Source organism: Eucalyptus grandis, chromosome 8 (genome assembly GCF_016545825.1).
Source record: "Eucalyptus grandis isolate ANBG69807.140 chromosome 8, ASM1654582v1, whole genome shotgun sequence".
In the NCBI taxonomy this organism is placed as follows: domain Eukaryota; kingdom Viridiplantae; phylum Streptophyta; class Magnoliopsida; order Myrtales; family Myrtaceae; genus Eucalyptus; species Eucalyptus grandis.
Genome location: NC_052619.1, coordinates 26,206,211 through 26,278,299, shown reverse-complemented (window position 1 = coordinate 26,278,299; position 72,089 = coordinate 26,206,211). Strand labels below are relative to the sequence as shown.

The window sequence follows — 72,089 nt, the reverse complement described above, 5'->3', positions numbered from 1 at the left end:
ACCGTATCTCGCGCATGAGATCGGGTAGACCAATTTTAATTTTAAATCGCGAATCAAATCTCGGGCTTGAGATTGGATTGTCGATTTTTATAAGGGATTGCGAGTCGATTTCGGGCGCGAAAATCGGACTGTCAATCCCTAGCTTGAGGGACTATTTCATATTGGATCTCAATCACATATTTAGGAACAATTCTACTAAAACAGCATATTAAAGAAATAATAATAAAAATAATAAAAGAAAAACTACCTAATCTGATTTTTTTCCTCTTTTTCTGTTTTCTTTTTCGCCTTCTTGAGCACAAACTTGCTCGTAGGTCTCCAAGGACAGGTGGTCACCGATCGGAGGCGGAGCAGGCTGCTGGGCAATCACGGGCGAGTGACAGAGCGGGCGGGAGCGGCGTCGGCGGGGAAGCGTCGAGCCGGGTTCGGGCCTTCTCGTCGTCGGGGACCTCGGAGCAAAGCACAAAGAATGGCTTCGTCGGACGGAACAGGCGTCACGGGTGGAGGCGCCGCAGGGCATCGGACGGACGGGCTGGAGCGGATCACCGCTGAAGGCGGGCAGCGTTGCTGCGTCCGGGGCGGAAGGTTCGGGTCGTCGCGAGGAGGCGATCGGCGATTGCTGGTGTCGCGTCGCCGCGGGTGGAGCGACGGGCGGTGATGGGCAGATTTGGCTCGAGCCCGGTCTGCGCAGAGCTTTGGTGGACCGGAGCGGCAGATCGGGTTCCGAGCAAGTGCGGGGACGGAGGCCGAGGGGGTCCGGCGGTGATTAATGCGGCTGAGCGATGCGTGCACGGCCGGTGGAGGCGCCGCGGGCGTCGGGCGGCTCGAGCTTCAGCACCGGGCTCGCGGTGAAGGTCGGCGAGAGGTTGCGGAGACGGAGCGGCGTGCGGCGACGGACGTCGGGGCTCGGATGCCGGCACGGGCGAAGCGGGGACGGCGCAGCGGCGTGGCGTCGGCGAGGCGAGCGAACCGGTGGCGGTGCGGACGCACGGGCCGTGAAGCCCCGCGGATGGAAGTTGCGGAGGAGGGGCAGCGGACTTGAGGAAGATGATGAATAGTAGGGGTCAAATCACCTTTTTGCCCTTTTCACCTTTCTCCCCTCTCTTTCTCTCTCTCTCACGTTCTGACTTTTCCTTTTTCTTTTCTTTTTCTCGCAGAAGCCAAAACCTCTCTTGACCTTTCTCTTCACTTATTTCTGAATTTTTTCCAAAGAAGCTCCCCCTCATGTCCTCGTACACGGTTGCTTTTATAGGGGGTAAGAGATAAGCCTTTGATTTCCCTTCAAATCTACATCCGCGATATATTTTCACCAACCGATCACTATTGATAAAAATTTAAGATTATGATAAATATTTTCTCGAAATCCAAATCTCGCAAAGATAAATTACAATATCGCAATATTTTTCATAAAATTCATCCCATACCGATAAGGATTCAAGATTAAGATGAGATTTTTTTCTAAATCCAAATCTTTCAAGGCCAAATCGCAATATTTTTTAACCATCTGCCCTATCTAAAAAAAGATTCATATCTCGGAAAATTTTTAAAATATTATATTCCCACGAGATAATTTTTAATTATTTAAAAACGCGGGCTTGGGCCAACCTGCTCGCTTCGTGGGCCTGATCCATCTAATTCGAACTCATCCGCCACCGGTCCATTAAAATGCAAAAACTCAAATAACAAAATAAATACAACCTAAATCTATATGTTATGCAATTAATAAAATTAACCCTTAATTTCCTATGCAATAAATAAATAAACTAAATTGCCAAAATTTAGGTGTCAACAGATACTATCTCAAAGCTTCCTAGGTCTCGTGGCTTACCTAATTCAAAGATCAAGTTTGTGAATGCTTGTGTTAAAGGAAAATAAACAAAAGTACCATTTGAATTTAAGAAGCGTGTTAGCACCTCTAGACTTTTGGAATTGCTTCATATGGATAGGTTTGGTCCTTCAAAATGTTCGAGACTTGGTGGTAAAAAGTATGGGATGGCCTTAACTCATAATTTTTATGACTTTTGATGTTGGGATTCCTAGAGTTCTAACTGATCGCCAATTTGGTGGAGAATCTACACTAGAAAGTTTGGACATCAAGAAGAGATTAGAAGTTTGGATAAAGAAGAATAGGGTTTCCTAGAATTCTAACCGATCGCCAACCGGAACCCAAGAGGTATCACCACCATTGTTGTATTAGGCTAGCTGGCATGTTGAGAAAACATTTCCTCAGAGATTTCAATAATTGACAAAACTTAGAGATTTCGTTTTCTGATAAAAAGTATTTTTCAGGTGAAAAGTCTGATGGGATATAATCAGACGATTTCAATCAGAATAGGGTTATGGATTATTTTTTTTCCTTCCTTGCATATTTTATCAAAAGGCTAGGAAGGAGTAAATCACCCGTGCAACAGTTAGTGGCAAATTGGTTTGATTCCTTGTTATATTTATAAGGAGTTTCGAAAGGAAAGTCTTTCCAATATCTACCAGACACTCAACTTTCCTAAAACTACTTACTAGAGGCGAAACGTTCCTTCCAAATATGGACACTCCACTTTTGGAAACCTGATTTGTTGTATGGAGGGCAAAACATATGGGAAGCTCCACCCTCGATGATCTTGACGCAACCAGATCTTCTCAATTAGATCCATGGCCAAGGGGTAGATTGGCTAAATTATTCTTTTGAAGATATGTCCAACGGTCAGCTTGGACTTGAGGAAATATAAGAGGATGTCTCAAGCAAAAGGAATTCAATTTCCATTCATAAGTATTGAAGCTTTTGATTCCAAAGTCTGAAGAGTATTCTTAATCTTTTACATTCGTCTCTGTGAGAGTGTGTGTGGAGTGACTCACACAAACTTGAGTGTTCTTAGTTCAGTATTTGTAACCTCTGATCGGTTCTTATTAGTGGATTCAAGCTAATAAGCTATCGCGCGGGAGAATAGACGACTTATTGGGAAAAAGGAGGAAAATCACTTTGATCTCGTCTTTGGGAGAAATAAGTGACTCACGAGGAATGGAAAAAAACATATTATATTTGATCTCAAAGTCCTCATATAGCACTTCTTCTAATCCTAGATGGGGGATCACTTGTAGGAATGACATAATGCTAATCCATGTTCCACACGGACAAGGAAGCATTGTTTTTTAATTTCATTCTAACTTGGTTCGTCGGTGGCCTCATAGAATCAAGTATGCACTTGATCCTATGAAGAAGTTCTTCACAGGGGTGGATTTGGACGAAAGATAGGAAAGCTATTCTTGAGTTTTGAGTGCCCATGAAAGAAGGGCAAAGGGAAAAAGCCATGATGATCAGGAAAAGGTAGTCTTGGTCACTACTATGGCCCCAACATTTCAAATAATTGGTGGATCAGGTCCTTGCATCATATTTTCTTCCGAAAGGAAGAATTATGTGCAAATATGATTGAAGAACTAGGTTCTTCATATATGGGCAATGGCACTTCAACTAGTTTTAGAGGCCGAGGGAATGTGTAATTGCTGTTTGAAAACAGAAAGTCAGAAAGAAGGGATATCCAGCTTGCAAAAACTAAACCACTATAAACTTTTGTGTGCAATTCTCTATTCCTCACTCTTTTTGTTTATTAGAATTATACACTAGTAAGATCTTACCACTTCATTAGAAGCTATCTTGCTGTAATATTTGTTTAATTTCTTTCTTTTCAGCACAATCACCTATTCACCCCCTCTAAATGACAATTATAGCCATAACAATAAGTTGATATGAGGACGAAAAATGAAGATGAGGTAACCACTACTAAGCTTACTTTGCTATAAGGATTTGTAGGAAATACAAGAGCAACTTCAATTGTTCAACTAGTTCGCTGAAATTTTCCTCCAAAATTCATCTCTTTTCCCAATATCCTCCCTCTCCTCCACCACCTCATTAAATATGTGTCATTGTATTATTTTCAAGATCATCTGGGCTTGTTTCCTGTTTGAACATGTGCTCAAAATTCTTTTCCGCGTGAGCATATTTTAACACTTGACCTTGAGTACATTGGATTGCTGAAATCATTTGATCTACTTTTTTGCCTCTTAAGCCTATTTTGATGTTATGACAAAAAGGGGATATTCAATTTTGATTAATGAGCACGCTCGGAGGGGGAGCTTATGATTTAAATTGTATCAAGGACTTTGATTTCTCAAGAAAGTTTTTTTACTTTCATTTTCCTCGTTTAAATGTTTAAAGGGACTTTCTTCATTGGGAGATTCTGTTTGATTTATGGTATAGACTTCATAAAAAAAGGGAATTTTTTACCCTAATATAGTTTTGATGATTATAACACTCACTCAAATACGTTATGATTATTTGAAATTATATCCGTTGTATTTGAGTATTTTTTGAATAATTTTAAAGGGCTAAAAGAGACCGTCTCTGCCCTTGAAAAATGGGGCTGAGTACCCAATCGGCCGGATGCGTAGCTAGGTTACTCCGCATTCCACACTCCCATAGTTTTGAATCTGGATTTGTCTACCCAATCCAACAAGCGTCTAGGCCATTTTTAGCCCGACAGTTGGACTCCCAGAAGTCTCGATGGAAGAATTTCAAGCCATTTGATGTGTTGGTAATGCCTAGTTTGGTTCCTTTTTTATTCCCCTATAAATAGGGTAGCTCATTGTCTTGGGTAATTGTGTACGGTACCAATTCTTGCAATATCCCTCTAGTATACACTTTGCAGTCAGATTCATAAGAGATGAATGTTGTGTTTCTTTAGGAAAGAGTGCACCCTATATATAAAGGAGTACTGGCTCAATCGTTAATCAACTTTTGTATAAAGCTTCAGATGTAGTAGATTGGGCCTTACTTTCAAATGGTCTATGAGAGTGGGGTACGCATCGGTTTGGGCCAAATCACAATATATCTTGCCAAAGTTATATTTTTGTGTAAAATATTTTATATTGTGTTGCATATGCTACGCATTTGGGCCAAGAGTTTATACATCCCATCAAGGATATTCTCATTTTCAATAACTTTTTTGTTTTTCTAAATCATTAGCCTCATCAATAAAAATCATCAAATGAATCATGCGACTTACCTATTCAGACATTTTTAAGGCATTAAGCATACATCTGCATTAGATCTTTTACTCAATTATGACATTTTTCATCGCTGGGATAGGGTTAAAAAATTAGTATTGGAGAAATATGATATGGGGACATATTAGAAAGACATTGACCCAAATTGAAGTGCGCCAAGATGGTCGAAATTCAAATATTTGGAGAACAATCAAGAGCTCTAGCCTCTTTAACATTCGTCAAAAGAAGATACATCATGTCTGTCCACTTTGCTTGAAGTTCTAATCTGTGGGCAACCAGTCGATCCATGATGTTTTGCCTCGATGCCCTCCGAATTACTTCAACCGCGCACCAACTCACTTGCAAATAACTTCTTGTGTTGCATGTTTTCCATTAGTCATCATTTGAAACCATCTTGATTTTAATATTTTGTTTCTCGACTCCATTTATTTCGCAAAAAATGAATGATTTAAATAATATTTTCTTGAAAATAATTACTTATATTGTTTATAAAAATAAATGAGCAAAAAAATATTTTTTTATCATCCATTAAAATATCTAGACATAAATTATTATCAATGATAACATCTTTTAAGCGACACAACTAATCCTTTAGAAAAAAATTTTCCAAATCAGTCATTTTTCATAAAACAAATAGAGCTTTTATGCATGTTGCTTCTCTACTAGGTCGAGCTCTTCAAGCTATAACTCAGTTCATTATTCCACATTGTTTTTTTTTTTTTTTTTGTCAGACATTGTTCCACATTACAAGGTCATAACATGTAAGTTGGGTACTAGCAAAATCATATTCGATCTTTCTTTCAAAATGGTATACTTGGTATAGAAAATGTAAGAAATATAAAAGCAATAATTCAAAGGTTATAAGTCCATTATTAGCAATCTCTCAAAGAATTTTATTTATCTTTCCTAATAATTATAGATGTCCTTAGAGTTTGCGCTAAATCGTCACGCATATTCAATTGATATAAATTGTCAATTCCCACTTCAGTATTTTGCAGCCCTATCATGCGTTCCTCCACACTGGTTGGGCCACTTTCCTCTTGATCCGTTCGATTTGGGCCATTTTCCCAAAGTGCAGTATCCTCCATAGCTCTTGCTGCATGGCTGTTTTTCACGGACTAGAGCTGCTTCTCATGGCTTCTCTTGAACTCTCTTCCTTTGAATTTGTTTGATACCTGAACATATGACAAATCTCAGAGAGCGTACGTTACTGACTAAACACAGAGGAAAGCAGGATCGAGTTGAGTCGCTGGTTGTTTGGAATCACAGTCTTTGGGTTGTCCTCTAATTGTTTGCACATTATTTGGAATCCTTGCTTTGTCAAGGCTTCTCCCATTACTCTAAGGCTATAAGCTGAAAATGATTCAAATCAGCTTGACCAAAATTGACTTTTTCACGGCAATCTTGATTTGGAAAATGCCAGCCACATATGATTAGAATTTGCTTGATCATATGGTGTCTATGGAGCAATCCCTCTCCCCTTCTTGCCATTTATGCGTGGTAGGATGTGGACTGTGGCAATCTCTTTTCCTCCTCCTATTAGAATACAGAAAGCTTATCCTAGGAACTTGTCATCCTAGCAATGTGAAGTCATAAGCAACCTCCTCCGTATGTCTCCTCCAGGAAAAAAGGCAGAGCCTTTTCCTCAGCAACAATCTTCCTGCAACGTTGTGATAAGTGCCAATGAACTACACATCTAACAAAGGAGCAAAAATACGAGTCTATTTGAACGTTATGTGAACTACTTATGTGGACAAAATATATTTTCTTGTACTATGTTCTGGCAAACAAAACATTAAAGAACCTCGGAGGCAGAGTGATGTTCTTTGTGATGTGTTAGATTCCCATTATGGGTGATGTTATGATGTCATTAGCTTAAAACAGATGAAATTCATGCCTTTTTTACTGGCTATTGCTGGATCATTAAAGAAATTATTGCAGTTGTATAGTTGCTAACTACATAAAGATATTTGGTTATTCAACATTTCAGAATAATTGTTACTTGGGAATGTTACCAACTCTTGCTATACTAGTAGGTATTTTATAATAGTAAAATAATTAGCCATACCCACTAATTACTAATTCAATCAAAGTTACGACTTTTATAAATTAATAATTACTAACTACTTGGAGAAATTATTAGTTAGTGAAAGGCTTAAGCTTACTTTTAAACGTAGAAAGTAGTATTGACTCTTCAAATTTACTAGATCTCAATGGATTGAAAGTTTATCTTTCCCTAAAGAGAAATTAAAAACCAAACCAGGAAATTACTAGCTACTGTGGATGGTGCATACTTCCTTTTTTCTGTATAAACGTTATCAATTGGATGAAAAGTCACCTTCTCGTACTATTAGACATTTTCCCTTTGAAGGTTACTAATTACCAACTAGATGGAAATATACCACTTACTAATATTTTGGAAACTACTTTATTCGGCTAAAAAAGTTACCATACTTGTAGAAAGATTGTGACATCCCGATTTTCCAATTATGTTTTCAATAAATTGAGATGGGCATTTCGTTGGCACGAGTATAGTTATTTTCCTTGAGTCGGCCACTAATATGAAAACTAGTCTATCGGGTGAAGCTGTTAAGAGTTTCTAATGCATTGGACTTGAGAATTTGACCAGGAAGCGACCTTTCGACCGAGCTAATCTGCAAGGGTCATTATGGCACGATTAAAATCGATTAGAGATCGAAGATAGGTCGATTCGACAAAGGCATGTGATCGGGTGTGGGTGATTCCACCAGATCACATAATTCTTGTCGATCGGCACTTTGGACCGACTTTTCCATCGATTGGGTACCTGTGTTCGTAATTGAAACCTTGAGATTACCCCGACAACCGAAAGTCGCCAATGTTTCAAAGATGTACATTGTGGCTTGAAATGATCAACCACAGGTCAAATGCATGAAAATTTCTAAAGGCTACCCGGTAGGTTGGGCCGCGCTAATATCGTGCCAAAGTGAAATTAACCGTGGAATTAGGATCGAATTCAGAAATTGGAAGTCTGGGTGTGTCACAAATCATTTCAGGATCATTGAATCATCTTTGGAAGATTTTTCGTGCAATCGAGTTCTTTGGCAAATTAAATCCGAGAATGGCTATTTTAACCCGGGAAATTAGTAGGCCGCTTTTTGGTTGCGCTTTTGGGGATTAAATTGATTATATAGTCAAGTGAATATGTGAATTGAAGCGTGGCGACATTGGGTTAATTTAATGAAACTGATTGGATGGAATTGATTGAGAAATGATTGAATTAAATGTCTGAGGATTTGGGCCCGTGGAAAATGAATGCAACCATTGAATAATGTTGTGGGAGAGGAGATAGTGGAAGATGACATCATGCAGGTGATGTCATGCTAATTGAAGCCAAGCAAATGAGAAGCTTGACAAGTGGCAAGTGGTGATTGGCTCTCAAAAAGTGGGGCTCTCCCATCATCTTCAACCTTGGGAGGAGAGAGAAAGAGGAGAGAGAGGGGGAAGCTCGACCGGACCAGCCAGCAGCTCGCCGGCCGCCCTTCGCCCGCCGCTCGGCTGCCCGTCCGTCGTCGCCGCCGTCGCCCCGCGCCGCCCACGCATCTCCGCCCGCTCGCCATCGCAGCCCCGCGTCCGCACGCTGCTCCGCCCAACCGCCTCCGCCCGCCTCGTCCGCGTGTTCCACGAGCTGCCGGAGCTCGCCCCGTCGCCGGAGAGCCACCGTGCACTGCCGCCTCAACCCGCCTGAGCTGCTGCCGCCCATCCTCCGCCGTTCCTCCGCCGAACCGCCGCCGATCAGCCACCGTCCAGCAGCCACCGGAGGTTGCAGAAAATGAGTATGGCAGCCCCTTCGTGGCCCGTTTCGGCCGCCTTCCCGAGCCCGGATGCTCGGCCCGCTTTGAGGAAAGTTGATCCTCGCGTCGTCCCGTCGTTTTGAGCCGCTCGGCTCGTTAATCCGGTGAGTTTAACTCACTAAACCTCGCTTAGAGTGTTAATTACGCTTTAGGTGTGCTTAGTTTATGTTAATTGTGATTATGTGGTTAGTTTAATTAATTTAAGTGTGGATTATATTAATGTGTTTAATTAGCTTAAAGTGTGATTAAATTAAAGGTTAAGAGAGTTTATTTAATATAAAGCCTTGATGTGACATAATGGGGTTTTCTTTTGAATTATTTAAATGATTTCGAATTCTAGAAATTATAATATTATATTATAATCCGGAATTATTAAAATATTATTATTTATAAAAAAAAAACGGAAAAATTATTTTTGACCCCAATTGCTCGAATGTCGTGCCGATCGCTGCTGTGCAATCGGATTTCGAAATTGATGATTGGATAGTATGAATTGAGAGTGGATTGTGAAAAATAGGGATATTATTATTATATTAATTTTCGGAATAAATTTTATTATTTATTAAAATTCGAAAATTTCGTCGGGACCCTAAACTCTCGAATTTTGTGCCGATCGCTCTTGTGTATTTAGAATTTGAATTTGATGATTGATTGTGGCAAATTGAGTGTGGATTGTGATAAATATTGATTTTATTCATAAAATCCCAAGTGTCGAGTTCGGCATTGAAATTGGATTGTTAATGGTTAATATCGTAATTGGATTATCTGAGTGAAATGTAAAGTATCCAAGGATCGGTATCGAATTGTCGTGTGCTAGTTGAAAGGCTCGGGTCGCAGTAGTGGCTAAGCTGACTAGATCCTTATTCTCGCAAGAAATGCCGTCAAGAGAGTGACGTGGCTCGGGTCGCAGAGTGACGGGACCGACCGGACCTTTATTCTTCTAGAAATGCCGTCGATAGAATGACGTGGCTTGGTCGCAGATAGTGGTGGGACCGACTGGACCTTTATTCTTCTCGAAATGCCGTAATGTTAATAGATAGCCAACTGTGAGTAGGCTATGCTCTCGTGTGGCAGTGAATAATAATTGGAATGCATGCTAAGTGCGATCGTGAATTATATGAAAGTGATGGCGTTCCAATTGTTTGAATTATTATTACTACCTAAGATTGTGTGATACAATTGTGCTAACTTGCAGGAAGGAATTGAGGCGAGGTAAGTTCTCTGTGTGATGTAGCTAGGTCACCCGGGGCGTATTTTCTTTCTAATAGGGGTTTAGGGGGTTGAACTTGCTGAGACGTTATCTCGTGGTTATTGAGGGTGCGCATGGTTTCATTTCCTTTCCTTTTCTTCCCGGGAACGAAAACAAAAAAAAAAAGTGTTTTACGTTCCTAAACGGTTTCGAACAAAAGAACGCGTTTGGTAAGTGTAAAAAAAACTGTTCTTGGAATAAAAAAGAATAGAAACATGTTTGGTAATGCAGTCAATTTCTGTTCTTAGAATAGAAAAAGAACAAACACGTTTGGTAAACGACAAAACAATTTGTCTACATTTCGTTTGATTTGTTCATAAGTTGCATTTTCTGCTACAACAAGTACATAATAATGCTACATAAAGAATGCACCATGAAATTCAGCCAACACAAGGCAGCATTACCCTTGATTATACCTTCTTACGATGCCGCACAACCATGCTGCACCCCGACTTCAGCTAAAATCTCCCCCTTGGTGGTGAAATCGTCCTTCAACGCCCTCACCACGTGCTTCACCAGCCTGTCCATTCCACATCACCATGAGCAACAAAATAACAATCGAAGGAAACCACATCACCAGCCTATTCATTCAAAATCACCAGCCCCTGTCCACCTCGCTAGAGCTGCAAAGCGAAGCTCGCTCGCGCAACTCTCTAGCCGCTGCAACACCTTTGCTCGAGCCGCTGCAGCCGCTGGAGTCGAAGCTGCAGCTCGCTGAAAAGCTCGCTCTTTGCTCCAAAGAACCGCAACTCGAGCTCGCATTTGCTGCCGCCGAGCCGCTCAAATTCTTGGAGTCGAGCTGCAGCTCGCTCGAGCTCATGCTCCAGCAGCTGCAACTCGAGCTCGCAGCAGCTCGAGCGAGCGAAGGGGAGGCAATGACGAGCTGCAGCTCGAGCGAGCGTTGCTCCCCTTCGGCGCGGCAGATCCGGGCGAGCAACGCTCGCTCAAGCCTTGAGCGAGCAATGCTCGCCTGCATCTGCAGAGATCTGGCCGAGCAACGCTTCGCTCGAGGGACGGCTCGCCGCGCCGAAGGGGGAGCAAGTTGCCGACCCGAAGAAGGAGCGCCGAAGGGGGAGCGACGCCGACCGGAGGAGGAGGGCCGAACGGAGAGCAACGCTGACCGGAAACGTACTGAGTCGCCGGAGTGAGGAGTCGCCGGAGAGTTAGCCGAGTGGGAGCCGCCGGAGAGATGGAAGACACGCCGGAAACGGAAGAACGAAGCTTCAGCCGAGAGGAGCGACGACGAGCACGCACGAAGAGTTCTTCTTCGCTTTGTTCCGAATTTGTTCTTTTGTTTCTTTCGTTTTTGTTCTTTTGTTCCGTCGAAGAAGTGTTTCTTTTCAAAAGAAACAACTTTTTTTTGTTTCTTTTTTCTGTTCCTATTTCGTTCCAGAAACAAAAAAACAAAAAAGGAACAAAAACGCAACCAAACGCGTTTCTGTTCCTTTTTTGTTCCCGGGAACACTTTCCGTACAGAAGTGTTCCGGAAACACTTTCCGTACGAAGTGTTCCGGAAACACTTTTTTGGAGTGTTACCATGCACGCCCTGAATAACCATTTCAGGTCCCTGGTGGACGGAGTGGCCAGATAGCTTTGGTTGGCCTGGAGGAGTTGCAGAAGTGAAGTCATCAGGACTGGAGGACGTGTCCAACTTGTAGGTCGTAAGACAGCTCATTTTTAAGAGCCGGTCTTTTGTAGACTTTTGGCTGTAGGCTTCTGTTTGTAATTCCATTGAATTATGTAAGTGTTATATTGTGGTTTTGCTTCCTGCTTTTTATCCCGTATTTCATTGTCAGGGGTTTTATAATACGTTCCGCTTGCGCAATAATAAACTTATGGGGTCGGTGGCACTACCTGGGAATGTCGCATTTGCATGACCATGGTGGTATGTTGGCGCGCTCGAGGTTCGGGGTGTGACAAAGATCACTGCTTTTGAAGATAAAAGAGGGGAGCTAACTTCTATGAGCCTGTGTATGATAATCTTCCAGTGTTGGTTGAATCTTAAAAGAGCCATTTTTGCCGCATCTAACTAATTGTCTTTCATTCCATAGGATATTGTTGCTGATCGCCGCTGATCCTACCATTTTTTTTTTCATTAGCAATAATCTTCCTCTGCTTGCGTATATCATTGTTAATTCTCCTCCTCTTCCTCTTCAGATACCCTTTTTCATTATTGTCGCACCCCATCCCCGCAACTACATTCCGACCAAGGAGAGAGCGATCCAATCTTTCTCTAGCCAGCACTAGCAAAAAGCATGCTCACTCTCTTTTCCGATATAGAGATTTACTCATATTGCACAAAGAAGTTACTAAGTGCAATTACTTTGTATATTGACACTTACTTTTTCAATCTTATAAGTCACTAGCGAAACAAGAAGTTTATGATTACAGGGTTGTTAAAAGTTGCTCGATGTCTTGAAAAATTACTGATAAAATGAGATTTTACTTATTACTAATAGAAGCACACATGCTTTTTCAGTATAAGAAGTAGCTAATAAGGATAAGAAAAATTGTTGTAATTACTTCTGGTATTTTGGTACCAACTAAATTAGATGAAAGCTTACTCACCAAGTAGAGGTTAGGTGACAATAATAGCAAATAATTGTGCACTTCAAGCTTTCATGATCATGATTATACAACATCATATTTATCATTTCACATGAATCATAATCAATATGAAAAAATCTATTGCTCGATGTGATGTGTCATGCATATCTCTTGAACCAACCATTGAGTCGATCAGGCATTGATTTGCTTCGGGTTTCACTTGGATGCGGCCCCTAAATCCAGTTGCTTAGCTTCTTCCACAAATTGAACTCAATTTGCATCGAATTTTGGATGAACCGGGTCAAATGCCCAACGATGTGACTTGCTTTTTTAATGACCTCGCCGCCATCCAATCACATAAACCTCTCAAACCAACCATTGGGCCAATCAGGCCTAGATTTGATTCAAGTTTAAGTCAGATTTAGGCTTCAAGATCGGGTGGTTGCTTCACTTCTTCGAGAAAAATTGAATTCATTAGCGTCGAGTTATGAATTGATGGGTTCAGTGGTCTGACGATGCCGAGCCACTGTTCTTAACGACCTTGATGCTCACACAGCGATCGACAACATCAAAACTCTTGTTGGGGAGCATGTCGATACCACAAAGACAGTAGTAGCCCGAAAAAGGAGTACAGTTGCGCTGTTGTCTGCAAACCTTTTCCCTTTCTTTTTTCTATGTTCTGTTTCTTTAAACGGAAATGCATTTGGTTCTTCATACGTACACTCTGTATTTCTTGTATGTAACATTTACGGAAAATTTGAGTATATACACTTGTGAGATACACTTTTCATGCGCACATTTTTTTCATATTAATTACTAAATTTCGTGCACGTTCTACATACATGAGCGCTTATTTTATTCCTTGCACAACGTCATAATATATTAGTAATTTTAAATTGGAGGACAGAATAATTACTAGATTTTTTTCCTCTTTATTACCGCTTTATGAATTCCTTTCAAGAAAGCAAACACTAAATGAACACTTTTGGCGTTTTTTAGTAAAAGCAAACCACATTTTTTAATAACGATTTAAAAAAATTAAGGTATTTGATTTAATAAAAGTCCATGCGCTTAGATTAAAAATCAAGTAAATGATTGATGTCATTATCTAAAAAAGAAAGAACGTATTAATATCATGAAAAATCATAAATCCCAAATTCTATCAAAAAATATTTGTCACAAATTTATCTTCTATTAGTTTCTATTAAATCGGATTAATATTATAAAAAATCACAAACTAGTGAACATGTGACAAATAAAGAGTAAAACCTTCGATTTGTACATCCGTCAATTGTCGAGTGTCATTCAAGTTAGCAAATTGATAGTAATATCTAACAAAAATTAATGAGATCAAATTTGTCATAAGTCTAATAATTTGAGAATTTTTTTTTTTCTGGTGGAAAAAGTAAGAAATAGTCTCAAACACTAGCAAAAATAATCCATAAAACTGTCTTCCCAGCAGCGACGTTCGAATTCAAAAAAAGTCACTCACATTTTCCACCATATTCCCCACTTTCACGTGACCTTTTTCTCACTCCCCCATGACCCCAAACTCCCACTCCACTCCAACCAAGCAATGACGCTCGGCACCGCCGCCCTTTCCCTCCTCCTCCTCCTCCTCCTCCGGCCCCCCCACCCGCCGCCTCCGCCGCCGACCCGCCCCTCGACTCCCTCCTCCCCTCCGACGCCGTCACGCTCCTCTCCTTCAAGTCCCGGGCCGACCTCGACAACCGCCTCCTCTTCGTCCTCAACGAGCGCTTCGACTTCTGCCAGTGGCGGGGCGTGAAGTGCGCCCAGGGCCGCGTCGTCCGCCTCGCCCTCCCCTCCTCCGGCCTCCGCGGCTCCCTCGCACCCGCCACCCTCTCCCGCCTCGACCAGCTCCGCGTCCTTTCCCTCCGCAACAACTCCCTCTCCGGCCCCCTCCCCGACATCTCCTCCCTCCCCAACCTCCGCTCCCTCTCCCTCGGCCTCAACTCCTTCTCCGGCCCCTTCCCCTCCTCCCTCCTCTCCCTTCGCCGCCTCCGCGTCCTCGACCTCGGCCGCAACTCCTTCGCCGGCCCGATCCCGGGCCAGATCACCGCCCTGGACCGGCTCGACACCCTCCTCCTCGACGGGAACCGGTTCGGCGGCGCGCTGCCGCCCCTCAACCAGACCCTACTCAAAGCTTTCAACGTCTCCGGGAACAGCCTCACCGGGCAGATCCCCACCACGCCGACTCTGTCCCGGTTCGACCCGTCGGCGTATGCCGGGAACCCGGGGCTCTGCGGCGAGGTGATCAACAAGGCGTGCGCGTCGGGCGCCCCGTTCTTCGGGCCCACCTCCTCGTCCTCCGGCGGCAATGGGAGCAGCTTCGTGCCGGCTCCGCTGGCGCAGAGCGCGCAGTCTCAGAACGGCGTCGTCGTGTCGCCCGTGTTTTCGTCGCCGAGGAAGCCCAAGAGAACTGGTGCTATCCTGGGCTTCGCGCTCGGGGTCATACTGCTGGTTTCGGCATTGTTGATCGTCTTCATCCGGTGCAAGGCCCGGAAACGCCACACCCATGCGAGCCGGAAAGAGCCCGCGGAGCCCGAAGAGCCCGTTGTTCAAGCGAGAGCCGTGAGTCCTGCCTCTCCGAACTTGATCACGGAGCAGCGAGAGAAGTACAACAGCAAGATTCAAGAGGCTCGGCAGAGAGTTGAGAGGAGTGGGTGCTTGGTGTTTTGTGCAGGAGAGTCGCAGCTGTTCACGCTGGAGCAGCTCATGATAGCATCCACCGAATTGCTCAGCAGAGGCACGATCGGGACGACGTACAAGGCCGTGCTCGACAACCAGCTGATCGTGACCGTGAAGCGCTCAAAGCGGGCAAGACGGCGGGCACGAGCGAGGAGGCGTTAGAGGGGCACATGGACTCCGTGGACTGGTTGAGGCGCCCGAATTTGGTGCCCATGAGGGCTTTCTTTCGGGCCAAAGGGAGAGGCCTGTGGTCTTTGATTATCAACCCAATGGCAGCCTTTACAATCTCATTCACGGTATACACATTTTACTTATTTTGCGAATACCATTTTGATCATTGATTCGATTCTTTTAGCATGTACGAGACGTTTTGTTTCGTTCATTGAGCATCAATAAGTTTGGCTTGGTTTCTTTTGAGGTCTCTCTTTGTTGGGTTTGTCGGATGAGTCGTATTAGGAGACTTTTATAAGTGTTCAGTTACATCAAAGGGCCTACTTGGGAAGATGGGTTGGCGTCTGCATTCGGTTAGAGCCTGCCGTTTGTTTGTCAGTGCAGTGGGGTGGTTCCCGGGGTGCTATTTTTCCATTACTGGCCATGTTTTGGAGTACGTGCCGCAACACGTTGCCGCTTTTTCGAACTCTCATTTATGCATTTTCCTTCTCTTTTGTAAGGAAGAAGAGACATTTCTTGTTGACTTCTTGAGAAATGCTGGAAATACGGAGTAGATTATCAAATTCAGTTTAGTAATGGGGTGCACTCACTAGTATTGTCGCCTTCAACATTCCTTCTAAAAGAAAACAAATGTTGGTCTAAAAGATTATTCTCAGCAATACACTGTTGTTTGATTGCAATTTGCTCGTCGATCTCCGTTTGCTGTCGATCACATTCTTTTAGAATCTTGTCATAGTCTTTGAAGTGCCTCTTCAAAAGTTGTCCTTTCTTTTCCTTGTTGGACCTTTTGATGGCAAGTTGGCGATCGACTTCAGCTAGTTGTTCTTGAAGTTTCCTCTTCTCCTCCAGAAGTTTAGCCTCCTCATCGAGAACGACTTGGAAGAGTTGGTGACTTTCCTTTGTCACGGTTTTTTGTTCCGCTAGCTGAATTTTCAAGGGATTATATGTTCTTTCCTTCATTGTCGACACAGCGATCTTGTCATAATTTTTATTGAACTTAGTATTCCTTCTGTTGAAGAGAGTCAAGAATTCTTCACACTCCAATTGGAATCCAGGGGTCCTAGGAAAATACTCCTTGCCAGTATTCAATTCCGAGAGTAGAGCTTTAACTTTGGATTCCATGCTTGGTTCAGAGATGATTTCCGAGAATCCACCCTTGGTGAGTGCATAGAACTCTACCCATTTGGCTCTCACAACATCAGCAGCAGCAGGGAACAATGAACCAGAGTCAGTTCGAAGATTGTCACTAGGACATCTTGAATCTATCCAATTTAGAGCATCATTGATCTTCTCCAATTCAGCCATATCAAAGTCAGAAGAAGCAGTAGAAGATTCTTCAATCTTATCTAGCTGTACACTTAATGTATCAGTTGCCAATTCTCATGCTAATCCAACGGTCGCTCTCGGTTGTGTTGACATGTTGACAGGTGGAATCATTGATGGCTGTGGATTTGATGGACCAGTTGAAGCGACAGGTGCCTCTGGTGCAGAAATTTGAATCTTTGAAGAAGATGACACTGATGGCCACACAGCGGTGTCAGTTCCTGAACCTGTAGATAGAGGTCACCAGGAAGGTTGATCTCACATATTCCATTATTTAGATCACCAATACTTAATGTGTAGTTACTATAATCACTACCATCAGAATCATAGTCACTGCAATCATTGCCATCATAGTCACTATAATCGCAACCTTGTTCTGCTGGTACATGCGGTGGTTGAGCTTTTGGGGATTGGACCTGAGGAGCTGAATCGACATCAGCAGCAACACATTCTTCAGGCAAATTTTGCTCGGCATTGATATTGGCATTGATGTTAATATTCGATGAACCTGCTCCATGCCCATTAATAATACTGACGACGTCAACATTGATGTCTTCAAGTTTAGGCACGATATCTCTGTCTTTAACGTCTGTACTGATGTCGACTCTCGGTGAAGATAGCCCCACACCCTTCTTACCCCTAAAAAAGGGGGCAGGATTTTCTTCTCTTTCTTCTTCTCGCCTTTCAACAATCCTGATTCCTATCAATCGTTTGCACGCTACTTTAGTAGGAGTCATCTTTGTACGTTTTACTACCACCGCATAAAATAAAACATGACGGGGAATTAGACCAAAAAGGGAAGGATGACAAGCAAAAGGGTCCTTACCGGATTTCTTCTTCGCATGCATTTGTAAGGTTCCATTCTCTTGACTAATCAAGGAACTCTTTATGAGAATTTGTATCTCAATAGCCGTGTCAAAACTACAACCATTGAGAACTTTCTCTTTGTACACTGAACTCTGCCTGCTGGGAAAACAGGTGCTGTCGAAAAAAATCTCCTTCGCATTTCGCAGCAAACTTTCCCATTCATGATCTGCTCTACCACATACGGAAGAACCAAACACCTCAAGTGCTGAAGGAAGTCCTTTAGCATAGTGTAGAGCCCTGTCTATCAGATCTCTTCTTATTACTGTTTTATTTCAGTACTTGGAAAAGCATGCCGGCAAAAAGGTCAAGAGATTCGTCGTGTCTGAGAGTTCTGACTTCATAGATATAATTACAATCTCCCCGAGCAGTTAGCAGATCAATTTCTCTTGTTGTGACAATTATTATATTTCTTTTACCGAACCACTCATAATCTCCGGCTAAAACATTTAACTGGTGTGCATCATGAACATCATCAAGAACAATGAAAACTTTTTTATTACGAAGTCTATCTTGAATCAACCGACTTCCACCATGAACATTGAAGATTATTAATTCCTTTCCGAGTAGCTCCCATAGCAAGTTTTTCTGCAAACCAACCAAATCATTGGAATTTTTGGAATTTTCTCCAACAACCAAGAAACTAGAGTCCCTAAAAACATCATTATAAATGGCTTTAGCAATGGTTGTCTTCCCTACACCTTCAAGTCCCCACAATCCTACCATAAGAACATCTTCCTTGGACCATAAATTTAAGATACTTTTAAGCTCATGTACTCGGCAATCTATCCCAACCAGAAACTTGGCTACATTTAATGGCACTCAATCTAGCTGAGACGAGATCTCCTGTACGTTGTATAATCCCCGCTTCACATCTGGCAATGGTAAATTGGTAAATTCACTGAAATTGTTTTTAGAGCAATCCAAAGAAATGAATAAATATTCAAAGAAAATCACAGAGGAAGAAACTAGTCCACGATATATTTGAAGATTAATGTCCAAATATGTTTAGCAAAATGCCCGTGTTTGCACGAAAGACCCTCCAACTCACAGTAAATGGGGTGGAGCAGGGGAGCGCCAGCTTCGTATACTAACTGCTTGTCCGAATTGGAAAGCCAAAGTCCACGAAAATATACTTCTATAGATTTCTGAGTTAACCTTTTTTCTAAGATTAAATTTTAATCTTCTTCTTGCGCTATTGTTGATACTCCCGGTATTGGTCAGGTTACTGCAAAACGGCATGGAAATGCGCATGTGATTTAGCCAGAATGCTTGAACTCAAATGATGTAACTTGTCTGTTGTTTTAAATAAAAATGATCCTTGATTAATGGCATAAAAAATTAGGACATATTAGTATGGGCTCTATCTCAAAGCTTTCTAGGCTTAGTTCGGTCCGTGGCTTACCTAATTTTAAATTTAATAAGGATCAAGTTTGTGATGCTTGGGTTAAAGAAAAATAAACAAAAATGTCTTTTAAATCTAAGAAGCACGTTAGCACCTCTTAACATTCGGAATTGCTACATATGAATTTTTTCATCCTTCAAAATCTTTCAATCGTTGGCCTTAACTCATAATTTTTGAAACTTTTAATGTCGATCTTGAGGTTGGGACTCCTAGAGTTCTAACCGACTGCCAATTTGAAAAACAAGGCTGGGTGCCCTGCTAGCCAGATGCCCGACCAATTTACCTCCGGACTCTGGGTTCCTATAGCTTTGTAACTTGGATTTGTCTGCTCAATCCAACAAGTGTCCAGGCCATTTTTAGTCGGACACCCGGAACTCTCGATTGAATAACTTTTAGCCATTTGATGTGTTAATACCGATTAAAGTTGAAAACAAACCTAAAAGTTAGGTTCCTCTAATCTATAATCAAATTCTTTTAATATAATTTTAAATAAATTTACTAAGGTAGCTCATTGTTTTGGGTAATTATGTACACTACCAATAGTCGCAAGATCCCTCTAGTATACGCTTCGCAGTCAAATTCTTAAGAGATGAATCTTGTAAGAGTGTTTCTTTAAAAGAGGCACCGTACTTGTAAAGGAGTGATGGCTCCATTGTATACCGACTTTTGTATAAGGTTTCAAGTGTAGTGGATGAAGCATAACTCTCAAACGGTCTTAGGGAGTGGAGTGGCCATCAGTTTAGGCTGAACCATTATATATCGGCTAAGCATTCCTCTGTCTCTACCTCTTATTTACATGCATATTATGAGTTTCACAAATTGCTATTGCCAAACTTAAATTTATGTGAATATACTGGATATTGCAGTGCATATTCTACATATTTGGGCCAAAAGTTGATACATCCCGTCAATACAATTCTTGTTTTTAACAACTTTTTGATTTTCTAAGTCATTAGCCTGATCATAATATTCATAAAAAGAATCATGCGACTCACCTATTGAGCCGTTTTTAAGGTATTAAGAAAGCAAATGGATATATATTTTCTATATAGCTTTCACATACTTGATCATGAAATGCTCACCACCAGAATCAAAGTGAAAAATAATGTTGGGAAAAGTTATATGGGGGCGTGTCAAAAAGAGGTTGACCCAAATTGATGTATGCCAAGATGGTGGAAATTCAAATAATTGAGAGCAATCAAGAGCTCCAGCCTCTTTAATGTTCTTTAGAAGAAAATGCACTATGTCTGTTCACTTTGCTTGAAGTTATCCTATTTTGGGTGTTTACACTCAAATTTTTGTCAACGTTTTTGATATCCATTTATTTACAAAAATTAAAAAAAGATAAAAATTTAAAAAAATGGATGAACGAAAAATGAAATTAAAAAATAAAAAAATGAATAATAACAAATCCAGCGGGCCGATGTCGTCCACCCACTTGGCAAAAATTTCGGCCTAATGAGCCCATCATTTTCGCCCCACCCTCATTTCCCTTTTTTTTTAGCCCACCAGAGCTTTAAAAAAAAAAAAAAAAAGAGAGAGGACCCAGCCCATGTCACTTCTTCCTCTTGCGCGAACGCGCGTCCGTGAGGGATGGGAGCGTACAGCGACCACGACGGAAAGGCGTGAGCAGCGTCTGTGAGCGCCCGTGAATGAAAGAGGAGCGACGGACGAGTGACCCAAGCATGGCCAAACCTTCTAGAAGACTGCTGAGCTGGAGACAGCCATAACAGAAACAAGATTCCATGCTGAGAGGCAAAAGGGGCATGCTCGACGTTCGCTGCGACACGTCCTCTGTCCTGTTTTCGGCGCTCCTCCCTCCGCCCCTCGCCGGAGAAGATGACGGACGGCCTCCTCGATCTTCATTCCTCCTTCGTCGTTCTCAGTCGGCCAGAGGCCGCCGTTCGTCTTCAATCGCCGGCCACCGCGGTTCTTCGCATCTGAACTCCAGAAAACAGAGCACACACCAAGAAAGCGAGCCAGCAATCAATCAATCTGTTGCGAGGAGGAAGCGATCGTTATCGTCCCGCAAGCAGAAAGCGTAGCCGTCACGGATGCCTTCGTTCTCGCGTCGCTCGGGCATGGCGCTGAGGAATCGATTTTGTAAGAAAGTGATCGAGAAGCTCACTGATCGTGTTCAAACAGCGCCATGATCGTGACCACGGATTTTGGAACCTTTTTTCTCTCTCGGACGGTCTCACCAACGCCTTCTTCTCTTTGAACGTTTCATCTTAGCTTCTTTATATCTATGGAGCTTCGTCTCAGATAGGCTCACAGCGACGTACTCGTTCAATTCCGGAGATTTCCACGCTAAGCCAATCCACCGGTTAGCGAACATTATTACTTGTCTTCTTCTTCACTGGTTGCTATCTTCATCTGGAGCTAATTACAGACGAATACATCTATCGACTAACTTCATCGCAGGATATCGTCCCTGTATTCTAACGAGAATTGATTCAGTCGCTGTTCTGCGTTGTTTAATCGAGAGAGTCTTATGGTTTGATTGTTTGCTATTAGTTTCAGATTCATTGATTTCCTTCTATTGATGCTTAGCTGAGCGTCTCATGTCATATTGCTCTTCTTTGTTTGGTATTTTTGTCTATCGAGCACTGCGCTCATTATGCTCGACACTTGTTTGACTAAGTTTCTAAACCGTAGAAGCATGATGGTTTCCGGTGTTTGGATGATTGTCGTTTCTTGCTTGACTTGGAAGTTTTTCATGGCATGTTATACTTGTTTGTTCTCGATTCACACATCATTGAATGTCATTCGGAAATTGCTAATCGTTCGTATTGTGCTCTTGGTTTACATGGATTGAAAGTGTTTTGGACTAGATCTAGGGACAAAGATGCTGATCTTGACTGTCTCGTTTCAATTCAGTATCGAACTTGATTCGATGCCACTTTATTCATACATTTATGTATGGGGATGCAGGAGAATGTTGTAGTGAATTGGTGATGAATTTTGAGCACTCAGGCCATGTAACAGAATCTGAACTTGTGAGAATTGAGATCTTGTTTGATGCTGGATCACAGCCTTGTTGTGTTATTGGAAGTTTATCATAGGATTCCATTTACCGAAAGGTTCTACTGATACTTGGTCTTACGTGATTAATTGTCTTCACATTGCAAGATGGATCAGGAAATTCTACAATTGGACCTCGATTGTTTACAGAAACGTGTTAGAATTTGCTAAATTTTGTCGAGATTGAGACTCATTTCGCCATGAATACAAATCTGAGCATGCCTTTTCGTACGTCTTGTTTTCTACGTTTCTCTTCATTTCATATTCCAGTGGATGTTGGTGGCGCTCGCTGATGAGAAATTGCTGGATATAGAAGATGGATACCATTTGTCATCTGGTTCTCCGAAGCATTTCTTGAGGAGCTGCGTTCGACCATTCCTTGAAGTCTAGACGTGTCCGCTAAAGATTGTTTGAGCTCGACAAACAAAAAAACCAGGGTAATACTCTGTAAGCCTTTGATACGAGAAAGTGGGGCCACTTGTGGTGATTTTCCGAGATGGATATGTGTGGGTATGATGTTAATTAATGGTTAAGGTATGATTAGTGGATGTTGATAGTGTAAATGCGATTTCTAGACTGATTGCGCGATGTTGATGATATGATGTATATTGCTGATTTTCATGATGTGATCAACTAGAGAATGCTAGTAATCTTCATTAGCTCCATTTTAACATATCATACATCATCATATGATGTCGATTGCATGCTAAAATTGTGCTGCAGTCTTAGGTTTAGAATCTGAACTCTGAATGTGTTCTGTTCTGTCTGATTTGGCTGTTTTGTCGAATTTCTATAAACTTTTATGATGCGATTTATATGTTGATGGCCCACATGGAATTTTTTTTTCACGTCTAGGTTTAGGTCATATAAAATTTTCATAAAAATTTGAGATGATTTAATTGGTACGAACACCATTCAAAGAGACGTGCTGGTTTCTGGAATTTTAATTTCCAGTTTGACCTTCACGTACTCTCTGATCTTTACAAAATTTTGTGTTTATAATCTCATGTTGCTTCCTCCATGAAAAATGTTCATCACATCTATATCTGTATTGACAAGATTTTTCAGAAAATAAAAAGTTCATTTGCTATTTTTAGCCATCCTCCTAAAGTTGCAGTAATATTCTGGAATTTTGGTTCACAGTCAGACCTTCATGCATTCCCAAAATTTTATAAAATCATACATTCAAGATTTGAAAACATGTTCTTCATGAAATTTTTAGACAAGATTTCAAGCTTTGTTTTGACATTAATTCCATTGAATCCAGAGCACATTAGGGTATTCAAAAGGCTTGATCAGTGGACCTGGTCAATTCGCGCCCAAGTCTTCCTGAATACACGGTGTGACTTTGCATTTTTAATGAGATCAATGCCCTTCTCTTTTTTTGAAAATCCTCAAAACATCAAAGTTGAAGCCAACTTCCAACCTTTCATATGACGTTAGTTTCATTAAGATTGAAGCTAGTTTAGTCATTCTTAGGGTTTGATAAGCGTGCATGGTCAATTTGCACCCGAACCCTGAAGTTAATCTTCTTAGGACTTCTGAATTGGTTTCATCATTTTTAATGAAGCTAAAGTCCCCATTTGCAAATTTATCAAACATGAAACTTGTTCATCTCCGTCTCAACTTGATGCATGCAAATTTTTGGATCTGTATTCCAAGGTTTGATGGCTTCGAAATCACATTTGAATGGGGTCTGCTCCGTTTTCCATAATAGAGTTTGTTCTGACATCCACATGTAGATAGACTTTTTTTGCATTAATCCATTGTTTATTCCATAGAACTCAAAACTGAGAATTTGTTTAGCACATTTCTATTCTACATGCACAAAAATTTTCATTAATTTTCAAAGTTGTCTGGCATTTCTTCCAAATATCCTCATGTTCAGACCCCAAATCCTGAACCCCTTTCTGTAAATCTTCCGTTTCGGGTCAAATGACTTAGAATCAGTTTAATTGGTCTTTTGAATATTTGTTATGCATATCATTAGCTTTCCAATGGCATATGGATTGTATCGTTTGATGATCATTTGGTTGCTATGGCATTAGTGAACATTTAATCAAGTTAGGGATACCAAAAGGGCACTAGTCTTAAGACTAATATAATCAATCTTCCAAATCTAAAGTCTTTGGTTGCGCAAATAATAAGATATCTTCTCATGTTTTACTCGGTTTCTAGCCGACCAAAATAAGCTAGTGGTGGCTGATTATTAAAAATTCATGTACGATTAATTGTTTAAAATTTGAATGCTCAATGTCACACAAGGTATGAGTTGGGAGAGCCCGAGTCAATGAAAGCCATCGGCGCAAAGTTGGAAATACTGCTAAATCTAATTCCCTTCTTACTTACTGACGTCTTGCATCGCATGCCACTAGTCATCATGTGAAACCATCTTGGTTTTAATATTTTGTTTGTTTGACCATCTTGCTTTTATTTTTTGTTTTCTTGTTTTGCAAAAAAATAAATGATTTGGATAATATTTTCTTTAAAGAAATCACTTGTATTGCTTATAAATAAATGAGCGTTGAATATTTTTTTATCATCCATGAAAACATCTAAACAAAAATTGTTGTTGATAGTGCGACTTTAAATGACACAAATGATTATTTTTAGAAATATTATTTTCTAGATCAATCATTTTTATGAAATAAAAGAAACCTCCATAGTTATTGCTTCTCTACTAGGCCAAACTTTCTCTTCAACACTATAACTCATCTTCATTATTCGCAGTGCAAAGTCGTAACTTCATTGAATGGACTAGCTTTAAATACTTCAGAAGAAAACACGTTCAAGTTTGGTACAAACACAAGTATATTCTATAATTCTTTCAACATAGTATTCGTGATATAGGAAATTTAAGAGGTATAAAAATAATAATTCTACGGTATAAAAGGAAATTTAATAATAATAATTCTATGGTTATAAATGCATTTTAGAAGTCTCTTGAAGAATTTTATCAATCTTTCCCTATAATTATAGATGTCACTAAAGTTTCCGCTAAATCGTCCAGCTGATATAAATCGTCAATTCCAGCTTCTGCATTTCGCAGCCCCATCCTGCTTTTCTCTGCACTGGTTGGGCCACGCTCCTCTTGATCCGCTCGACTTGGGCCATCCCAGCGTGCAATATCCTCCATAGCTCTTGATGCGAGACTGTTTCTATGGACTGAAGTTGGTTCTGGTGGCTTCTCCTGTAAATCTGCTTTCTCTTGAACTCTCTTCCTTTGAATATGTTTGATACCTGAGCATGACAGACCTTGGAGAGTGTAAGTTTGTGACCAGCCGCATAGAGGAAAGCTGGATCGAGTTGAGTCGCTGATCGTCTGGAATCACGGCCTTTAAGTTGTCCTCTAGCTACTCATACGTTATTCGGAACTCCCACTATACCAAGACTCCTCCCATTACTCTAAGGCTACAAAATAGACATGATTCAAATCATGTTGACCAAAATCGACTTTTTCACAACGATGACAGTTTGGAATATGCAAGCCACATATGATTAGAATTCGCTTGATCATATGTGGTGTGTATGGAGCAATCCCTCTCCCTTCCTTGCCATTAATTTGTGGTAGGATCTGGACTATGGCAACCTCTTTTCTTCCTCCTGGTCGGAATATAGAAAGCTTATCCTAGAAACTTGTCATACAAGCGAGGTGAAGCCATAAACAACCACTCTAGTATCTCTCCTCCAGAAAAATAGCGGAGCCTTTTCCCCAGCAACAAACTTCCCACAACATGGTGATCACGGCCAGTTAACTACACTCTAACAAAGAAACAAAAATATGAGTCTGTCCAAACATTATGTGAACTACTTATGTGCCCAAATTTTATTTTCTTGCACTATGTTCCGACTAACAAAACATTAAAGAACCACCTTGGAGCCAAAGTCATGCTCTTCTTGAGGTGTTAGATTCCCATCATGGGTGATCCCTATGATGTCATAAACTTAAAAATGAATGAAATTCATGCCATTTTTACTGGCTATTGCTGGATCATTGAAGAAATTATTTTAGTTGTATAGTTACTGTCTACATAAATATATTTGGTTATCCAAACTTTACATAATAGTTGCTACTTGTGAATGTTACCAACCCTTGATGTGCTAGTGGGTATTTCATTATATCAAAATTATAAGCCATACCCACTAATTACTGATTAAGTTAAATTTATGAACCCTCAATGGATTGAAAATTATCTTTCCCTACTAAAGAGAAATTAATAATCAACCCTAGAAATTACTAGCTATTGTGAGAGGTAGATACTGTCTTTTTTCTGTATAAACGTTACTAAAGAAATGAAAAGTCACTCATCCAATTACATATTTGCCAGTTGAAGCTTACTAATTAGATGGAAATATACCACTTACAATTATTTTGAAACTACTTAGTGGGGTAAAAAGTCACTAAACTTGCGGAAAAATCACTGCTTTTGAAGATAAAAGAAGGGAGCTAACCTCTATGGCCCGTCTATGATAATGTCCCTGTGTTGGTCGAATCTTCAAGGGCCATTTTTGCCGCGTCTAAATAATCGTCTTTCATTCTAATTAGCCAAAAAGGAGATTGTTGCTGACCATCGCTGACCCTACCATTTTTTCGTTAGCAATATCTTCCACTTGCATATATCTCTCTATTTATTCTCCTCCTATTCAAATGCCCCAATTTTTCAAAAAAAAAAAAAAAAAAACCCCAATTTTGTTATTGTCACACCCCGTCTTTGCAACTAGATTCCGACCAAGAAGAGAGTGTTTCGATCTTTCTCCAGCCAGCACTAGCAAAAAACACATGCTCACTTACTTTTCCAATATATAGATTCACTCTAATTGATTACTCTAATCCTACTTATAACATTCACTCTCAAACTTTTGCCATGCCTTCTTACAAGGCGTGGGAATCGAAACCCACTCATGAAATGAAATCGTCCCCACCCTAATCCCTCATGAGAATGTGGGGATTTGAACCCCCCACCTCCCCATTCCAAGTTGGAAGGGTGGCCACTGGAGTGGACCCCCAGTGGTTCGCAAAGAAGTTACTGAGTGGCAATTACTTTGTGCATTAACACTTAGTATTTCAATATTAAAAAGTTACTTGCGAGAGATGAGGAGTTTATAATTACTGGGTCATTAAAAGTTGCTTGATGTCTTGAAACATACTAATAAAATGGAGATGCTACTTATTGTTAATAGAAGCATACATGCTTTTTCAGTACAAGAAGTAACTAATAAGGATAAGAAAAGTTGCTGTAATATCTTTTGGTATTTTGGTACCAACTAAATTAGGTGAAAACTTACTCACCAAGTAGAGAAGTTAGGTAACAATAATAGCAAATAATTATGCACTTCAAGCTTTCGTGATTACGATTATACAATCTCATATTTATCATTTCATCTGAATCACAATTTAATGTAAAATAATCTATTGCTTAATGTGATTGTGTCATGCATGCCTCTTGAACCAGCCATTGAGTCAATCGAGCCTTGATCTGCTTTGGGTTTCACTCAGATTCGGGCTCTTAAATCCAATTGTTGCCTTGCTTTTTCCACACATCGAACTCAGTTCATGTCAAATTTTGGATAGATTGGGTCAAATGTTCGATAATGTGACTTATTTTTTTAACGAACTTGATGCCATCAAATCACAGAGATTTGCTTTGAGTTTCAGTCAAATTCGGACTCTAAAAGCGGGTGGTTGCTTCACTTCTTCGACAAAAATTGAATTCATTAGCGTCAAGTTATGGACCGACCAGGTTAATTGTCCGACGATGCCAAGCCACTATTCTTAACGACGTCAGTGCTCAAACAGCAATCAGCAACGTCAAAACTCTTGCTAGGGAGCAGTGTCAAAACTGCAAAGGCAGTAGTAGCCCGGAAAAGGAGTGCACTTGCGCTGTTGTCCGCAGACCTTTTTCCTTTCTTTTTAACTCTCTTTCTCTAAACAAATGCAGTCGGTTCTTTACACGTACACCGTCTGTATTTCCCCTCTCTATCCTATTGTAGCCAGCCGCACGAAGGAGCAATAAAGGAGAAGTGTGGGTTTTCCATCTCAGCTCTCGGGAATGGTCGCCACGCAGTAAGGTTCGAGTGGTTTTAGCCGCACAGTGATTTCCTCGAGAGCCGCGCCGTGAAGAAAGGAAATCGAGAAGGCGTGCAAAGAGAGCTCCTATTCGTCGGGGGCAGAACTAGAACACTTTACATCCAATTGAGTAGTTCTATTTATAAACACTCTGTACGTAAATGTTTAAACGTGCGAGCGATTATAAATTTTAATTCTTTCATTATAATGAATTATTTACTATTGACGCTCTCCATAAATGTAGGTACTAATATTCGGATCAAGCTAGGTAAAATTTTTTTATACCCTTTATTATTCTTTATCTATTTCTTTGGTGATTTTGTATCGACTTAAATTACAATATCCTTATCAGCTTCCGCGTCAATATCACAACTTTCTTACACAATTGAGACCATAGGCTCCTATTTATAAGAAAAAAAGGTACAGATTGTTTTTAATAGATTAGCTATGGTGTTTGTTTATGGTTAGACAAATAAGCAACTATACTATCATTTATTTAGAAAAATCACCAGTAATAATCTTCATAGTATCAATATCACTAATTAATTGTCATAATAAAAGTTTTGTTTTTTGTTATTTTAGCAAACACAAGAAGAACTAACGTCAACACTAGAAGTGCAGAATAGTGTCACGCTATCTGACGATGAAGAGCGTGAAAGAGAAGCTGCCGCAGATGAGCTGAAAAGAAATCAAATCGATGAAGATATTGTAATAAAACCGAGGCAAGGAATGGTACTCGATTCCGTAGAGGAACTCTTAAGAGTACTACAAAATATAGGCTAAACAAGTGGGACTTGGTGTCCCAAGGAGGAGCTCGCAAAATTAGGAGATGACGGCAAGATCTAATACTTGACTTTTGCATGTTCTCGTCGTGGAAAGAGTACGTGTAGATTGGTTAACGTTGTCAAGCCAAGGCCTGTGTCAGGAACAATGTGAAAGCAAATATTAGTGCTTGTTTTATGTCCAGATGGAAAGTATAGAGTATCATCTTCCCAACTTGACCACAATCGTAACTTGAATCCTGGGAAAGATCGTGATCAAAGATGTTCCAAGAAGATATATGCTCATGTGAAAAGGCTTGAATTGAAATGATAGAGCTGGTATAAGAATCGACAAGAATTTCTTTTATAGCCTGTTGTTGAGGCAAGAGGTTATGCAAATCTTAAATTTGGTGAGAAAGAACGTCAAAATTTCATTGAAAATGCAAGAAAGTTAAGATTTGGAACTGGAGATGGCGAAGCCATTCATAACTATTTTGGTCAGATGCAGAGTAGAAATGACAGTTTTTCTAGAGATGGGTTTGGATGACAGTTCTAGAACATTCAGCAACACCGAGTGTCAGCACCAATCCTCCCAAAAATTTATACATGGAATTGTGTAAACATGGAATATCCTTATACATCTACTCGGGCAATATAGAACAAATTGAAGGTCAATCTACTTTTGAATAAACTACTATATATTAGGGAAAAAAAAAAACTAGACAAAAAAGAGAGAACTAATTTCAAACTCAAGTATGGACAGGCTCGGAGGGGGTCATAAAATGGAGGGAGGCTCTCTCTGAATCCGCCAATGTGTTGGGAACGCATATGTATAATGGTCAATCCCCAATTTCGAACTCATTTATCTTCTCTTGTCAAAAATAATTTTAACTACTTGGGAGAGGAAGTGCCAAGACTTGACTAGCTTAACACCAACACCAATCGATTGAGTCGACCTAACCTATGACATCGATTTCTGCCTTGCTTTTGTCAGGTATAAGTAAAAGGCAACCATATTAAAGTATGGAAGTTCTATCCTCATTTCTGACATATGCTTCGAATGGGAAAGAGAACTTGAAATGAGAAAGCTGCGCTCTAAAGTTGAGTCCAACGTAGCCTTTCATAAATTTTTGCATTCCGTCCATAAGATATATTGATTGAATAAAATGATCTGTATTCAACAGTGCCAATATGTAAAATTATCCGGCAATATCTAATATGAATTGAAGAATATATATCAAAACTTGGCATTCTTCGCTCTACTCAATAAGAGCATATGCTTTAGTAGAGCATATGCTTTGTGTATGTCCACCGTAAATTTCATCGCTACCGAAGCCATTATTGACTAGAAAAGACTGAACTTAATAAGAAATTATTGGCCCGTTTAAAATTCCTCTTCCTAGATTATGCTGTTCACTTCATGCTAGATAATGGCTATACTTGGTAATTATCCATAACTCTCTCCCTCTTCTGTTCGACAGGGATGAATATGATTGGATCCATGGCATTGTTGAAGAGAGAGAAAATTATAGGAGAGATCAGATGTTAACTAGAATGAAGATCCTTGTAGTTACAGTTAAATCAGACGGAATAGCTATTTCACCAGAGAGATTGGTGTGCCATTGCTGCTTCAGCTAAAGGTCAAGAACATAAGTTTTCAATGTGAATATTTTAGTTGCTTAAAACTATTGTTAGAAACTTGAGAATTAGCACAGACAAGGGAGGACACTTCACAGCGAAAACTATGTAAAGTAAATTGTTGGTTAAAGTAAGTGGCAGTGAATGGAGTTCCTCTTACATAAGTATAGCCATACTCTATCACAGAAACAGATACAAAGGCAAGAAAATGGCACATTGAAGGGTAATTGTTTGGATGCATAGCGAAATACTATGATGAAAAATAGGAAGGAATTTGAATTTATTTCTGAGCATTTTAAGGAATATACACCATGAATTTGCTAAAAACCAGAGAGATTTCGACCAATTGATGCCTGTGCCATAAAACATATGGAGCTACTTGCTTGTTCAACCTTGCACAAAGACGGAACATCCAAGAGCTCTGCAGAAGAGTAAAATTAACACCAGCCAGCTTAATTTGGTTAAAGGCAGAAACAGAGCTGCATCTGAGAAACTTGGAAAAGCTAACCTTCACATCAAATTGTATTGCTACTACAATCTTGCATGATAAGCATTCCAACTAGCATAAAAGGGGGAAACTTAAAGAGATTAATAGACACATAAACATGAAAGAGGGAGCAAAGAGCCAGAACTTAGTCTCCTTGTATTGACACTGATACTTCGTATTGTGATACAATAAGTAATATGGGAAAAAAAAAAGGGATCCACAAGAGTGAAGCGCAAAAAAGCAATACAAATCTAGCAAATTTTAGAGCACAAGATCATAGTGACTCAAACAATACTTACATTGAGGCCAAAAAACAAGATTTACATAACTTCTTTCAAAATCCATTTATATTTCAGCATTTGGATAACTCCCAATTGCCTAAAGCTAAATTTGGCTGCAAAATTTTGAATTCGCAGCTTCGAAATAATAGGACTGGCACATGGACATCTGCAAATTAGTCCCTTACAATTTAATTTTCACAATTTAGAATTAGAACTAGCCAAATCAACAAATATCCCATCCATTTATCTTTTGTCACAAACCTAGATGAAGTTTCTTCATGTGACAGCCAATGTAATCGTCACATATCCATAGAGACACATCAGAAAATAAACAAGAGGGTCATAATGATCTCACCAAGAAACAGCACGACTACTAAAGTTGTTGAAAGTGAAGTACAAAAAATCATTTAGCAAATGCGACAGGTTACATTAAGCAGTATATCAAATATTCTAAATTAAATGCAATCCATAGGTGGACTTTTCTACCATGAATTGGGAATATCTCCGATAACCGAGATTATCTCTAACAACTTGAGGTGCTTCCTAAGGGCAATTCATGTCGGTAGAGAAACCTTATATCATTCTCCGCTTGAATGCATATAAGGTGAAACCTACACCTCCTTAGTGTTGCTTTCGATACCTCAAATGAAACCTCAAAGAGACTCTACTCAATCTGTAGCATCTCATCCAGCTCATCAAATGAACGGCGTGTAATATAGTTAAACCATGAGTGATGAAACTGTAATGAAGAGAATGTTCTTGTATCATAATTACTATGAACATGATTCACCATTACCCGAACCTCACACGAAATGCTAGCCTCACCTTGCTCCAATCCAAAAGCAACACACAAAGCTAATCCAAAGATACTCCCATGCAAATCTCGGGACACCAAGGAAGAGAAAGAACGTTCTTAGACTTTGGATAAACCAACATGCTATCTCTCTTCTAGGAAGTATAGCATCCGTGTAGTGACCCATCTCACAAACATCCTGCTATAGCAAATCTATTAAATCAGAATCCCACCAGCTCATGCATACGTGTAATATTAGCCAGGCTAATACCTTCACGAACCAATCCATGACATGAATCTAAGTGAACATACACTGACATGGAGTACTGAATGCACTGAATAGGCAACTTTGGAAATCTGGACAATTCATTGCAGCCATTTGCTTCTAGGCTACAAATGTTTGGTGAAAGCTCTAGGATCTCCTGCTTGCAATCATCTAATTTTTTAAGAACCATCAACTCATCAAACTTGCAAATGCATGTAGGAACTCTAACAAAGTTATTTCCTAAGAGATGCAAAATATTTATGGAAGAAAAGCAAGTACGACTCTGAAGGAATTCTGCCTCTGATAGATTGCACCCACAAGGAGACCAGATTTGGAAATCCAAGTCTACCATTAGAGAGATTGGATTTCTCACCACTCTTTGGAAACAAGCCAAATAATGAACAACCATCAAGAGAAAGGTGCTCTAGACTTTGCATCTTGCATTGCACGAATTCAAAAGCAAAAACTTAACAGAGATTAGGTTTTCAATTAATGCAAGAAGTTAGTTTATAGAGGTCTAAGATAAATAAAGTTTTGTTAAGCTCTCCATATCCTTAATATCAGGAAACTTATTAGCTAAGAGCAGCCAATTACATCAACTGTTTATTCAGCTTCAGTTTGCTTGAAAGCTCTTGAGTTTCAAGCACCTACTTAAGTTCAGTGTCTCCAAATTTGGCACCTCTGAGAATTTTGGAACACTAATCAACGACTTACAGCAGCTGAAATTTAGGAACTTCAAATTTCTATAAAGCATCAACAAATTAAGAATAACATGCTTTTATCAAATTAAACGAAGAGAATGCTCGTGTCATAATTACTATGAGCATGTAAGACATACCTTTAAGTTGTCTCCCAATTATTTAATCAAGTTGTTATGCACATCGAACCAAACAAGTTTCTTTAGACAAGCACTAAACTTCAGAGTTGATAAAGGATATTCCGTTCAAGCCACCTTAAGTCATTGGGAAGACATATGGGACCACCGCTGACCTGTGCATTCAGAACTAGGAGCAATATGAGTCTCCTCATACGTGTGAAAACACTGGGATTGATGTCTAGCTCTTCCTGTGTTGGCAAGTCCAGCACTATGCCTTTAACAACATTGGTTATCTATCAAGGAAAAAAAAACAATCATCATTACCCAACCCGAATTAGATAATAGTGTGTAAATTAAAGAAGATAAGATTATCAATGGTTTCATGAGAAACACTCTCTATATCCTCTGACAACACTTCAGAAACATCATCGTAGCACCATAATCTACTCTATTTGCCAGGCTCATCTGGACACCCTTGTTTCACAATATCCTATATCAGCCGAATCAAGTCATGCTTTTGCATTGTTCTCTGATTCTCAACGGTTGGTAAAGATCTATCTATCAAACTGTGAATCCAAATTAATGTCTTTAAACCACAACTATCAAGAACTTTGGTTACATAATCACTATTCCTCCCCTTAAAGAAGCAAGCAATCTCAAGAAAAATGTCCTTGTTATTGTCCTCCAATGCATCAAAACTTATCTTCAGAACACTGTCTGTATCTTTATTAGGAATTTCAGCAAGTTAACCCAACAGTGTCCCATTCCCTTTTGATCCTGTGACATAAAAATGGACCCGGCACCACAATTGCTAAAGGAAGGTCATTAGCATAGCCCAAAATACTATCTATGATATCTCCTTGCTTATTCTTTTTTCTTTTATCTTGGAAGAGCATATTAACCAAAACTTTCAAAAGCTTCACCTTGATCAATGCTTTAACTTCACATACCTGATCTATCCCGTGAGAAGTCAGTACATGTTTATCTCTTGTCATAATAATGATCGTGCTCCCTTTTCCAAACCATTCACATTCTCTAGCTAACACATTCAACTGGTCCCCATGCTCCACATTATCAAGCACAAGTAGAATCTTCCTACAGCAAAGTCTATCTCGTATCAGGTTAAAGCCTCCATCCGCACTGAAGACCACTATATTTTTTTTCCACAGTATCTCAGATAAGAGTGCTTTCTGTAAATGAACCAGGTCGTCAGGTTTACTGGAAGTTTCTCTAACATTTGCAAGAAGGCCACGCCCACCAAACTGACTAGTAATACTGTTATAGACAACTTTAGCGATAGCGCTCTTCCCTATACCTCCCGCTCCCCATATTCCTATCATCCGAACCTCATCCAAGCCTGTACTTAACAACGATCTTACATTCTCTACCCAGCAACCTACACCAAACCAAAGTAGCAAAGGGAGTGGGAATAAATGGCAATATACGATCCATTGAGCTAAATAAAAACCAACACGAAGAAAACAATCACTCTGTAACATTCCGAAACACGACTCTTAACACACTAATCGATCCCATCAAGTATCAACAGATTAGTGAATTCAATATTATTTTATAGGGTCGAACAGGAATACCGTGATTACCCATGGTCATAATAATGCCAATCGGACAAATCAGTGACTGGCCAATGCCTTGCCATATCCCCCTCTCTCTGCCATCGAATCTCCCCCGGCTCCACTCCGTAGTACAGGGGCAACACCAGCTGTCCCCTTGAGCCTCTTCCACTCCATCCCCTTCCTTCACCGAGCTCACTCAATCACCACCGAGACGAAGCGTGGTCCTCAGACAAGATGAGCACGGCGATCCGCGACTCCTCGACAGCCTTCGTGACCGACCGGCGGGACCTCGCGCCTCGCGCCCTCGCCGTCGCTGCAGGCGTCGATGCCGCCGTGAAGGGAGGAAGGCGGTGCGGACATCCTCGCCTCTGAAGCGGAGGAAGACTTCGAACCGCCATCTTGCTTTGGAAGAGGAAGGAGACGACGACGTTGGAAGATAGAATATGATGCTTTTTCCTCTTCAATTTTTTTTCCAGAAACGACGAGGAGTTAAACTTTGAGTTGAATGGTTCGTTTTATGATTTACGAAAGACGGAAAACTGACTTCGTTTTTTTATATTTGCCCAAAATTATAAATTATTCAAATCGCATAGCAAAATCGATCACGGGTCTTCACTAGAATTTCACAAACACGTATCTCTCGTAAGCCTATCTCGTCAACATTGTTTCTTATATGTAAATGCTAGTTTGAAAATGAATTTAGTTACGGTTGCATTATGTGGAAGGTTATGGCAATTGTGACAAAAGCTATAGTTGATAATACTGAGCCTTCAAACTTCTCATCTCTTTGATAGATCTGCAATTGACTTGGAATCTTGGAGATTTCATATAATCTTTTAGAACGGATACACTCAATTAATATCTAGTGATATTATCTTTTGAATTTTTTTTTAATATTTCCAGAGGGGAACACAATTTTTAGAGCAGATTGTATAAAAATTTCCAATTGAGTTCAAACCCGATCATTATCAAGTAAGTAGTTTTACAATTCTTTAGTGTGATCCTTTCATTCGTATTGCCTAAGAGTTTAGATTCATTTACTCGAGCTAATGCATAGACCTCAACGTTGATTTAGATGGCGAAATTAGGCCTTCCATCAGCTCAATTGAGTTCAAACCCATTGTCATTATCAAACGTACCTGGATAGTTTGGCTGCAATTCGTTTAACAGTAAAGGAAACCTTTCATTTCTTGTACCCTTGTTATATAGCTAGGAAGACAGAACTTAGAAGGCAAGAGAGCCCTCGTAGACTGGAATAGACTCCACTGCGATGGATCCGTTTGTGTCTCATGCATTATTAAAGTTAATTAGTTCTCTAGTGGCTTGCTATGCAGAAAAGTGACCACCTGTTGATTTATTTCTTGATGGCGTTTTGGAAAATAATTTTTGAATAAAAATAGGCCTTTTCCAATTTCTGAGTATAAAAATCTATGTTTGAGCAGAACATAAATGCAAAAAAAATCTACTCCAAGAACATAAATGCATTTGGTAAATTTATATATATTTTTGTTTCATTGCTTAAACGTACGTGTATACATGTTTGGCCGCATCTATAGGATGGTGTGGCAACAGTAAAGGAAAGCAGGAAACATTCGTTTCTTGTACCCTTGCTCTATAGCTAGGGAGACAGAACTTAGGGACGTGACTGAGTTCCCTATAAGGCAAGAAAGCCCTCACAGACTGGTATAGACTCCACTGTGATTGATCCGTTCCTGTGTCTCTCATGCATTATTAAGATTAATCGGTTCTCTAGTAGCTTGCTATGCAGAAAAGTGACCGCCCCTTTTAGTTGCAGTCCTATTTCTTTAGTTTAGGTGCCGATGTTTGAGAAGGGACCCGCCGGGACAACAAAAGTCTTGGCTTTGACGAGTATTTGGAATCTTGTCATCATTTTCCTTTCAAATATTCATCGATTGAATTGTTTACATCAACATATAACTTTTTGTTTCATTAATTTTTTCAAGCTATTAGCTGATCGTTTTCAAGCATAATAAAGAAAGTTATACGTCCATCGTGAAGAAAGGGATATGGGAAAAATCATCAACCTTTAAGCTCTCACATCATCATCTTTGATTGTCTGTCTACTCCTCTCTTACTCTGGTCATCGCACAAAAATTTAAGATTCCTGTGAATGATAGTGGTTCAATCTTAGTGCCCTCAGAAGAGCCTCGTGGTCAAAATTTTCACCCGGGATAGCCCTGAAGTGGCATAAAAGGAGAAATCGGCCAGTTATTTTTATCCAAATAATCTTTCATTGGAAGAAGCATTCGTACCATCTTCGAGGGTCATAAAAGGTAAACTTGGCCTACTCTACAAGTCGCCAAAGACGGGAAATTCAGAGAGGGGGTTTTGTCCAAAGAAAGAGTAAACGGTGTAATGATTTAAAAACCTCGAGGAAGGTTTATCTCAATTCTGTGATCTTTATTGGTTTGCAGCTGGAAATCTGCAATGGAGATGTTGAAAGGGAGAATAATCAAAGTCACTTTTGTGATTCTTTACAAGGTAGAGAACTGAGAATTGTTAGTTGAAAAATAGTAAGCCTTTCATAGATGATTGTCTGGAAATATGTTATCCTGCATTTAGTGATCGTGCTCTATTAATATTCTTTACGGATTTCTAGTAAGACGTCTTGATACCTGAGGACCCTTTCTTTAATTGATGTTTGAGGGTTGCATGATATTCCCCTCGGCTAAACCAAAATCATTCCAAGGCTTCACTCGAAGGACAGGAGTCCCCAACTTCCAAGTGTAACATCGGTGATCTAGACTCATCGATATCCGCTCTTAATAATCAGACCTCACTTTGTTTGCTGGCGAAGGTCGCTGGATGCGCCGCCGCACAGCCCAACTCAATCTTCTCTCTCCAGGGTCCAGAGCCCACATTTTCCATCAGTGGAGTCTTGAGTCTTTTTCTTCGTTCTTTTTCGTTTGGCTTGTTTCTTTTCTTTTATATTAATATGTATTTATTTTTAATTAATGATGAGTTTGGAAAAGTGCATTAATGTTGTGCTGATGTGGCTTTCCGTATATCAATATTTCCATCCATATACCCAACATGGACTAAACTGAAAAGAAAAAATGGTTAATGTTAGGGTTATTGGTACGTGGGTACACAAATTTTTGAAGCCAACGAATTTTATATGAATAGCCCTATTTTTTGTTTTGTTTTCTCTTTCTGTTTCATTAATTGTGATATTTGGCGTTTAAGATTCTAGAGTGTGATTTTGATTGATGACGTGTTAGGTTTGTCATCTTTTGTTGTTTCTTATGATTTCTATTAGCTCTATGTATCTGATTTGTGCTTGCCTGAGATGGATTGTACCTATTTTGTCTCCATCCACCCACCAATCAATAATAGTTTGATTATCTAGAAGACATGGTTGAAGGACTTTGATTTGCAGATAGCACAAGCTGTTATTAATAGACTGCGACCGCTTTGGTTTAAGTTTATACCAATAAACTACTATTGCTTCATATTCTTATTTAGAAAAATCACCTGTTATAATCTTCAACATATCGGCATTTCTAATTAATTGTCGTACTGACATGTTTGTTTTCAAGGAAATAAAATTGATGGAGAAAATGCGATGGAACCAGAGAAGAAACGGTATTTTAACTCGTATGTTGTTGAGGCAGGAGGGTATGAAAATCTATGGTGAAAAAGATTGGAAAGGGGAGAAGTTAAGGCTTGGCTTTCTTTGATTGGAGCAACTATCATCACCAACCAGGACAAGGCAATTCAAAATGCAGTTGAGCGTGTGTCCCGCAATTCTAAGCATCGATGGTAATTATGGCATATCATGAAAAGAGATTTAAAATAGGTTGGGGATGTATGTTTGAGCAATTGATCTTCGTGAAAATAAATGATGTGGCTACTTATCAAATGAACGACATCGTTGGATTCCTATTTATGTGGAAGACGGTTTTTGGACGGAAATGTCTACCATGCAAATAAGTGAAAGTATGAACTCTTTCTTTGATGGGTACGTGACCGCCAATTCGGATAAGGTGGAAAAGTAAAACTTAGAGGAATATAATTCTTGTAATCCCAGAATCCTCCTCAGAACACAATATGACATTGATAAGCAATTTCAATATGTTTGCACGAACAAGAAGTTCAGATAATTTGTTGAAAAGGAATAAATGTTAGTTACTCAACTCTGACAAAGAATTGAAGGTTCCATTTCCATCGATAATATTCCTGATGAAATTGAACTTGGTGATGGAAAAAGGTTATGTTTATTACGAAGTGGAGCGCAAGTGCTACTTTTTTTAATCATGAATTCAACGATGGGCTTGCTTCTTTAAGGGGAAGGAGGGGGTGGTCTAAAGGTGGATTCAGTTAGGCAGAATCACATAAACCTGGTCGACGTAACATGTGGGTTTTACAGACGAAAGAGAGATGGGACAAGCACTGGCTGTAGGAGATAATGTCGTATACCCAGATGTCAATGGCTTTGGAAGCTCTAAACTCTCATTCTATGACTAAGCCATCATTCAAAATTATGCATGATCTTGTCCATCCTTACCTCAGTGGAATTTTGGACCGAACAAAGCTGTCCAAGGGACTTTTCATCACCCTCACTCTCTGCCTATCAACTATAAATTACTACATTGACTAGATAGATCGGTGCACGACATCGCCGTTTCATCTGTGGGAATTTGTCTTTCCATGTAGAAGATTTTAGTTGCTTAAAACTGTTCATTGTAAATTGAGACACTTCGTAGCGAAAACCACAGAAAGTACTGTGTCTAAATAATGTCAAAGAAAATGGGAGGCTACGGAGCTTTAAGATAACGTGGTACAAAAATAGGCGAGCGACCTGCTACAAGCTCAAAACCTTTCAGCACAAAGAAGCCTCCATTAAAACACAAGACTACAACACCTACCCCACGCAATCTGTTTAATAACAACAGAGGAATCGACTAGATCACAATATAAAAACTAACAACTTTATAGGTTTGAGAAGAAGAACGAATAGATGCTAATGAATACCTACAAATAGGGTGAGATTAAAAATAAACTTGCCTCCCAAACAAAATATGAACAATTCTTATCCATAACAATCGACAAGACACAAAAGCAGTACGCCGGTTTTATTGTAGCATTACTCTGATGGACAGCAGTGACCCTCTCAGAAAATTTTACACGAAATGGTGTCACAATGGAATAAATTTATCCATCTAAATTGACCAGGACATCTCATATAATAGAAAGGCACTAATTTCAGAAAACTACTAGTCAAACAATTAAATCTGTGAATTGTACAATGGCTTCAGTTAACAAAATCACAAACACCCAGTCGACGTTACAAAGGGGATTTTCTTCAAATGAAAGAGAGAAGGGACAAGCACTGGCTGCAGGAGATAATCTTGTTCCCACAATTGTCACTGGCTTTGGAAGCTCTAAACTCTCGCTCTACGGCTAAGCCATTAGTCAAAGTCATGGATGATTTTGCTCATTCTTGACTAGTGGAATTTTGGACTGAAAAAGCAGTCCAAGGGACTCTGTCACCCTCGCTCTCTGCCTCATGAATCAACAATTGCTAGAGAGATTCATGATGACATCCCTGATTCAGCTGAAGTTTATGAATCTATGGGAAGTTGTCTTTCAATGTACAAAACTTTTGCTGCTTCAAACTGTTGTTGAAACTTGAGAATTAACATGGACATGATAAGACACTCGAGAATTAACATGGGATAGCAACCAGACTAGTCCAAAAATGAAAACTTGCTGTGAAATCAGTAAATGATATGCAAATGACATGTAACTAAGCCTTCTGTGCAGAACATGACAATAATCAAGGAGATCATGATCCGCTTGACAAGGAAACATGAAAAGAAAAAAAAAAACACTTGCCATGAACTTGCTTTTGAGTTTAAATCAAATGAAGCTGGCATAATAATAAAAGTCCATACGTCAAAACCCCATAATGATCATAAGAAAGAAGTAGTTCCCTTCTAAAGACATGGCAATAATAATAAAAAGGAAGCAGTTCCCTCAGAAGTCGTGACCAAGCTATCCAACAAAACTAGACCAGTTCCTCTATAGGATGTGACATTTGCGAAAGAATTCTATTTCAAGATGTTTCTGCGCTTTTTCAAAGTTTCTCCGCCCAAAGAAGCTTTCTCTCTCTGAATATTTTGGTTCATCAGAATCCTCCTCATAGAGTGAAGCTGGATTCACTGATTTGTTGTCCCCAAGCACAGCCTTCAAATCATCCTCTAGTCGCCCGCATCTTATCTTATATCCCAACTTTTTTAGGGTTCCACCAAATACTCTAAGATTAAGGCTAAATTGTAAATATATCTCGTCAAATTGACCAAAATCAACTCCTCCCTCCAACAATCCCCACAGCACATTTGGTTTGAGATATTGAATCCACATGTGATTTGAATCAAATGAACCGAGAGTTCCTGATAGGACATTCCGCCTTTCGCCGTTAATGTGTGGCACGATGTCGAAAGATATTTCCTTTTTTCCATCTTCTACATTGAAAACGACACATAGAGCCAATCCTAGGAACTTGTCGTACAAGTCTTGCGAAGCCATGAAAGATATGGTACCGTCTTCAACAGGCACAAACTCCTCTGGCATCTCTCCTCTTGGGACAACATTTCGGTAAGCATGATCAATTAGGGAATAGCGATAGATCTGTTAAATGAGTAAATAGTTAGAAGAACCCAAGTTTGTATTTAAGTTCGAGTAGAAGAGCTTGATTGAGCATATTTCATTGTAATTGAACCTAAGCTAGTGTTCTATAATAATTAGATGGATTGATCCTTGATTACGTTATATTACATATAGGGTGCATAATCACCCTAGATTAATTTGTTTATCTAGCATTTTCAGCTTTTTGCATTATAAAAACACACAAAGCACTAAACATAGACTCTGGTGGCTCTCTCTCACCCACACGCAAACACAACCACGCACAAAGAGAGTGGCGAGAAGCCCCGGGGGGGAGGAGGAGGAGAGGGGAGAGAGGAACCTGGAGTGGGAAGTCGGTCACGTTGGATCCTTCGAGTATTGAATCACTTGAACTATTTTCCTTTCTACTAGTTTTATTATCTAGTAAATCTTCTGTTCCACTTGAACTTTCTTCCACCGTGTTCGTCTGATTATCTTCATGTCGAACCTCGTACAGTAAAGCTGGATTGAGCAACTGATTATGTTGAAGAAAAATGTCCAAAATTTTCTCTAATGGCTTGCATATTAGTCGGAATCCACATTTTTTCACAATTGCACCCGATGCTCTAATGGTTAACATGAAACGATTCCAGCCATTTGGACCAATGGAGACTCGCTTCCACAAAAGCCTTGGTTCGTAACAATGAAGCCTTAGATGATCGAAATCCGATGTCAACCATTTCGTCACATTATCAACCATTTCACCATTGATGGCTGAGATAATGGTCAATGAGTTAAAACCTTTTCCTCTTTTTGCTTGGACTACGACACATAAAGCTAATCCTAAGAATTTCTCCATTAAGTCCTTTGAAGCTATGAAAGAAATATGACCTTCGTTATTAGGGAGCAACCATTCTGGCATCTCTCCTCCAGACATAATAAGTCCTCGGCAACCATAGAAAATATCAAATACCTATCATAATGCACACTGTTAGATAGTTTTTTTCCGTATTGGCACCTAAAAAGAAGAGTTTCGATAAGTGGGCAGTCTTATAGTTTAGCCATAGTTAGCAATAGCATTACAGAGATTTTTTGTACTTAATTGGTGGAAACGGGATATGTATTGTTGAAGATTTTGTAACTGGATGAGCACATATCGTTGAAGTTTTTCATTGGGTGATCCTTGTAATGACACAAAGAACTAGAGTTCTATAGATAGAGAGAATATCATTCGCATTGCCTCATAGCCACCTCCACTGCATATACACGTAGAATCACTTTCAAATTTTTTGCTTTTGTTAATTAGCCCACCGATTCGGGATTTTCGGCCTTTCACAGCATACAAACACTCGGTGCAGCCAACATGTACACGGTCTCATATCAATCAAAGAGAGAGGGAGAGTCTAACCTTATGCTTCAACATATCATCATAGCGGAACACTCCATGGGCCCCATCATGATATGAAGACAAGTCAACGTTGTCAAAGTCACATATGTTTGAGGGCCTTTCACTTAGAGATTCGCAGCCAATTGCCCATTGACGTTGAAATTGCCCTGGAATATCGAGGATCTCTTGTATTTTTCGACAATACGAAACTGGTAAATGAGACAACTTATATTGTTGCTCGCATGTAGGAAGGTTAGTAAAATTGTTTCCGCGCAAAACCAAATAATTTAAAGAGGGAAAACAGGAACGATTCTCCAGGAATTCTACTTCTGATAAATTGCATATGTCAAGGTTTAGCAACCACAACTTAGGAAATCCCATTTTCATATGGGGATCATTCGAATCCGCCTCCCACTTTGGAAATTTGACTAGTTTTGAGCAGCCATAAAGCCGTAGGAATTTAAGATTTTGCAACTTGTAAATGCTAGACGGAAGGATTGCCAATTTCTTGCAATTACCTAAATCCATTTCCCCCAAAGAGACAAGATTTTCTATGGATTCAGGAAGCCCCTTAATTGAAGTTCCTTGTAAATGAAGTCCTCGCAAGGCTTTCATTTTATCCGAAAAATCAGGCAGTCTTTGCAACTTTGAGCAATCTTTAAGATTGAGAAGTTGAAGATTCTTGGACTGGAGCACATTAGGGAGATGGTGAAGTTTTGAGCACCCACCTAAATTCAAAAATTGTAACTTGTTGTGATATGAAATTGATTCGTGGGCACACTCCAAGTTTTTACACCCATGAAGATCCAATATCTCGAGATTTGGAGTACAATCGAGGTCCGGCATACAAACCAACGCTTGGCATCCATTGAAGTTAATGAACTTTAGTTTTATGAAGTCCTGCAAGAACAAAGAAACCAACTTGGATAGACATTCCAGATCAAAAAAAAAAAAATGAGATAAGTATTTAATTCAAAATTGGGTTAATACCCTGAAAAACCCCAAACTGGTACACCTGTGACAAATTTACCCCAAACTATTTTTTTGACCACAAAAAATCCCAAACTAGTATACATTTGATAAATTTACCCCAAACTGGTACACTTGTGACAAATTTACTCTCTGTTAGTTTTTGTTAAATTTTATTCTCAAATTATTAAGTTAAATGACACGTGACAGTTGACCAGTATACCAATTTAGGATTTTACGCTTCGTTTGTCACCGTTTATATTTTTTGTGATTTTTTTTTGTGGTATTAATCCAATTTATCATAGGGTATATTTGTCACAAATTTACCATTTTGGAGTTTTTTTTCAGTCAAATAAATTAGTTTGGGGTAAATTTGTCATAAATGTACTAGGTTAAGGTTTTTTATAGTCAGTCGGGGTAAATTTGCCACAGGTATACCAGTTTGAGGTTTTTCATGGTCAAAAAAATATTGTCACAAGTGTACCAGTTTGGGGTTTTTCAGGGTATTAACCCTTCAAAATTTGGCTCTAATGAACAAGTATTTCTATCTGTCCAGAGGCAAATAAATTGTTCTTATAGTTTTCCTAAACAAATTACATAGGGACAATTCTGTTATCCCATCATATAAAATTGGAACACCGTTTCATGCTGGTAAAATTTGAAGGACATTGTTAATTGTCAAATTCCGTTGCCAACAAAATTTTGATTGAAAACTTGTTTAACAGTTTTGCTTTGGTAAGTAACTAATACTTTTAAGTTACCACATAGTTTTAAATTACAAACTATCTCATTACATAGTTTACCAATAAGTTAATGGCACTGACTTTTATAGAAAACTAGTATGATGCCCGTGCATCACATGGATAAGACTATATTTACTATTTTGAATGTTGATATCGACATGACTTTTTCTAAAGAGAGATAAAACATGCATAGAAAATTATAACAAAATTAATATACACATCAATGAAATTCTTTCTAGAGCTTATATGGAATTAGCATATTTATCCTCTGATTAATAGAGAGGGTTAATATCATTAAAGACCCCAAATTAGTCCCCCATGACACATTTAGGACTAATTTTCGCCTCACAAAAATCTCAAACTGGTACCCCCAGCCCAAATTGACCCTCCATTACTACAATGCATGTATGTCAACACACGTGGTAGATGGTTGCAAGATGGATTTGATGCAGATAATGACAGATACGACACAAAAAAAATTTACGTGTGATGATACTAAATCCAAAAATAAAATAGTATTGGAAAAACTAAGACAGGCTGTAGTTAGGATTAACTACCAAATCCAAGATGGACCGAAAGTGGGCCTCGGGATCACTGACTGAAAGGCCATGGAATGGCCGAACTGATTGGGCCAAGAAAGTGGTCATGGTAGACTCATCCCCTAAATCAATAAAATTGGGCAGTCAGTTTCTACCCAACATAAACCCCACAAGGAGTTTGGATGGATGATCCACTAAACATCCGGGGCCTTACGATTATTTCTTAAATATGATTACAATGATTTATTTGTAAAATATGAGCCAAATATGAATTTGATCTTTTCATTTATCATTGTTTGTTAAATGTAAGTCAAATATGAGATGGGTTAGATTCTCTTCAAACCTCATCATAAACAATCAAATTTAAGCATATAATAATATACATATTTTTAAGTAGAATCTATATATACATAAAAAATTATTTTTAAACATTTATTATCAAAATTTGCATTATTCGATTAGAGAATTATGCAATAGAATATAAAGTAATATCAATTATTACCGAAATATGTGCAACAATTAGACATGCAGAATAGAGATTTGCTCGTGAATGCCTTCATGTACTTTAAATTAAAATTATCAATTACTCTAACAATTACCAACATTTATTTTTAAAGTTGTCAACTTGTTAAAGTTATTAACTCATGTAGGAAACTACCAACTTTGACTTTGGTGGTTTACCAACTTTTCACGAGTTAAATTACCATCATTAATTGGTTAAAGTTTTTTTATTAACTCTTATAGGAAATTACCGACTTTTATTGAGTTGCTACCATTTTTTATTGTTTCGAAATTATTAAATATTTTAATAATCTATCAATGTTTATTTGCCAGCTTACCAACTTGTTTAAGTTACAATCTCTTTTAGAAAATTACCAAATGTTAGATGAGCCCACTTACCAATATTTATTAGATTGTTTTTGGAGTTAAAGTCGTTCCTATATTTCATAGACATTTATTTGTTGCAATTACCAAAGTACTAAAGTTAGTAACTCTTATACTAAATTTCAGACGGCTTCCAAAATTACCAACTAAACCAGTAATTTACCAATATTTATTTGCATAGCTAATTATAATTTCTTATATGAAATTGTCAACTAATATTTGAGTTATTTAACGACGTATATATAATTGTTTTGGAAGTTTCAATAATATAACAACATTTGTGGCAACTTACCAACTAGCAAAGGTACTAATACCCGAGATTATCAACTCTTATTTGTGTTAGTTACTAGTGTCTATTTCATAACCATCCACTATTTTAATAGTTTACTTATTTTTTAGAGCTTACTAACATATTAATGTTGTTATTCTTACAGAATAACAAATTCTTTTGAAATTGGCTAATACCATTACACTAATTTACTATCATTTATATGTGAAATTTAAGTTACACACTCTTATTTGAGTCACTTACCAACTTTTATTTGATAGTTTCAAAGTATCAACTATTCGGTTAATATGCCCACATTTGTTTGGGGAGCTTTTCTAGCACGTTTAAGTTACAATCAATTAAAAAATTAGTAAATGGACTCAAATAAACATCGGCAATTTTTTTTTCTTCTGTAAGAGTTCGTAATTTTAACATGATGAAAACATCGACAAATAAATATTGGTATTTTTTTGAAAAAATAAGTGATTTCTAAACAATTAGATAAAGGTTAGTAACTTAATCAAATAAGAGTTAATAACTAAAACAAAATAGTAACTTAACTTATGAAGAGTCGGTATATCACTCAAATTAATATTGGTAACTTGCTATAATAGTAACTTTAATATGATGCTAATTTTAGCAGTTAAATATTGGTAATTTCTTGAACCAATCGGTGATATTTATAAAGTCAAATAAAAGTTGATATATAGACTCAATTACGAGTTGGCAATTTTCTTTAAAATTAGTAACTTTAATACGTTGGAAGCTACGCAAGTAATATTGATTATTTACAAAAATATTTGGTAATTGAAAATAATTAAATAATTGTCGGTACTTTCACGAAACTTTGGGTAACTTCTAGCACGTTTATAGACTAAATGTTTCTTGATTCTGCCATAAAACTATCGGCAACTTACTAATTACCAGCCAAATAAGTTGCTGATCAAAATTTATTTATCGATGATTCTGAAATTTGCCTATGCTCTTAAGAAATTACTAGCACCAAACAGTATTGAGTTTTTTATGCACGAAACTCTAGAAATCTACGGTACATAGCTATGCAACTACTTCTTAAGAATTAGGAGTAAGTAATCAAAACTGAATGATGACTTTTCTCTGAAGGATCTTTTTTGTACTTAATTATGAATAAAGCATTTTTATTTTTTGTAATTTTCGAACACAAGATGAATAACAACCTCTTGGGTTTAGCATGAAATCAAAGCCTTAGTCAAGCTCAGTCACATCGATATAATTTTTAATTCTCTATGAATTAGTTAAATCTTATTTTGACATTCTAATATTTTATCTTGTACACCACTTGAAACCTAACAAGTAAATTAGATTTATCTATTACCACCCATAGAGTAATGAGTATGTGGCTTCTCAATTCGCTCATGGGAGGGGCCTTTAAAGATATTGGGACTAATACATATATCAAAAGCCTACAAATCAAATAAAAACTCTTCTCATATAGCTTAAGCACATTCTACGTTCAAACATTAAATTGCATACGAAGAAGTATTTGTTTCAATTTTCAGCTCAAAGTCATGATGGTTTGAGCTCACTGTTGTTTTTTTAATTATATGTACGGAAAACTTCTACTTTTCATTCCTGCACTTTCACAACCTTTTTAATCAAGTACTTACACTTTTAGTTTTTCTAGTCAATTCATTTTACTTACATAAATTTTCTAATCACAACTCTCCCGTACCAAATCTAGCTAAACCTAGCTGATGTGGCCATTAGACTGATTCCACAATATAACGTAGATTAAACATCGCACATGTGTTAGCAATCATAACATTAGCTTCAACAAAAGCTAGTCAAACAGGTTATGACTTTGACACCCAAAAAAATAAAAAAAAGCAGGTTGTGGCAACTACCACCAGTCACTATTTACAAAGGGTGACCATCGACATCCCCCAACGACAACGTCAGTTGGATTTGACCAAATTTGATGCTAATGAAACTTGATTAAACAATTTGTGTAAATAAAATGACTCGGTTAGAAAAATTAAAGCCACATGGACGTGATTAGGAAAACATTTAAAGTACAAGAATAAAAAATGAAATCTTTGCTACATATGTATATCGAGTATGATCAAGTTGTTAGTTATAAGGTAGACTATTTACAAACGGAAGATTTTAGCCGCATTGGTTCTATGTACTAGATTGCTAGCCTACATTTGATGCTTTGATATGTATAAGGAATATAGTAATTGTAGATGTTTTCCTAGGAAAATAACAAATATCATTTGATTTAACACATACAGGAATAAGTCATGAAAAAAGGAATGCGCACCTTAAATTTCGGCAGTTCCTTGATCTTGCTATTCGGCATATCAAGTCTAACTAATCTCTTTCGACCATAGCCAAATTCTGGAATCAAGGCACAATTATGCAATTCCAAACACCCTAATTGACTAGGGAGAGGGACGGGACCTTGGAAAGAATTACCCACGTTATGCAGGATGAGCAACCTCAACTTTCTCGTGTTTGTGAAAGCATTAGGACAAATGTATGTCTCTTCAAACTCCGGTAGCTTCAAAACTATGGCTTTTATTGCATCCGTTCCCTATATATTTATTCGAATACACTTAGGTTACTTTGCAACTATAGTACAAAGTCAATGATAAGAATAGAATTTGAATTCTTATACACTAAAAGTCTTACCGCATCTCCTGATAGAACATCAAGAACATCATCATAAAGCCATAACCTACTGCGCTTGCTGGCATCATCACAACATTCTTTTTTAACAATTTCCATACCCATCCATTTTATCAAGTCATGCATTTGTAAGGTCCCATCCTCTTCACTAATCAAGGAGCGCTCAATGAGAATTTCAACCCCAATAGTCGTGGCAAAATCACAACTATCAAGAACATCCCTAATGTACTTTCTCTTCTGCCCCTTGAAGAAACAGGCAATGTCGAGAAAAATCTCCTTTATATAGTCCTCCAATCCATCATAACTTACCTTTAGCACATCGTTGATTTCTTTGTGAGGACTTTTGGCTAGTTTTTCGAGGGTACTTTCCCATTGATGTTCTCCTCTACCGCACAAGAAAGAACCCAACACCTCAAGTGCCAAAGGAAGGCCTTTGGCATAATGTAAAACACTATTTACAAGATTGCTCCTTATTTCTATTTTTTGACTTCTTTGAAAAGCATGCTTTCTAAAAAGTTCAAGATCTTCACCACACTTGAGAGCTGTAACTTTGTACAACTTATCCGAATATACTCCATGAGAAGTTAGCAGATGCTTGTTTCTTGTTGTGATAATTATCCTACTTCCTTTACCGAACCACTCGCAATCTCCAGCTAAAGCATTTAACTGGTGTTCATCATCCACATCATCAAGAATAATAAGAACTTTCTTATTGGAAAGTCTATCTTGAATCAATTGACTTCCTTCATCAACACTGAAGACTATTAATTCTTTTCGCAATACCTGCGATAGCAATTTTTTTTGCAAATGAACCAAATCAGTGAAACTTTTGGAATTTTCACTAACACGGTCCAAGAAACTAGAACCTTGAAACTCTCTAAAAATAGCGTTATAAATGGCTTTAGCAAGGGTTGTCTTGCCTACGCCTCCTTGTCCCCATAATCCTACCAGAAGAATATCATCCTTGGACAGTAGATTTAGGATTGTTTGAAGCTCTTCTACTCGGGAATCTATCCCAACTGGATACTTGGCTACTTTTAATGGCATTTGATCTAGTTGAGTTGAGATTTTCTGTACAATATCTTGTATAAGCCCCGCTTCATATCTGACAAGGGTAAATTCGTAGAAAGTGCTTTTAGAGTAATCCAAAAAAAGGAATAAGTATTCAAAGATAATCACCGAATAAGAAGCTAGTCCGCAATATATATGGAGATGATTGTCCAAATATGTTCAATTAGCATCTCGCCTAAGTCTAAGCAGAACTAAAACAATATTCTTCATGTTATTTTAAATGTTGTATGTTAATCTGTTTTGCATTTATCAATAATTCAAGTTAATTATGGGATATATTAAATCATTGATAGGCATTGTTTTCATCTCTTTACAAAGTTCATTGAAATTGTCTTGTCTTTCTTTAATTGTCCAAATGCCAACCCATTTATCTGGTAAAAATTCTTTGCGAAGCAATATCTGTGATAAAAATAGCCGACGTGAAGTCTAAATTAGCATTTCCAATAAGGTAAATCCTAATTAAAATCAAGTACTTTATCCTTTGAGACAATTGTAGGCTCACTTCTGAAAGTGGAAAAATAAAGAGCCGTCTTTGGCTGTTTGGACAAACACGGCCTACTGTTGGTTCCAGTAGAAATCTGTCATATTATTACCTTTTTGCTCTTTACTGCTTCAAGTATATACAAAAATGCCATTAGGCGTGTATTTTCCTTAAAGAAAAAAATCCTAGCTTTTCATTCTTTCTAAGAAAATTAAATAAACATTTCTAATAAACAAAACAGGTTGATAGAATACCAGATTCATCTTCTCCTATGTATAATGGCTTACACAATGTAAACGACTATGTAGATACAAGGGAGAAATGCTCTTGCAACAGAGGTATTTTTATTGGTCAATGAAAGGCATGATGTAATGGAAACAGAGACTAATTAAAAGAAGCCTGAGGCACGAGATTCGAATCAAGTCCCTCAAATCCAAAAAATGTAGCAAGGAAAGGTAACACCATTCATTTTAGGTCCCGTAAAAAGAGCAGCTAACCTTAATGGTAATGATACTAGTAAGTTAGCCCAACATCTTCGGCAATCTTTAGGGTTGGCTGAAGAATCTCCGATACTATTGATGATGGAATATTTATTGAGCTTTTAACAGGGAAATGGACTTCATATAAGCCCGATTATCCACATAGAACAAGCCATTGTTTGTTTAATGAATAATCCATTAAGGCCTGTTACTAGTTCTTGGTGCTCTTCTTAATCTTGATACTGGAAAACATGTGTTTGAAAGGATAGATAAATGGGTCACAGCCATTGATATGATGACAAATGCAGGAGGATATAGTCCAACACTATGTGTGAAGTATGTGAAGCCACTCTTGTCGGTAACGCTCAGAAGTTTAGGAAATTCTTATTATCTCAAACAGATTTAAGGTATAAACTAGACAATAGCTTATTGTAAAGAGACAATAAGCCATCGTAACAGATGTCTTGCATAGAGAACTCTGTGGTTTATTGCTTTCTATAGAAATAGTAGAGAGAGTAGGCTTTAAATGCTCTAATGAAATCATAGACTTTTGATATGTGCTATTTTGACGCTGTGAATTTCAACAATCTCAAAGACTTTCTTTGACAGACTTCCGGAGCCATGGCCAGAGGTCACAAAGAAGGCTTACGACTTGCTCTTTTGAGAAAAAAGAGGGAGTAGAAGGTCCGGGTGGGTGAATCCAAGCAGGAGAGTGAGTACTGACCCCTAAACGAAGGAAGCAAGAGTTGTTGCTCTCACATTGAATATGTGCTGCATAGAAATGACTGTAACATCCATCGAGAAGCCAAAAGTGCAAGACACTTTCCTAAGGGATCGAAAAGAAGAAAGTTAATTTGATATGAAAAAAGTGTACCAGGGGATAACTCAGGCCTTATAAATCTGAAAAGTCATCCAGACTTACAAAGAATTAAGACCTTTAAAAGGAAACACAGAGGTTCTAACCTCGTTGTCCTCAGGGTAAACCCTGTTAAGTAGTTGTAACTTTTGTTCGATTTTGTGGATTGAAAGCCCACAAGCCTCATGATTGTCAATAAATGTATCAACAGAAAGATAATATTTGCGTAGTATTTATCGAAGATGTATCTCTTCATGACGAACCTGCTTATAAACCTATAGATGAGCAGGAACTAGAAAATTTAGACTTTGAGGTTTAATGTCTCTATGAAGTTTTCTCAGAATGTGAGACTGGCGAAGAACATTCAACATAGTGTAGTGAACAATTATCAGCGACGAACGCATGTGATGATATAGTGCCCTTAAAGTCAACATCTTAGGTATTAGAAGAAACTTTCGGATAAGATTATCTCTCGGGATCAACTTTGGAGCAGAAATAGCTCGAAGTAGATGTTATTGCTGTTTATTGATTATTAAGATTTAACTTTAAATAGGCCATAGATTTCTCACAATCGATGTCAATGGCATAGGTGTCGTATAGGGAACTTCAAACCTTAGATGTACCTATGCTAAATCTCCGAAAAATTAGAGAGACAAGAGAAAGAACAAGAGGCACATGTCGTTATATACATATATAGGGTTGATCAGAATAGGATAAGTCCCGCTATTTCATCTTCCTGTCGCCAATTTTCTGATTGCAACTGTATTGGATCAAAGATGTACGGGTTTTAGAGATTAATTGATATCGGGAATACTAGCCAAGCTAGCACATGGGCTAGTCTGCTTCCAAGCCCATCCAAATTATTTGATGGCTCTAAATGATATTTGTTTGGGGAATTCATGAACATTGAGGATTGATTCTTGAAACATGGATAGGATGAACCTGCAGGTCAAATGTTTGGTGTATCACACTGGGATGATTTATAGATTCATTAATACCACAAATCCTAGAGGACGGAAATTAGATAGCAAATTTGTTTGAAGAGGTTCACAGGATTACAAACAATTTTGTAGGTAAAAAATTAATCCCCTAGAATTACAGGGAAAAGTGTTAAAAAAAAGTCTCAAACCTTTTACATTTGTGCCAATAATCATAATTTTTTTTTTTGGGTGCCAATTTAGTTCTAAACATTTTTACGATGTGCCAATTCAGTCATTTTCAGCTAATTGTGGCCGGATTAGGCTAACTGGGCATCGGCTGGTTGACGTGGCACGATCGGCACTGACGTGGACAATTTTTAATAATATTTTAATATTTTTGAATTTTTCCTTTTTATTTTTTTTTTTTCCTTCTCCTTCTCCTTCCTCCAACCAGTTGTCGGACCTTGGCCACCGTCCAGAGGTGACAGCCGACAAGGGCAGCCTCACGATGGGTGGCGAGGCTCGCCCATGGCTGATGAGGCTCAACCCTCACCAACCCAACGCGAGGCCACCCTCGCAGCCCGGGCGGCCTTGAGTTGGGCTGGCGAGGTCGAGCCTCACCGAGCGCCGAGCTCAAACCTCACCAAATCCGGTGAGGGCAAGTCTCGCCACCCAAGCCACAAGAGTGGCCTCGCGCCAAGCTAGCGAGGCTCGACCCTCGCCGGCCGTCGCCTCGGCGACCGACTAGAGGAAGGAGGAGGAGAAGGAAAAAATAAAAATAAAATCAAAAATATTAAAATATTATCAAAAATTGTCTACGTCAACGCTGATCGTGCCACATCAAATGACCAGTGCCCAATCAACAAAATCCGGCTACAATTAGCCAAAAAGGACTGAATTGACACTTAGTAAAAATGTTTATGACTAAATTGGCACAAATAAAATTTGTTTAGGACTTTTTTTAACACTTTTCCCTAGAATTACACGGCCTAGAAGTTCGACTATGGTGGAACCTATTGGAGCATCTAGAGAGATTAGTGCGTCTCAGGGCCAATAGAGGGGAGCAAAAATAACCTTATGTTTGGAACACTGTCTACACCCTCTTTGCTAGGAAATTAAGGACTTTTGAACCTCTTACTATAACACAGGATACAGTACAACAAGTCAATCGGGAAGAGGTTGCATCTCAAAGATCTGTAAACTTAAGAACTTTAGAAGAAGGATCATAGGATACAGACAAATTAATATGCCTGTATATGAAGAAGAGGATGCATAGTCAAGAGAGAACAATGTTGTAATGGTAATGCACTCCGAAGGAGAAAAGATCCGCATCCCAAGACATACATGAAGTTTTCCGAGCTTTAGGAATACAGCAGGGCAATGGTCCATAGTCATGGACAAAATTTGGGATATGATCGAACCCTCCCAAATGGCACATCAAGGAAGCTGGGTTAAGCACTTACGTGGTTGTGATGTTTAAATTTCCCGGGTGTTATCCATATTCATTAGAGACCCTGGAGCTTGTACTAATTGTGCAAGACCTAATGCATCACCAGATGAATGGTGGAGACCATTAACAAAGCCTGTTGCATTGAGAATGGCAGGTGGGAATCAATGTTTATTTTTAGACGGATCTTTCCTTTCCCGACACTGGATGAGGATGTCATTCTTGGTAATGCATTCTTAATGGAACAAAACGAAAATTGGTCTTTTGTGCAAGACAGCACCACGATTACTATAGCAGGTGTGACTCTTCAAAATCCCTGGTTAAGACACAAATTTGAGGTTTATCCTGTGAAACAATCAGAGTTTTGTGGAGACTGTCCATGTGAACAAGCATTTAGAGTGTGAGCTCAGCGTGGCAAATAATGGGAGCATAAGCTATTTGGATGCGAAAAATCTTCATTTCCAAATGATTCCTCCTAGTATCAAAATTTGTTCTGCCTAGAACAAGGAAAATTTCGGAGTATCAAATAATCAGGAACGAAATGGAATAAGTTCCTGCTAAAACTGAAAAGTAACTGAAAAGGTAAGTCAAACTGTGGAGTCTTAATGGCGTAAAAGCCAGACTAGAGCTAAAAGATCCAATTACCATCATTTGAGCAAAAACTGTGAGATGGTAGAGGTATTTGAAAAACAAATTCCTGATCTGTTCTCGAAAGGTTTTATTAGAGATAATTTTAGTCCGCATTCTTGCCCAACCTTCATGGTCATTAACCATGCAGAGCAGGTACGAGGAATAGCGTGAATTGTTACAGACTATCTTCAGCTTAGCAAACCAACAAAGATAATGACTATAAGATAGCTGCAGCAGGAGATCTCATAGACAGAATGCCCTAAGCAATTTTCAGCGGGAAATGGATGATGCCTTCAAGTATCTACGCAAGTTTTGTGCTGTGTATATACACGATGTAGTGGTCTTTAGCAAAAGCGAAGAGATGCAAATGAATCACTAATAACCACTGACAAAATATCTTTAAGAAAGAAGACATGATCCTATGTAAAAGAAGGTAAAATGGATAAAGGAAAAAATTAATTGCTTGCGTATGGGGCTAGTATTGCAAACCTAAATTTGCGAGATATAATAAACTTTCCTGACAAAGTAGAAGGTAAAAAGTCCAGAGGTACTGTAGATCTGCTAACTAGGCCAGACAATTTTAAAATATCTTAGTAGGCTACCCAAGAAAGCTCCAAGTAATACATCTCGATTTTGGGATGATGAAGACACTCGAGCAGTAGGTTAAAGAAAAGGTAAAGTATCTGCCACCATATTATCACCTTCTGATGCATCAAATGAATACTAGGGAGAAGTACAAAAAACTAAATGAAGAAAATCAGTAAGACTTCTATCAATATTGGTCTGCCACATTTAATTGGTCTGAACTAGATATACTACAGTGATTGTTACCAGCACGATTAACGGATCTGGATGATGAAAGGAAATAAAGTATGTCTTAACAGATATGGGTAATCAACAACTTGCAGAACCAAACAAAACCAAAAGAAACATAAAAACGCAGCGAGACATTATTTTTATCACTAAAGCCACTGAAATCGAATTCTTTAAAGCTGTCCTAGAGTATGCAATAGGCAACAAACAAAAGTATTATCTGCGTGGTGATGGAAGAATTTTCATCATCATTCTCAAGGGTTATATGAGCTTTAAATAAAAAGAAGTCCAAGAGAGAAAATGAGGGAGTAATCGACCTGCCCACTAAGTTTCTGGCCTAGAGAACAGAGCTTATGTTTCAGGGCTGATGATTCTGAAGTCTGGAAGATCTCCCAAACCCAAGATCAGCGCCTTGAAGAGAAGGGAACGAGATAATCACGCCCAATTTGAAAGAAAAGGCCCAAGGTCAACCTCCAGATGGAGTGGTTACTACGTCACCCATTACGTCAGCAGCACTAGACGTGAAAAAAACTAATTTCCTAAGAAGAGAAAATGCATGGATGAGAAGCGTTCAGATAAGACTGAAAAGATTCAAGTGGACAAAACGGGTACAAAACCACTAGAAAAGAAATTTGCATGATCAAGATTTTACAGAAAAAATGTTGACATCAATGAAATTTGTCAAGTAGAGGCAGAAAAGAAATTCCCCGTGGGTTAGACGGGCCATAATGTCTTATATGTATAGGCGAAGGCAGCTCACTTGTGTTTTTGTCCGCTTGTAAATGTAGAAGTAAGCTGGCAACATCCTACAAGCACCAGCTTTTGTATGTATATAGCGGATCCCTCCAGTTGAAAGGAGAGGCGAAATAAGAAGAGAAAGCTTTCTTTACAATTCTTAATCTCTAAATGATTTTAGTCTTGGTCTGCAAGTGATGAGTGATAGCTCGAAACCTCAACAAGAAGCAGAGGCATTTCAGCAGTACGAAAGACCCTCCAACTGACAGTAAATGGAGTGGAACAGGGGAGTGCAAACTTCGTATTCTTACTGCTCGTCCGAATTGGAAAGCCAAAGTCCACGAAAATATACTTCTATAGATTTTTGAGTTAAATCTTTTTTTTTTTAAGGGAATCTGTCATCTAGCATTATGGTTTTTGATATTGAAGAACCTATTATATTTGAATATTGTGCAACTTTTCTTCTAACAAATATCTCAATTTGCCACTGCCCCGTGGCCGCGTCCCCCCATCTCCTCCCCCCCCACCCCCCCCGGGGGGGTCATGTCCCTGCCACCATGATGTGCCCATCACCGCTGCGCCCACTTTCCTCTGTCATGGAAGACAGGAAAGTCTCAGCCATAAGAGCCAGCCTCAGGCGACCACTGCCCGAGGGTAGCGACCACCGATCTGGGCTTGAAACCACAGATCATAGGTTAAAGCCACTTGACACAGAGAGATGGAGAGGGGCTGAGGTGATGCGGCTGGGGTGGTGTTGGGACGTGAGCAATCGGACGGCATGTCGAGAATCAGTGGAGGCTCAGAGAGGACGAACGGCTCGCACATGGTGCTCTGTTTCGTGTTCTGTGTTAAGTTTTCTCTGTGCTGTGTGACTGTTTGATGAGCATGCTTCTCGTGCGAGAGAGATGGGGCAAATTACGCCTAACCATATAGGATCCCAAACCTTAGAGAAAATCAAGTGTCAAAAGAAATAAACTAATTGAAGTAGCAGAAGAGTTGTCACGTACTCATTTTCAGTAACATGCCATCCAGACAAGCTACCAACGTTTGAAAGAGCTTTTTCCATCTCTTTACTTTCTCTGAATCCTTCCCAAAGTTGACCTCATGCTCGGCCATAGCTTTTCCATAACTCTGTCTGTCCCCTTTCCCTGGTGTTCTCACTTCTCTAGGTTCCACTTTGTAAAACACCGAAAAGACTACTAGGTTTCTTTGCTCCTTGCACTCCATGATTTCTGCTAGCTCATCCAAACACCACTTTGATGAGGCGTAGTTCTCGGAGAAAACTACGATGGCGATTTGCGATTCCTTGATTGCCTCCATAAGTGCAGGTGATATTTGCTCTCCCTTCCTCAATTCTTCACTATCGATGTAAGTGTTAATTCCTCTCTGGTCTAGAGCTATGTAGAGATGACCAAGAAAGTTATTGCGGACGTCTGTGCCTCTGAAACTTAGGAAGACATCGTAACTCTTTCTATGCTTGGAAGAAAAAGAAGAAGTCATTAGAATCAGGAAACGGAAGTGATTAACAGTGAGCAGTGAGTTGCGTAAAATTTGGTACTTTCTTAGCGTAGTCTGTTCACCATTTGATCTTCTCTATATACGGTCGATATTCAGATGCATTGCTTGCTTTTCGTGTGGGTCGACAAAGAATATTTTAAGGAAAGTGCTTAAGGATGAGCCGACACGTTAGCATCGGACTGCACTTCAGGCACGAGTGTTGACAATGTGCCCCTTAAACTTTTCTTCATGGATGGGCCAAAAAAAATAAAAAAATTCTTCATGATAGATCACAATTGCCACATTAGTTAGATGTGTCTTCGGCACATATCTTTGTTCATTGTTGAACTTTTTGCTAAATTGAATGTTAATAAATTTGACTACTCAACATAGGATAGATTTCTATGACCATAGTATCATACCATCCTAGTTAAAGGCCAATTTTCTGATTGATTGATTGGTTTGGCTTCGGGAAATGATTTCTATTTTTTCAACCCTTCATTTTCTTTCTATTATATGGATAATGAAGTGTTGATCTTATTAAAAAACACTTTGCTGTGGCTATATGCTAAATATGTGAGTGATGATCGATGCACCTCAAGATTAGTCGACCAGACACTAATCGATTCATTAATCAATTAATGTCTCGTCATTATACTGAAAAAAGGTGCTATGAGATCTGTGGTGGCACCACGTACGTCAATCTTTGTTAAATGTGAAGTGAAAGGGGTCCACGAATGTTATTGAACTATGTGTTAGACTCGAGATATGATGGCCAAAGCAACTTGGTGAACTTTACCCTCCAACTATATATAATGATAACCTTATACCCCGGGACTTGAAGTCTAACCACAAGATAGGCCATATATTACTTATTCTCAATAAATATATCAAACTGAACAAGACATACATATTCAGATACATGTTGGAAGTTATAATTAAAAAAGAAAAAAGAAGGCTATTGGGTTCAGGCTAAAAAATTATTGAAGACACGAAATTTAAAGTTCATGTTGCAAATAGAAACTTCAATTGCTAGAGCATGGAAGTCGTTCCATCATTACACAAGGAAGTGAAATTAGAGATAACATGAATGTGGGGCGTAACTCTTCAGCACATGATTGTCAAACTCTACTCCCATTTTATTAACCAGGCTTTTAGATCCCGCAAAAAAGGGTAATTTGTTGCATAAATTTGACCGTGTGTGGACGAATGGATCTCCACCATTTTTTTTAAGCTTCCCATAGAACATTTCATCGCAGCGTTAACTTCGCACGTGAATAGAGAGTATGTCGCAATCAACGAATTCATTTAGAATTAGCCTAAGAAGACAGTGATGATCCGATCCATAACCCACGAGTACCACAGGAAACAATCGAAATCGCGCGATGAGCATAACAATTTCATCCGATACTAAGAAGAAGGTCGCAGCAAACCTGCTCTGAGAGACATCGTAGATCTGCCCCCTGTTGGCCATCAAGAGAGACTTCTTGGGGTTGGTGCCGTCGTACTGCTTGAGCTCGTCCTCGGAGGTCTCGACAAGCTGAACACGAGGAGGGAGAGGCTTCATCTGCTCCTGGTAGTTCCTCGGCCTCTGGTGGCGGTGGGATAAGGACCCGAAGAGGCCGGACACGACATAGTAGACGGCGAGCCCAAGGGCAAGGATGGTGAAGAAAGTCGCCGGGGACAGGCCCGTGGAGGCGACGATGGATTCTTTGAGGGTCTCCCACAGTTGCAGAGCCATCGCCGAAGAGCTCTGGAAGAGAGAGAGAGAGAGAAGAATTCTAGTGTCGTCGATTCGGAGGCGACGGGTTTGGTCCGAAATTGGGTGCGCACGCAAAGACAGGCAAATGTCTTTATCTATGCAAATGGAATAACGCTTTGAAACTCGTTATTCCATTTTCCGTAGTGAACCTACTGATCTAAAATCACCCTTTTCAACAGCTATTTACCTATTCAACGTGTGGAGGAAGCTTCAACGGCTGTACGTTCGTGTCAAAGTAAGAGTTGAAGGTGGCCGAGGGATCAAATCGCTCTAAAACTAAAACTTGTTCTTACTTCTTGTACTTTTTAATATATATATAAACTTGTTTTTACTTGTTGTACTTTTTAATTAATATATATATATACATTACTTGTGAAATAAGAGGTGCTGGTGTAGTCATTTTAAGAGGCCTATTTTCAGCGTAGAGTGAAGTAAGGTGTACCTGTAGAGTGAGCTATAATCCTTCAGTGTAGAGGCAATTTCCTTTGTAAATGTAAATATTGTTAAAGACTTCAGGGATTACCAAAGAGCTCATCACTTGAAGTAAGAAGTGAAAAACAAAGGAAGATAATTTGCTGGAGACCTCTCACGTGAAGACAATTTCGTGCTAATTTCACTCTAAGGTAATTTGCCAGAGAGCATGAGAAATTGTAAAAATTGCTAATTAAATGTATTTGTCTCATTCTCAACCCAATTTATCATGTATTTCATTCCAATATTTCATCTTCTATGGATGGCAACATATCTTGCACATCGTTGATCTTAGCTTCTCAAGAATTTGTATAGTAGCTAAGCAACTGTTTAATTTTTTTTTTTTTTGGTGACTCGAGAAGCGCTGTACAGCCAGCAGCCGGCGGCGTAAACCCGAAGCGATCCGCAGGAACCCACCTCCCACGGGTCGCAGGTAAGTCGTGCAAATGACAAGGTAAGGAGTTGAACTCTGGCCTTGCGGGTGGCCAGCATGCAACTCCACCATCTCTGCCACCAACGGAGTGGGTAAAAACCATTTTAGATTTTGTGCTTATTAAAAAAAAAAAAAAAAAAAACTCATCATGTCTTTAAAAGATGAGTCAAGAAATAAATTTTCAAAATGCATACCATATACAATTTTGTTATTTTCTCATTAACTTATTTTGATATTTTTAAGTATCCATCTTTTATTTAAGAATGGTATGATAGAGTCATGTGAATATGCCTGGGCTAACTTAAGTTGCATTTATTTAGGTGCATTTACTTGTCAGATTTGATTTTTTTTTTTTTATCTATATGATTATCTTTCTTGAAAAAAAAAATGCAGAGAGGTTAATGGTTTGTGCTTTGCTTTGTAATACACTTGATGATGATATATGGAAGATTCCGGCCAACGAGCTTGGTAAATACTAGTGTTGTTCGACATTCACCCTAAAAACTTTTCCGAAGAGGTAACAGTTGCACCACTCTTTTTACCAGCCATTGGATGAAGACAGCTTTGAAAGCCAATAAGGGCCTGTTTGGCAACGTGCCAAACAGTGCCTGATTCTGATTTTTTGTTCCCAAAATTAGTTTGGGACAAGAATCGCGTTTGGTAAAATTTTTGTTCCCGGAACAACAAATTTGTTCCTAAGAACAGATTGGAAAGAGAATTGAGAATAAAAAAAATTTGATTCTTCGTCCAAGAATCAAAAGAGTAAAACTCTCATTCTTCCCTTCTGTCATCCCGCAATTGCCGTCCGCCACCGCCCGCCACCGTCCGCCGCCACCCGCCACCGCCTGCCGGCGCCGTCCGCTGTCGGTCGCCGGTCCGGCGAGCTCTCCGGAGGCAAGCCCAGCCACCGGCGAGGCACGCCCTGCCCCGCCGATGGCCAGGCCGGCCTCGCCCAACCCTGACGAGGCCGACCTAGCCATCGGCGGGGCTGGTCGAGCCTCGCCGGTGGCCAGGCGAGCCTCGCCTAGCCCCGCTGGTGGCCAGGCTGGCCTCGCCTAGCCCTGCTGGTGGCCAGGCTGGCCTCGCCGAGGCTGGGTGAGGCCGACCTGGCTACCAGCGAGGCTCGGCCTCGCCAGATCTGGGGAGGCTGAGCCTTAGCGGGGCTGGGTGAGCCTCGCCCAGTGCTAGCGAGGCTCGGCCGACAAGGGCCGACCTCGCCGAGGGCTGACAACGCTCCGGTGAGCATCGCCGGCCCTCGTCTGGCCGGTCGCCGGTCCGATGACCGGCCACATGAAGAAGAAGAATAGGAAAAAAGGGAAAAATAAAAAGAAAAGAAAAAAAAAAAGGAAAAAAAATGAAAAAAAAAATTATTTTAAAATCAAAATAAATTAATTTGGAACATAATCAATTAACACGGTATCAAACGCAATTCTATTTCAAAATAAAAAAAAAAAATTGGACAGTTACCAAACGTGTTTTTTTACTCAAAATCAGTTTCCGGGAACAAAATAAAAAATAATCATTTCTAGTCAGAATCAGCTCCCGGGAACAGAATCGTTACCAAACGGGCCCTAAGCTGTGATTTCGACCGAATATATTTATCTCTTTGGGCGAGCTTTTTTGAAAACGAGACCCAGTGTCACTTCTTTGGCTGCAAAGAAATCAACACGATCTATTTCCTTTGCAGGACTTAAATAAAATTTTACCATTTCATTAGAGAAATATCCTTCATGAAAATCGAGCAGAAGTTGCCCCCGAGCGCTAAACCAAGCCACTCGGGACAGTGACGGTCCTTCCATTTCAAAGCATTCATCATCACCATTCACAATTTCATATCTTCTTGAGGCTCCAACAATGGATTAATGTAAATCAAACCATGCAAATATTTCCACTAAAAGTCTACTACACGTTATTTTCACATGAATAAAAAATTCACAACGATCCTCAAGAATTATAAAACTTGGTCTATGTGGGCCCTAATCTGATTTTGATGATTGAAAATTCATTCAAATAAGCTATTTATTCTTGGGTATCATATTGCTGTAGCTAAGAATTTTTTTGTAGGTTGTTCGAAAAGGATAAGGCCGTCCTTACCCTAAAACAAAGGCCAACTAACTGACCAATTTAGCTCCAAACATCTAGCTCTTGCAATTTTGAATTTGGATTTGTTCACCCAATCCAGCGGGTGTCCGGGTCATTTTTATCCAGACACCCAGAATTCTCAATAGGCGAATTTCGAGTGGTTTGATGTGTTAACAATGGTTAGTTGAGTTTGTTTTTCCTATAAAAAGAGGATAAACTCACTATCCAGGGTAATAATGTACACTACCAATACCTACTATATGCTCAAAGTTAAATGAAAGAATGAATTCATATTAATTGTAAAAAGGACAATAAACAGCATGAGATAATCTGTTGTTTGATCTGTTCAACATCAAAAGACTTATGTTGATGAAGCTTCAAATCATGGGATGCCTTCCCCTTCAGATGTTTCATGGCCCACTGAAACTCCAAACACCAACTTTGTAATTGCCTCTGGATATGGTAGTCATCCCGTTCAAGAATTGAACTCTTGTCTCACTCAAATCTATACTAATTTCGCCGCTAGGGAGCCAAGATACTGCAGTGCCGAGAAAAACAACCAGATGTCACCGGCGAGCATCATGAGAAGCCCAATCTTGATCATGGAGTAAAAGAAGCTGATCAAGAACCCAACACCTACTCGCACCTCATTGCCTCACCTGGTCCTTGATTCCTTTTCTGCCCACTTTACTCTAATTTGGTCTTGACATCTCCGACATGCAAAATTGCTTTTCTTCAATCATTTATTTATTTTCTTTAATGTAAGATCGTGAGCTAATGAATCAATTTTTTGTTACTCACATTGACATTAAAAACCTCTTAAATGAGATGTGGTAAAAAAATGGGAACCAAAATGTGACCCCTCATATTGTATGGGACACAAACACAAAGAACTCGATTCGTACCAGATGAAATTGAACATTGTAATACGTGCTTAGACTTTATGACATCATACTTCAGTTGCATCAACTCTGTCCATTCATATATATTTATTCTTAGTTTCAGAAAAAAAGGAAGAAGTGAAAAGTAAAGAAAGATAATTCACTGGAGAGCTCAAACATAAAAACAAGTTCGTGTTAACTGCACCCTGAGTTAATGATAGTTTTTGATGGCTTTTTCTTTTTCACCATGCTCGGAGACATCATTCTTTGCTCTTACCGTTAGCTCATGAGTGTAGACCTTCAGCTGAATAACATAAATTTCTCGTACTGTCACTTGGCTCTCAATCCTATTTGTAAGGCATTTTCATAGCACAAGATTTTTATTCGAAAAACTCAATTTGCCGATGGTGCTATGTTTGGGAAGTTTGAATTGCTATTTGTCCTAAGTCGACATTCTTTTGTGGAACAAAACTCATTTGATGGAATGTAACATAGCACATGGTTTGTACGGTATTTTTCTCATGCCTCGTGTGATGTGGTTCTTATGATCACTTCATTAGTTATTGCCCATTGAGTCCCAGCCAGTTTGGTGGATCGTCTTCATAATAAGCATGTGAAATTGTGAAAATTGCTTATTAAAAGTGGATTTACCGTGTTTCTATTTGGTGGATCCTGTTCTATTCAGGATGTCAGTATTTATGCTTTCCATGTGTGCTCTAACTTTGGCTGCATCGATCCAAATTTGTTCACATGCCATATTTGAAAATCCTCCTCTCTTATACCACATGTGCTCTAACTTTGCCTGCATTGATCCATGTGCATTCATGCGCCATATTTGTCTATTACTTACAGATGACATGTATGGAAGATTCTAGCCATGAGCTTGATAATTTCAAGTAGTGTCCTTCAACATCAAGCTTTCACTTTTTCTGGAGAAGTAAAAGTTGCATAACACTTTTGACTTGTGATTTTGATCGAAGCGTCTTTGAAAGACTTATATGTTATATTCATATGAAAGAAGTTTTTACTACTATCCAAAAAAATTATAGAACTATGTCTATGTTAACCCTAATTCAATTTTGATGATTATAAAGCTCACTCAAATATGCTACTTACAATTTAAAATTATATTTGTTGTTCTTGAGTATTTTTTGTAAGGATTTCGAAAGGGTAAAAATGATTGCCCTGCCCTAAAACACATAATATTATAAAGTCTTTTAGCAATGGTATTGTGTTTGTGCCTAAAAGAGTTAATGATTTGTGTGTGAAACTTTACTGAAGATCGCATTTACCGCATTATTTATACATATGATTGATACAAATATTTGTTTAATGTTGATTTATTGTTAACTGAATTATTAATGAATTTGACAAGTCAACGAAAGAAAAATTCTATGACTATAATTTCGTACAATCCTGATTGGAGGCTAGATTTCTGATTGGTTAATTGATTGGCTTAGGGAAAAGAAAGCCTTTTAAAGTGTAGGAAGCGGCATTAGGTAAATATTTGTATCGATAACCCAATACAAACGTCGATGACAATCCCGCGTTCCTCTGAGAAGCTAAAAGCCAAACAATTCAATCTAACATAAGTCGTCGTGCATTGTTGCAGTTCCACGGCACATGGGATGTGACGTGTCAGTTGTACCTACTTTTTTAACAAGATCCCCACGTCAACTTTAGCTCTGTGCTTTGGCATTTAAAGCTCTACAATGTTCAATCGTAATCAACAGCCGCAAGTTTGACTATATATTTATTATTATTATTATTATTATTATTATTATTATTAATGACGATTTACAAAGGTTTGCAATACTCTCTCGTAATCAAGAACTTAGCGTCATAAATTGTCATTAAATATGACTTTTATTGTGTTGGAGGTCCATTAGCTAGTGTGTAAAGTATTGTAAATTTTGCTTTCATTTTATAGCGGGTGGAATATCGAACCTTGTGCATAATCAATTGCAACTGGCTCAAATTCAATGGTGGAAATCTTCTCATCTCAACATAACAATTGACATTCATAAGGTATGGTTCAACATTGTGGGTTGAAAGTCTCCTTTCTTTCGTTTTTTTTTTCTTCTTTTTTTGGTTTACATCTCTTTCCTTTCTTTCATTTGTATACTTCTCTGTTAGATATCCCCGTTAACATTCTTTGTTTAGCTCTTTTCCTTGGTCTTATTTATAGATAACTTCAGCAAAATTGAGTAACCTCGACCAGTGTGCCACATTATATTCTTCTGCATCACGACAGGTAGAAGGCTATTCGATTGAGAAAACTGTTCGATTGAGAAAGCTAATGATACATCAACGCTCCACTCTCCACTCACTAGAAAAAGGAGTGGAGTAACAATAAAACTTGAATTAATGGATAACGAAAAAAAAAAGAAAAAGAATTAATGGACGGCACTTCTGTTCGCATGTTGTTATATTCAATGGGTGGGTACGTGAATGTATGCTTCACAAATGTCTAATGTGTATAATTATTTTATTCATGTATTGCATTCTATTTAATTAAGTAAATTATACACATCATATTTTGTATACAAAATTTGATAAATGTACATCATATATTTCATTAAAGTGTCTGTAATTTCTTATTGAAAATAAGATGATTAGTGACTCTTTTTTACCAACTGTTCTTTTTATTTTTATTTTTGGCTGTACATTACTACTACTTGCAAACTCCTTTTTGTATACACTTTGCAATCAAATTCTTGAGGGGTTCAATTTTATACGAGCACTTCTTTGTTAAAAAGTGTGCCATGTTTATAAATGAATATGGGCTCCATATGAGGCTTCAAGTATAATTGATTAGGCATAACTCTTGAACATCCTCTGAAAATGGAATGGCACCCCATTTGGCCCGGACCTCTATAAAACAGTTTGCATTTCTCTTCTGCTACTTCTCTTTATTTATATGCATATAACTTGTTTAATAAATTTCTTAGCTTAAATTTGTGCATAGATAATTGATACTGTGGACCATATTTCATGTTTGGGCCAAGAATTGCTCGTATTTATTTGAATATTTAGAGCTAAATATAATGACATCACATGTTGATAAATTAAAAAAGTTGGTGCTTCAGGATGAGCCGATGTGCACTTTAGGCGCCCTAAGTGTTGACGATTTGCACGTGAAATTTGTCTTCACTGAAGATCACATTTGCTGCATTAGTTAGATGTCTAATCTATAAAAAGTATTTGTTTAATGCGGAATATATTGCTAGTTGAATCGTTAATAAATTTGATCCATGATTATAAAATAAATTTCAATAATCATAACCTCATAATCTCCTGATCAGAGGCATCATGATGGATTGGCTGATTGGCTTCGGAGAAAATGACTTCCATCTCTCCAGTCCATTTTTCCTTTTCTTATATGGAAAATAATTATCTCATCTCATTAAGGACATGTTTCGCTGTGACTATATGGCAGATTTAGAGGATCGATGTACCTTTAGATTGGTGGACGGACATTAATTAATTGTCATTATAAGATGAAACTGTATCCGACTCTGTTTGTATTGGATCCACCCGACCTTTTTATAATTGGTTCCCCTTTTTTGACTCTGTATTCGACTCTGTTTGTATTGAACCCTGTACCCGACCTACCTTGTTTTTCCGGTCTAGTTCCAGGGTCAGCCCTGTTTCTACTAGAACCTATTTTGCAATCTCTCAATATCCTATACGAATTCGAATTTTATATTAATACGCAAGAAAATAACGTAATCCTCACTTGTAATAAATAAATACATGAACTTTTTGACTAAATGAAAAATTAAGGATCCACAAGGCTAATTATAATAAATAAAATCAGAAGGCAAAGAATTAGCAACGAACATGAGTATAATATTAGTCTTATTTCTACAACTACTATATGAAACTACTCATTTATGCAAGCATTAACTCCTACAAAAGAGAAATTAGGCGAGCCAATTCACGTGGTACACAAGAATTTGGCAGCAACGAACACCATCCATTCGTCGGACGGTGCGAGAGGAAGCCGATGAAGGAGGGAAGCAAGTGAGGAAAAGGAACGATGAAGTAGGAGTGGCGTGCGTGTTTGAGAGAGCCAAGAGGAAAAACACCGTGTAATTGCGAGAGTAAAAATAAAAGTAAAGGGAAAAAATAGGATTTTAGACTTATACTTAGAAAACTAGTTCCCAAAACCGGTTCGGGAATCGATTCCTAGGTGGGTAGTCAATCGGACCCGGTTCCCAAACCTATTTAAACTATTTTACGAATTTTGGGAACCGGTTCTTGACCCTATTTTCAATGGGAACCGGTTCCTGACCCTATTTTCTAGGTGAGCAGATCCAGTTCTTGGGTATGCCCAGTTTGGTCGCACACCCCTAATTCTTTATACCGAGATCCATGACTTTCGTTTTTGGGGTCAACAAAGAATATTATAAGGTCTTTTTTTTTTTTTTTTTTTTTTTTTGGTAGGATATTATTAGGTCTTTTAATAATATTATTTTGCACGCCTGATAGTGGTGAAAATTTGCGCATGAACCTATTCTTTGTTAATTAGATCTAATGAGCACAAATCTTTTTTTAATGTTAAAGTTATTGTTAATAAAATTGCTAATTAATTTGCTGCGTCAACATAAGATAAGTTTTTATGAAAATAATTTTATAACGTCCTGATTGGAGGCCCGATTGGTTGGATTGGTTCTGGAAAGAAAGACCTTGAAAAGTGTTGAAATGCGTATTAGGTAAAATATTGATATCTAATCCAATTTTCAATAATAACTTCCAAAAAGCTATAAGCCAAATTAGTCAATCAAACACGATGTCATCAAATGTGCGAGGACCAAGAAAAATGAGAAGATAAGCTTATGACAATAATTTTATGACGAAGATAAGTTTATGCGAGGACCAAGATAAGTTTTTATGACAATAATTTTATAACGTCCTGATTGGAGGCCCGATTGGTTTGATTGGTTCTGGAAAGAAAGACCTCGAAAAGTGTTGAAATGCGTATTAGGTAAAATATCGACATCTAATCCAATTTTCAATAATAACCTCCAAGAAGCTATAAGCCAAATTAGTCAATCAAACACAGCGTCATCAAATGTGCAAGGACCAAGAAAAATGACAAGAAGACTGCCATGCCATTACCATTCAGTGCATGCGAACGTGATGAGGCTAAGTAAACGAAAAAAGTTAGAAACATAGCAACAAGATTAGGGACACTACAAGTCGATAGGCCTTGGCTAATATTATGTTAACGCATAATAAAACCCAAAAATCGGCATAGACTCGAGTTTAGAAAGAGCCAATAAATTCTGAGGACATGTTTAATAACAATAACAGAGAGGGATGGAATTGGATGGACAAAGAGAGGAGGACAATCAAATGGCACAAAGGGACACTGCAAAAAAATTGGCTTTAACACTCGCTGCCGTCTCAGCCTTTTTGTATTTACTTCTTTCCAATAGCCCTCTTAGCCTTTTGTCAACATAAGATTATTTATTTATTCTTCTTAGTAGGTCAACAAAATATTATTATCGGTCTTTTTCAAATACATGACCTTCATTGCCTCCCCAATGAAAAACTTTGTCGTGGTTTTCAGGAAATGGCATTCGCAACCACTTGAGTTTTTGCCTTCATTATTTTATTCTATTTTATTTTTGCAAATTATAAATAACTATTTGTGACTACTCGAAATATATTTCATTTCTAATTTTTTTTACCTATGTGCACATTAGAGTATACTAGCCCTCTCACATTTTTGCTCCAAAAGTTGGACAATTATATTTAGTAACCAAAATATGAAATTCTTTGATGCATGTCGAACATTCTTTGATGCATGTCGAACAATTGAATTCTTGTCTCACCCAAATTTATCACTAACTTAGCAAATGAAATTACAATTTGTCGTACCACATTGAGTTGAAACCATAGTCACTATGGAAAATGGGGTAAAAAAGCATCTAAGAAAATAAAATAGGATTAATTAAGGAGATGAAGTTAAACTAATTTTTTGCTTTTCGGGCAAAGCTGAAGAGAGAGATGAGGGAAATGAAGGGAAGGAGTCGGTGGGGCCCGCGGGGCTCAACATGCTGAGCTTAAGCTCCGCCGCCAAGGAGCCGGGGTACTGCAGCGTCGAGAACAACAAGCAGATGCCGCCGGTGAGCATCATGACAAGCCTGATCTTGATCATGGTGTGAAGGAAGTTGATCGGGAACCCCGACAGCTCCTCGAGCTTGAGTTCGAGCTGATCGAGTTGTGCTCGAACTTCTCAACACTAGCTCAATGGGCTGAAGAGCTTAATATGAATTTTCTTTATCATTATAATTTTTTTTATAGTTACAGATTACTAAAAATTACATAATATTCAAGCTTATACTATCTGGGATCAAGTTTAATTTGTATGTTGATTGTGATCAAGTCAAGTCGAGTTTGGGTATCTCAATTTTCTACTCAAATTGAGTTTCGAGTATCGAGTCTATGGGTGGAGTTGAGTTCAAGCTCAGAAGATTATTGACTTGGGTCGGCTTAATTACACTTCCAAGTATTACTAACAAGTTGAAAATTATACAACAATTCGCTATTTGGAAACTTATGATGATTTATTACAATTAAGAACAAAACATCATAAAACTTGGATATTTTCATTTGCAACAATTTATAAAGGGTTGGGACGCATGGTCGTAACAAAGAACAGTAAGGCCTAAATATTTATATTAATTATGAGGATTTACAAAGAGTTATGAGGTTCTGTTGTAACCAAGAATAAAGTGCCATAAATTTGAAAACTTTTAAATGATGACGGTTTATAAATGTTTACGACATTACGTTATAATGAAGAATAGAACGTTGGAAATTTCAGATTTCTTTTTTTTGGCTCATCCATCATGACATCCAACTATATACATGTAATCCACACGCGCTCAAAAATGATAAGAACTGCCTTTGTATGGATGAAGAAAAATAGTCGCCAAAAAATATGAAAAAAAAAAAAAATTGATTGGTGTGAAGAAGGCGAAATTTGCAAAGTTGGATCTGAAGAAGACGTCCCACTCCTGTGTCCTTACCCTTTCCCGATTTCGTCATCATCACCTCCTCCTCTGCACTTTCTTTAATTGCTTGCTTCCTTTCTTCTAAGTCCTGAGGTCACGGGAGATTAGCGTGTTAGCTAGGGAAGGCTGTAACTAAGGCACCATTTAACTGCCATTATTCAAGTCAGAATTATTCTTTTTTTTATGGGTAAGTACGAATGAATATGACTGAAAAAGCAAGCTCAAAAATAAATCAAAGAGTGAATTCATATTGACTTGAGAAGGACAATAAAAAGCATAAGATAGCCTGTCGTTTGATTTGCCCATCAAAAGAGTTATGTTGATGAAGCTTCATATCATGGAATGCTTTCCCCTTAAGATGTTTCATGAAGAATTAAACCTAACCAACAAGCGAAAACAGTGGGACATCCAAAGAAACGGTGCTAAACTTCATATGTCCCTGCTATTAGTTATGCTTAATTATGTCTCTGTGATTTTGTTTAATTTAATTAGAAAATACTTTTAAAAAGTGCATGGTACAACGAGGCTATGATGAAATATTTACTCATAGCTAGGACAAGCTTTCCTATCTTGGTGCACGATTTCTCTTAATCTTGCTCAATCTGTCTGTCTATTCTCGCCCCAAATTTCAAGTTATTACGCATGCAGAGCACGAAGTGTAATTCAGTCAATCAAAGATAAACTTCATGAGGGAAGCAAGAATCCCTAGGTGAGTTATAGAAAAGCAGAAGGATTAATTAGTTTATGAAAAAATCCGCATGATTTGATTTTGCTTTGGTAAGGTCAAACACTCAGGTCAATTTACATCCAACCACTACGTTCTAATTTTCTATAGACAAAACATGTTAGACAATAATGTAGAATGTCAATTGTTTTAAAAATTTAAACTGTTATATTAGATGAAGGCTTGATTTAATATTTAAATATACTAATACCATCTTTCACTAGGCTAAACTTTGGCTTAATCTCAAATTGTGGAAATACAAAATTGAGGAAGTAAATAGGGTTTGGAAAGATTTGTACTTATAATCTCTAATACCATGTCAAATCTATGGGGTTTAAGCTATTGATGAAGGTATAATTTATATGTCTTAATATCATATTGTAAAGTTCTGCCTAAAAATTTAAATTATTGTGTGTAATTTATTATAAATAGAGCAAAGTGCTTGGTCTTACTCTGATCGAAGTGATTCTTCAATCGAGATCAATCATCATGTATATTACGCTAAAGTTAGATTGGCTGACCTCCAATTTGGTGTTTCAATTAATTTGATCTCGATTTCAGTGACTCACCTTTTCCTCGACCTATGCTTTGAATCTTTCAATCTCATCTTAATATTTGGGCCATAATTTTACACCATCAACGCAACTCACCGTTTCCTTTTTCTTTCCGCAGGAAACAGTAACATCATTTGGATCCCCATTTTCTGTCTCTTCTACACAACAATAATTGTCAAAAAGCATGGCAATAACGATTTATGAAATTCCGAGAAGATGATGAGCTGGAAATAGATACCTAGGTCAGAATATATCCTTTGACCGAGCTTGT

The 72,089-nt window shown here is 38.6% G+C and overlaps 2 protein-coding genes, 1 long non-coding RNA gene and 1 pseudogene across 9 annotated transcripts; 2 read left to right on the top strand and 2 right to left on the bottom strand.

Moving 5' to 3' along the window:
- The first annotated feature begins 13,381 nt into the window (after window positions 1–13,381).
- LOC120287096 lies at window positions 13,382–16,030 on the top strand (annotated as a pseudogene).
- Window positions 16,031–20,777: 4,747 nt separating this feature from the next.
- Window positions 20,778–22,853, top strand: LOC120287537. Its single transcript, XR_005545661.1, has 2 exons — window positions 20,778–21,482; window positions 22,451–22,853. It is a non-coding gene; the product is annotated as an uncharacterized LOC120287537 (long non-coding RNA).
- Window positions 22,854–30,566: 7,713 nt separating this feature from the next.
- LOC104457343 (disease resistance protein TAO1-like) lies at window positions 30,567–35,446 on the bottom strand. Of its 5 annotated transcripts, XR_005545453.1 has the most exons (3): window positions 34,882–35,446; window positions 33,311–33,582; window positions 30,567–31,067 (listed from the first exon to the last, which is right to left on the bottom strand). XR_005545453.1 is itself a non-coding variant. In XM_039299212.1 (2 exons), exons 1-2 carry the CDS (start codon window positions 34,898–34,900, stop codon window positions 34,027–34,029), a joined length of 678 nt encoding a protein of 225 aa, XP_039155146.1. In that variant the 5' UTR covers window positions 34,901–35,446; the 3' UTR covers window positions 33,774–34,026. The 5 variants fall into 5 exon arrangements, 2 of the variants coding, with proteins under 2 accessions (XP_039155146.1, XP_039155147.1); XR_727526.3 differs by lacking the exon at window positions 30,567–31,067 and having other exon boundaries at window positions 32,160–33,582; XR_727525.3 differs by lacking the exon at window positions 30,567–31,067 and having other exon boundaries at window positions 32,160–33,582; window positions 34,891–35,446.
- Window positions 35,447–39,901: 4,455 nt separating this feature from the next.
- LOC108954769 (TMV resistance protein N-like) lies at window positions 39,902–59,825 on the bottom strand. Of its 3 annotated transcripts, none has more exons than XM_039300616.1 (6): window positions 59,317–59,825; window positions 48,958–50,059; window positions 48,587–48,859; window positions 42,902–43,780; window positions 41,855–42,466; window positions 39,902–41,517 (listed from the first exon to the last, which is right to left on the bottom strand). In XM_039300616.1, the coding sequence occupies exons 1-6, from the start codon at window positions 59,622–59,624 to the stop codon at window positions 40,909–40,911; spliced, it is 3,783 nt and encodes a 1,260-aa protein (XP_039156550.1). In that variant the 5' UTR covers window positions 59,625–59,825; the 3' UTR covers window positions 39,902–40,908. The 3 variants fall into 3 exon arrangements, with proteins under 3 accessions (XP_039156550.1, XP_039156551.1, XP_018716812.2); XM_039300617.1 differs by lacking the exon at window positions 59,317–59,825 and adding an exon at window positions 57,394–57,568; XM_018861267.2 differs by lacking the exon at window positions 59,317–59,825 and adding an exon at window positions 51,004–56,121.
- Window positions 59,826–72,089: the final 12,264 nt, after the last annotated feature.

Coding starts and splice junctions, on each gene's coding strand:
- LOC108954769 (XM_039300616.1), bottom strand. CDS start 59,624: ATGGCTCTGCAACTGTGGGAGACCCTCAAAGAATCCATCGTCGCCTCC. Junction 43,781..48,586: donor AGGAACTGCCGAAATTTAAG/GTGCGCATTCCT, acceptor TTGTTCTTGCAG/GACTTCATAAAACTAAAGTT. Junction 42,467..42,901: donor ATGATATGTTGAAGCATAAG/GTTAGACTCTCC, acceptor GCATTATGATAG/GTATTTGATATTTTCTATGG.